At 39.4% G+C, this 72,089-nt stretch overlaps 1 protein-coding gene across 3 annotated transcripts; it reads right to left on the bottom strand.

Moving 5' to 3' along the window:
• Window positions 1-15,849: 15,849 nt before the first annotated feature.
• On the bottom strand, window positions 15,850-50,220 carry LOC124544643. 3 transcript variants are annotated; one of them, XM_047123257.1, is made up of 4 exons: window positions 43,353-43,834; window positions 43,126-43,257; window positions 34,735-34,797; window positions 15,850-20,486 (listed from the first exon to the last, which is right to left on the bottom strand). In XM_047123257.1, exon 4 carries the CDS (start codon window positions 20,349-20,351, stop codon window positions 17,334-17,336), a length of 3,018 nt encoding a protein of 1,005 aa, XP_046979213.1. In that variant the 5' UTR covers window positions 20,352-20,486; window positions 34,735-34,797; window positions 43,126-43,257; window positions 43,353-43,834; the 3' UTR covers window positions 15,850-17,333. The 3 variants fall into 3 exon arrangements, with proteins under 3 accessions (XP_046979213.1, XP_046979212.1, XP_046979214.1); XM_047123256.1 differs by lacking the exon at window positions 34,735-34,797; XM_047123258.1 differs by lacking the exons at window positions 34,735-34,797; window positions 43,126-43,257; window positions 43,353-43,834 and adding an exon at window positions 50,203-50,220.
• Window positions 50,221-72,089: the final 21,869 nt, after the last annotated feature.

Here is a 72,089-nt window from a genome sequence, read left to right as displayed (position 1 = left end):
ACATATACACAATTCACAAGGTGGGGTCTAGGAGACACCAACATGCATCAGTAACACACATCAACAACAAATGTGAAAACACAAGCAACAACAAAAAATTTTGAGCTGGGCAATCTAATGAGGATAGGGAGGTTATAGAGACATCGCACCAGAACTGCCCTTCGAGAACAAATTCAAAGATTTTTGTGTGGTCTGGGAGACCACACCTCATGAATTAAGAAAACATTTGTACTTATTTCAGAGCAAAAATTATCAAACAAATGATATGGTTTAAATAAAAGGACAGATTTTTCTTTGTGTGGGTCACTGCAAGTCTACAAGATTACACATACTCTATTCAATGTGAAGAGAGGGGCACTCTGTTTATAATTCAGCCTACTGGCCTCTTTTTTAAAAAGTGTCCTAACCTGTTGCTTTCTCAGCCATGGTATCATGACAACGTAAGTGTGTTCATTTTCCCCAAGAGTCTCATAAGGCATTTCTTACAAGAAATGACATTCTTGTGATGTGTGTTTTCATTTTCCGTCTGTAGCATAATCGATATGCAAATCAGTTTCATTTGCGGTTTATCATTGGGAACTGCACAGTGTATCTTAAATTTGAGCTTGTTAGTTACTACAGATACCATTAGAGTGTAATGTGCTGGTAAGTATAAATACCCGAAGGTCTCAGAAGAGGCTTTTGCAACATAGTTTGTTAGCAACTTCAGACTAAATCCTTACTCTATGCTTCTGTCCAATAAATATTTTTCTGGAGTAAACTTTTATTGCCCAAGGAGATTACCCCATAGGACAGTATAACTGAAAGTATTCAAAGTATGCTAAGAATTCTATTTCCAGGTCACTACACTGAGAGTGAGTCTGCCTCTGCTGCCGAGTAGTCAGCACAGTCGACAGCCACGTGGAGGACCTGCATTCGATTACCATGACTGCCAAAGAGTTTTCTTTAGTGGGAAGACCGGAACGGGGGTGCACCCAGCTTTGTAATGCCAACTGAGGAACGGCTCCAGGTCAAGAAAAATGACAATGGCTGGGAGAGCAGTGAAGTGACCCCACACCTCTGTACTCAATTCAATGAAGCCATTGATGGAGGATGACACCGTGGCCTGTGTATGGAGGTTACATTAACAGTGAGAGAGTTTCTCAAATGCAAAACAGACAGAATGAAGCTTTGTGGCTAACTTTTCCACATGGGCATAATACCTCAAAGCTTTTGATTCCATACTGATGCCTACTCAGAAATTATTTTTGCCTTAAATATCTAACCAGGTGCACCAGGACTGAGAAATTACTGGCATACATAATGATTTTTTTGACTGAATAGGTATAAGTCCTTTCAGTTTTGGTCTAGGGAAGTGTGATATGGGCATTACTGATACTGAGCTATATTAAGATTTAATGAATAGCATTAGTTGTCAACTCAAATTACTCTCAGGTAATATGCTTATCTTCAACGGAATTTAGTCAATAAATATGTTAGTAATATCTAGTTACATCCTGACAAAATATCACCTTAATACAAAGATATTAATGTACAGAAATGCTGAGCTTTCCATATAAAAAACTTATGATTACACTATCAATTATTCCTAACTGAATCAGTCATGTCAAAGAGAAGCCTGGAAGTAATAATGCGTGGGAATTTGAAGTAAATTCAATCATTCATGTCCTGCAGATCCCCCAACAATAAGAACAATTAAGGGTGTGGACTGAGTTAAGATATATATATATATAAACAAATGGGAACAATTCTAAGAAACTTGAAGGATTATGCTAAATGTGTGTTATTGAGGAACTATGGCTTTGTTCATACTGTAATAATTTCTTTTTTCCAACTGCATAAGGAACTAGGGAACAGAATGGAAATTATGAATTCTGGTTTGACATGATGGATATTTCTGATAATTAGCTGTGCACATCACTTTTATCACAAGCAATAAAATGCAAACTATACTGCGGATGACATGACTGAGTTAATGACTTTACATGAACGAGACCCAAGTGTGAATGCCCCTCTCACTAGTGCAACCTTCCAAGTTCTGCATTAACATGTTCCACAGAATACTTCATCCATGGCTTAATATACAATCTTAAGTGTGACACGATCTTCACGTAAGTGAAAACAGAATTCTTGGTGATGCTCCTAATGTCTTCCTCAACAATGTAAGTGATTACTTGTTCCCCCTGTTATTATTGCATAACCTACTTAACCAAGCTTCTGCTCAAAGAAACCTAAATCACCAGTGATATTGGTGAACTCTACATTTGGTTTAAAAACAAAAACAGTATAGAGATGTACAAATGCCTGCACATAATGAATTGCAGTGTGCTTTTAACTGGAATCTCATGAGGATACAAATCTGCATTTATAAATTACACTCCAAACTGCACCATGGGTCACAGTAATGCACAATCAAGTTCAACTTGAAACAATTATGTATACAGTTATTCTGAGCAATTAACTGTAAGTTGACTTTATATAGGAAGAGCTACTGCTGGTAGGTAGTTTGGATGTTTCAGATGATCCTGGGCATTGGAGAAGTGATGGCATGAGGCAAAGATAACAGTGATGGACAGACGTACTCGTCTCACAGCTACTTGCTTTCATGCTGCCTTGGAACCATGATCAAAAGGCTTCCAACTACAGATATTACACACACACACACACACACACACACACACACACACACACACACACACACACACACTGCTGGAAAAAATCAGTACACCTGGAAAGACTATGTCGATTTTGATCCAATGACAGCATATGCCACCTGGGGGATAATAGATGTACTGATAATGGTTTCAACACTGCCCACCAACAAATAGTGTAGTGGCATAACTACCGGAGCACCATCTGTGTCCACCCTTTAATAAGGAAAGCTCACATCCAGAAGCCTCAGTGTGATGCAAATGTATGAACCAAGCAAGCAACCATGTCATGGAGATGTACTCGCACTTCCTACAGCCGACTACACTTAAGTTTGAAGGGGTCAAATTGTAGCCCTCTGAGCGGTGGGACGGTGCTTTCGGAGAGTTACCACACAAGTTGGACATGATGTGTCAGCTGTGCAATGATGCTGGTATCAGTGGTTATGTAAACATTCTCACCCGTACACGAGGTTCTGGATGTCCATAAAGCACAGACACTCACCAAGATCATTGTATTGAAGGGCTGCAGTGGCTGATCATACAGCTACAACAGCAGATATCAGAGGGCTTGTGAGCCCAGACGTATCAACACAAACAGTTGCGAACTCATTATTAGGAGCCAGACTACGGGCATGCAGACTTCTAGCCCATCTTCCACTCGCACCACAGCAACAACACGCACAGCTCGACTGCTGCCATCCACTGGGTCACTTGGAAAGTGGAATGGTGTGCCATGGTCTTCAGTGATGAAAGCAGATTCTACCTGCATGCAAGTGATAGTCATTTGCACATACGATGTAGGTCTGGTGAGCGCTGTCTCATAGAGTGCCATCATTCAGACACCATGGCCCAATCCCAGGCCTTATTGCCCGAGGTACGATAAGCAACTACTCTTATTTACCTTTTGTGTTTCTGGAGGAGACACTAACCTGTGCTTGGTATGTCCAGAATGTTGTTAGACCCTTCTTTTGCTGTTTCAACAGGAAGGTGATGTGTTGGTCCCACAGGCTACGCCTGCACACACACTGCCCCTGAAACTCAATGTGCTTTGCAAGACGTGCAGCAACTCTCTTGACCAGCACAATCTCCAGACTTGTCTTCAATTGAGCATGTGTCATACACGACAGCACAAGAAGTGACTTTTGCGTCTCATGAACCAACAACTCTTACAGAACTACATGAACAGGTCAAGCAGGCATAACATAACATATCCCACGACAGTATTCGCCATCTGTACGAATAACTGAGTACCAGGGTCAGCACTTACATTGCCACCTGTGAAGGCTACAGAATGTACTGCACATCTGCAAAGGCGCTCTGCATTGGAGAGCCTTGTGTGTCTCATCTTGCGAGGCAAGTAAGGTTGACAGCACATTCAAGTCTCGCCTACACATGTTCTGTGGACCTACAGTGGTAGGGTGGGGGTAGTAGTGTTGTGTGTGCACTGTAGCTGTTTGTTGCGTTATTTCCTAGCTGTTGTGTAAGCTGTGTACAGTAAGAATGTGTACCATTGTGGATAGAGAGTTTTTAGTGGAAGAGGTTTCCCGTGAAGGAGGAAATTATGTAACATGTGAAGTGGCAATTTACACTGCGTTTTCCTGCTTTGAGGTGTCTACATCTTAGCACTGAATTCCAGACAACAGGTTCAGTTCATGATGCAGAAAGAATTGGTTGGCCTACAATTTTAACAAAACAGAAGCTTGATGCTATTTCAGACATGTTGCACAGTTCAACAAAATTAGTGAGGAGATTATCTCAATAGGCTAATAACTCTCACACGACAGCACATAAGACCATAACCAAAGAACTGGTGATGTACCCATATAAAATTACTGCTGTGCAACAATTACATTGTACGCACCATGCAAAACAAATAGCGTATTGTGAATGGTTTCAATGATTTGTTAACTGACATGAACATGTTTTAGATCAAACCTTTTTCATTGATGAGGCTTGGTTTCACCCATCTCACTGCATTAATTCCCAAAATTCATGAATTTGGTCATCACAAAATCCACATGCCTTATGAGAAACACCACTGCACTCAGAGTAAATCGCAGCGTGGATTGCCATGACACGAGCACAAAGTATGGGGCCGATCTTTTTGGATACTATCGTCACTTCCGATTTCTATTGCATTTGATTACACATGAAGAACTGGTAAAAGTGTCTGCAAATAAATGTAAGCGTGTTGAACTATGCCTTCAAGAAAGAGACAAGCATTTCCAGCACATATGGTGTATTTAATGGTAATTAATTTCATTGTTTTAATTGTAATAATGTTGAATCCCATCACCCACCATAACTGCAGCCACTAACAGTGAATTCTGGCCCCTAGCTTCTACAGTGACATGAATGTGCTGCTAACCTTATTCGCCCTGCAATGCGATACATGCGGAGTTCGCTGCTGCAGAAAGATTTTGTGGACACACTGTACTAATGTGAGCATTTCAGCACAGGTTAATGCCACATACGCAGAACTAGCTGCGCTATTAATGTGTAAATGTAATCATTTCACGCAATCAGTATGCACAGTTGGAACAATAAATCTTGAGTGAACTGGAAACCTCTGAATGGGAATATATTTTGTGTAGCTAGCTGGTAGTGAAGAATAATTGATGACACTTTAGTTATGCAGATGACCATGTCGAACTCAGCTGGCACCTAGTTTTGTTTAATAAACTTTAGTTATATGAAGAATTGGGCTTCATACTGCAGTTGGAAATACATTATAGAATTATGAGCTCAGAGTGATTTAAGTTGTTTAGAAAGTATAAAACAATTAGCTATGAGAGCTATTCCAACACTAAGTTTTGAAATTCAGATGTGCACTGGGCTTAACCAGTCACTCAGGTCAAAATTAATCCAAGAGACCTGTCACAATATTATTTCGTACACCGACACACTCGATGATTCCCCCACAACTTCTGCTACATTAAGCACAACTGTCTATCTCCAGGAAAAGAAACTATCCAACTGAGGACAAGGGTGTCAGCCCTTGAAATGTGTTGTGGAAATGAAAGTCGCGCAAAACTGTTTTGTCTTTTACACCATAAACAGTTTTCAAATCACAGTCCACCAAGGACTCCTAGTTCTTAAGTTGTTGGTTCTATGTGTACTTTTGTTGTGTCTACAAACCACTAAAATCCTTGGTAATGTTTATACTGAAGCAATGGGTCTTGAGGCATCTCCTGCTTATTTTCACCAGTTTACAAGTCCTAATTGTAATCCAGTGGTCTGACCTACACTTAACACAACTGCAGCTGATAATTTTGCATGTTCTTCTTGCATTATTGTCAAATAAATTCAAAGTTTCATGATTAGCTGCTCTTTTTTCAGTATTGTATAGCACTAATGACAATGGTGACATCTCCAGAAGCTCAGTCTTCTTATACGCTGTGTTAGAACTTCCCACATGAAAATAATGTTTGCATTCCACAACTTTATTTCCATTCCTGAAAATTATGAGGTAGTTTGCAAACTTGTCCAATCTGTTAAATCAGGTATTTTGTTAAATATCTTTGTTCATTGGATGATAAAATGGTTAAGGGATTCCTCCATTATGATTCCTCGATCCCAGTTTATAAATTAGAGCTAAAAGGGTTGGCAGAAGAAAGGGGTAACCTGCAACAGCCTATTTTGAGATAACACATGTTTGGTTAAATTTGAAAACATGAACACAGATGCGAGATGTAACAGTTTATATAACAGACAGTGCTTTCAAGCTTATGTATAAAACTACTAGTTACCAGCTTGTTGTGCAAATATACAACAGATAACACAAACAGTGGAGTCTTTACTAAATAGATGGTTACCACTATCTTTCAGCAATCCCATCAATTGTTCAGCAACAATTTTTATTGTAACATTTTCCTAACGACATTCAGTTCATGTATTTGTTTATCATCCATCCTACCCCCCCCCCCCCCCCCCCCCACACACACACACACGCACATTCGTTACTTCTGAGATCTCTGAACCTGCCCATTTACTTATCGATATCCAATATAAACAGAAATGTCAAACATTGTCTTACAGAAGCTAAGAGTAATCACACAGCTTTTTTACCTACATCTATTCTATACTCTGCAAGCCACCCTGAGATGCATGACAGAGGGTACGTCCCATTGTACCAGTTATCAGGGTTTCTTCCTGTCCCATTATGCATAGAGCACAGGAAGAATACTTGTTTGAATGTCTCTGTGTGTGCAGTAATTAATCTAATCTTATCCTTGTGATCCTAATGTGAGTGATACTTAGGTGGTTATAGTACATCCCTTGAGTAATCTTTAAAGCAGGTTCTTGAAACTTTGTTAACAGACTTTCTTGGGATGGTTTACATCTATCTTCAAGAGTCTGACAGTTCAGTTTCTTCAGCATCAACTGTAACACTCTCCCACAGATTAAACAAACCTGCAACCATCGTGCTGCCATTCTCTGTATACATTCAACATCCAGTGTTAGTCCTATCCAGTACGGCTCCCAAACACTTTTGCAATATTCTAGAACTGATTGCACAGGTGATTTGTAAGCAATCCCTTTTGTAGACTGATTGCACTTCTCCAGTATTCTACCAATAAACAGAAGCCTACCACCTGCTTTGCCCACAACTGAACTTGTGATCATTCCATTTCATATCTCTAGAAAGTATTTGTATTTGTAGGAGTTGGCCAATCCCAACAGTGAATTGCTGATATTATAGTCATAGGATACTATGTTTTTTCATTTTCTGAAAAGCAAAATTTTACACTTCTGAACATTCTGACAAAATATTTATGAAGTTTCTCTCAGAGAGTAATTTATTGTAGATAACTGCAAAAAGCCTGACATTACTATTAATATTGTCTGCAAGATCATTAATATACAACATTAACAGCAAGAGCCCCAACACACTTCCTTGGAGCACCTAAAAATAGTAACTTCTACATCTGACAATGACCCTCCATCCAATATATCAAGCTGTGTCCTCCCTACCAAAAAGTCCTCAATCCAGTCAAAAATTCACTTGATACCACATACGATCGCATTTTTCACAATAAGCTTAGGTGCGGTACCGAGTCAAACACTTTTCTGGAACCAAAAAACAGTGCACCTACCTGGTTGCCTTAGCCCACAGCTTTCAGTATGTCATGTGAGAAAAGGAAGAGTTGGGTTTCAAATGATCGGTGTTTTTGAAATCCACATTGACTGGCACCGAAATGGTCATTCTGTTCAAGATACCACTTTATGTTTCAGCTCGGAATACGTTCCAAGATTCTACAACAAATCGATGTCAAGGATATTGGACGGTAGTTTTGTGGATCACTTCTACCACCCCTCTTGTAGACAGGTGTGACCTGTGCCTTTTCCAAGAACTGCGTACAGTTTTTTGTTTGAAGGATCTGTGATAGATTATGGTTAGAAGATGGGCTAACCTAACTCAGCTGCAAATTCAGTGTAGAATCTGACAAATATTCTAGCAGGCCTGGAGCTTTGTTCCGTTTTAACGATTTCAGCTGTTTCTCAACACCACAGACACAAACACTAATTTCATTTACCCTTTCAGAGGTACGAGGATGAAATTGGGAAAATTTCTCCAGAGTTTCCCATTGTAAGGGAACAGTTGAAAACAGAGTTACGCATTTCAACTTTTCCTTTGCTACCCTCAATTTCAGTTCCTGCCTCATTCGCTAGGGACATCAGAATTTCTCTGGATTTTGTGACATGTCATTTGACAATATTATGCTACAGTAGTCATTCAAGACATCATACACTGCTCTCTTGACAGCCAAACACATTTCATTCAGCATCTATCTATACCCCTACGCATTGTTTTGCATCTGTTATGCAGATCCTCAGAAGTTTCTTTACAGTGACTGTATACCATGAAGGTTTGCCCCCGTTATGAACTGTTCTACTGGGTACTTATCTATCCAGTGTGCGGCCAATTATTCTTTTAAACTTGAGCCAGAGTTCCTCTACATGATCCTGACCTGTGCTGAAAGGTTTAAGTTCCTTACTGAGATATGACACTACTGATTTTTTGTCTAGTTTACTGGACATATGTATCTTTCTGCTTGTTTCAGTTGTCCTTTGTACATAGGTAATCATTGTTGCCACATCGGTACCATGGACACTTACCAGTTTCTGGGTGACACCCTGAAAGATATCACCTACATCTGTTGCCATTAGATACAATATATTCTCATCATGAGTGCGGTTCTGAATTATCTGTTCTCGGTAGTTTCCAGAGACGACATTTAGTGAAGTTTCACACGATATCTTATCAAGTCTGGTTGGTGATAGAAGACAATTATCATTTTATGCCCACCCCTGATACTGAGTCTTGCTCAAACAATCTCGTCTGCAGCTTAATTTCTATCTCAGTGGATCTGAAATTTTTGTCTACTGAGACAAATACACCACCTCCATTTCACTTGCCTATTCTGTGAATATACATTTAAATTTTCCCAGAAATCTCATTGCTATCAATTTCAGATTTCAACCAATTTTCTGTACCTAGTATTATGTGAACTTCACTGCTTTTCATGAGCGCTTCAAACTATGGCACTTCGTTGTGAATGCTTCGGCAGTTTACCATCAGGATTTTAACACTCTCACCGCATTTCCTTCGGTCTTACACTGATAATTCTGGGTTTCCTACAGCTACGGTTACCTGGATTTTGCCTAATCTAAAAAACCACCTTGTGTGCACCCCACACATAGTCAGATATCTGAGTAGCAGCTCCTGATGTCTAATGCACACCTGCCCTGTTTAGGGGGACCCTACAGTTCTCAATCCTATGGCACAAGTCCAGGAAGTCACAGGCTAGCTTGTCACAAAACCTTTGAAGTCTCTGGTTCAGTCCTTCCATTCCACACAGAACCAAAGGCCACAATCAGTTCTGGGTACAATAATGCAAATTGTGAGCTTCGCTGAAACTCTACAAGCAAGGCTGGTCTTCTCAACCTTTTCTGCCAGTCGCTGGAATGACCCAAGAATGACCTTGGAGCTCAGATGACAGGCATCATTTGATCCAACATGCGCCACTATCTGTAGCTGGTTGTACCCAGCTCCCTCGACGGTTCCTGAAATAGCCTCTTTAACATGTTGAATGACACCCCCAGGCACACACACTGTGTACTTCCAGTGCCATTTCCTGTCCTTTGCTGAATTTCCCTAAGGGGGACTATCATTGCCATACGTTTGAACTGCCGATGAATAATAGATCCTAACCTTTTGTGTTTGTCTCCTCCTGACACCAGACAGAACAGGCTTCCCAAAAATAGGTGAATCAAGTCCCAATGACTGTTTCAGTAAAAGTCAGCACGTCAAAATTGTTGGTTAGGGGAATCGGTACAACACACTGAGTCCTCCCTGGTCCCCATCCACCCTGTACAGGACTCCTAGGATCCACCACTGATGAGTCATTCACAGTCAAGTGGGATGGTAATGGCAGATTCTGTACTTTCTGCAGAGGAGACAGTATCCACAGGACCTCCAGTACAGGTATCACAAGTACACGACTTTTGGGAGCTATTCCAAGACATCGATTTGCAGCAACTGCCACTTGTTTGACAGTAGTCAGGGTGATTTCCAGCTAGCTGCTTACAAATCTCAACCAACTCATCCTGTGTTTGAAAACAGCATTTGCAGTAGTGCTGCATTTTGGTGGGTGCAAGGTACAACAAAGCAGTGAACAAATGGCTTTAAATTAAACCTGCTGATTATCTTTTAATCTTTTGTGCTAAAAAGTTGCTAATTCCCTATAAGAATTGAAGCAGCTACACAAAACAAGATTTCTATCAACGCATCCTAAAAATCTGTGGCAAAAATTACATTTCCTAAAACATTTTGACGTTAATTATCGTTGTTAGTAAACTCGAAAACAGTTATTTTACAATAAATGCATATAATATATAAGGCTACTCCTCTTTATGGGAAACTAGATGTAACACAATATTTTCATTAGAAAACATGCTATGGTAACTAAACCACAAGTGCTAATTTGTTACAAATTGCTTGTACATTATGCAACGGACAATGGTAGCTTCCAAAAATTCTCAAAAACGCACATTTATTTGCATTAATATATGATGAAATTCAGATGTGATGTATACTTTGGCTGAACTGTGAATCACAAACACTTATTTTCTATGAATTGAATTACAAACCCAACACACTCATACCACTAACTTACGAAAATATAGTTTCGTGACTATCTGAAAATTCTGAAACTAACCTATTTCCCACATAATTGTACAACAAAATTAAGAGAACAATTGTTTTGAATGAGGATACGCCTCTTAAAATTTTTAAGAGCATAATTTAGTTTAAGCCCACGATCTACAATTACAGTACCAGTTTATCGTGGCACTTACAAATGTTTGAAATACCACAATATATCACAATACAAATGGGTATTGATACAATGAATGAAAGATTATAAAGAAGAAATGATGCGAACAGTAAAGCGTGTGAATCTAGAACTTTAAACTGACACACAATCTTGTACAAGAAGCCTCACACAGGAAAAAATTTTTGGTCTCAAAAACTTGCTGTAATGTAGCAGTCTCATGAGGGTGTCATTTTAACTACCTCTACTGTCTTTTGGAGCTGCCTGTTAACACTTTCCAATCCTGCTTGAATATAAAAGGGGGACACATTTCTGAAGGTTTTTGACATTATTCAGAATGGTCTTCAGATTTCAGTTTTTAAGGCTGAAGCGTGAACTTCCACTTTGAATGCTCTGTTGGTTGGGTGTGAATATTCCCTGCCAGTCCAACCAACACATTAGGTTGTTAGAACAGTGACACTGTCTTTATACCATTCCCACAACAGAAGTCTCCTTTCACTTTCTAGGGAGTCCTGAAACTAGGGTGTGGAAGAACCCAAATGCTATCAATCAAGTAAATCACTGCAACAGTCATCCATCTTACTGGCACACACAACTCACTTTTCTTTAATGGATGTTTCTGCCACCCCCATCGACGACACAGTTAAACCAATATTAACATCCTTCTTCTCTGCAATTCGTATTTCACTACTGTATCCAATTATGATGTACGAATAATGATACAGCCCAGTGATTACATTAATGAACAACACCATTGGCACTAACCAATCAACAGCTCAAGATACCCATGCTTGCCAAACCAGAATCCAGCCATGACTGACCGAGTCTATTAACATGTTTGTCATTTAGTACCAACCAGGGAGGAACACCAGTGTGTCTGGAAGTACAGTGTTCGGGAAAAGACCTCTTTTGTTAAAAGCAATGGGTTTTAAATTTTACATTTTTCAAAATGCCTGCAGTATCAATTTATTCCGGACAATTTTCTATAATTCTATCTGTAAAATAGACAAAGAAAGATTTCTTATTTTTTTAAAACAGTTATGTAAAAGATAGTAATATATAAAATGTTTAATAATAATTTGAACTCACCTTGAGCACTTGTAATAGTGATAACCAACAATTGAGGCATTTGTCATACCTATGGACACGTTTTCCAATGCTACTTTCATAAAATGTTGCCACAAACAAATTGAAATGAATATTGACAATGTCTTGAAGTTTTTTGTTAGTCGGGAAGTACTGCCCTTTCAATCACTTCTTCAGTTCAGAGACAAGATTGAAATCACTTGACACTAGGTCTGGACTGTATGGTAGGTGATCGAAAATGCCCCATTGAAACTACTCAAGGAGCCATTGGGTTGTACAGAAACTGAGGGCAGGTGTTGTCATGGAACGGAACAATTCCAGAAATCACCATCGCTCGAAGTTTTCTTAATACACTCTGCTGAACTGTCTTATTTATGGTGTACAGGAGGTTAAAGAAAATGCCCAACATATAACAAATTTAAACAAAAAAAGTTCAACTGAAAAACTTTTTGTGCACTAGCACAAATTCATCAATATTTACCCACAAGCAACTACATTAGTATCAGCTTAAAGTCACAGTAACACTACCTGTTGAACACAGCAACAATAATTAACCTTTAGCTTACTCATCAAAGCCAGTGAAGTGAAGGTGTGGCGCATTTCTCCTTCACAATCTGGCCATTCCATGTCTCAATTCCAAAGCTACAAATTTCCTTAACTGCATGGGAAAAAATTATAGCTTGAATTACAAAGCTGGTGTTTTTCAAGAATCCTCACCCTTCTTGTTCTTATTCACCATTTAGATGGACCTACAGGACATAACACAACACTTTTGACACAGGGGATTACTGGAATTGAACACCTTCGTTGAATGTTTTACACAACACAAGACCCATTTACTACCCCACTGATGCATATGGTAATATGGGAAGGATCAACCAAAGAGAGAGATTCATCCTACTATTTGCAGCGAGTCCTTTTCCTTCCAGTTTTCACGCGTTTATATATAACTCTTATTTATGCCATTTCTGCTTCCATTTTTTGCATCTTAGTGCTCTCCAGTTGGCAGAAGTTAAAGTGCACTTGTGAAAAATTTCCCACATCTACAACTGTGATTGATTTTCACATGTGTTTCAAAACAAATTTTCTTGTTACAAAAGAAAACTGAATAAAATCATAATTTTAGTAAAAACATTCAAACCACAACTATTTTTATATTTTCGGATACGAAATGCAGTTATGATCCACTGGTAACAGTAAAAAAGTGGTGAAAATGGTTTGGCCAACAAGAACTGTGGGATTATGTGATATTTTGCTAATACTCTACTCATTAAAGTAAACAAAAAAATAAGAATCTAATAAAGCAATGTTAACAACCTATGTTATCTTAACCAACAGTTGTGTAAAAATGACACAGTATATTTAAAATTAACAGTATTTATTTGATTTGCTGTCCTGAAAAATCCAATTTCTAGAGCTAAATTCTTTCCCACTTCCTCTTATGTATGAATTTCAACATGCAACTACACTACTTTGTAGAGCTCTTTTTGAATTCAACGAAGATTCAATTAAAATAATTTACAATTTTGCGTAGTATTTTTGAGGACATGGTTACAGGGTGGGGAACTGAATATATAAATGTAATCAATTTAACAGAGTACTTAACATACAACACTCAACAGAGTACTTAACATACAACATTCACAGGGAAAGGAAAATGGGTCTCAGCATACTGAAACTATTTCTGATTCCTTCATAACAGCAGTCTCATAATTCTGAAAATATACCCTCATTTGAGGAATTACAGCTTTCCAGTGTCTTCCACTGGAATCTGTTAAATATATCTGGAACTTTTCTATTTAATACAAGCTAAACAATTACATAAAAGAATTCTGACTTTGGATGACACAGAAAACTCATATGCAGGGATCATCATCTTATAAACTGACTCTTTTGCTGATAAATCACATTAAAAATTCACTCAATGAAATAGCTTGTACCACCTTCAAAATTAAATACACTTTATCTCATTCAGAACAAATATGCTGTTGTATCTAACCAGTGATACTTACTCATGTGATTTGTTCCTAGCTACTGAAGCACCATGGCAATTACTTTTATAGGTGTGACAAGAAAGAAATCAGACATGATTGTGCATGTAATATTTCAAAATTAAGTGCTGCCAAAGAAACTTTGGAATGTGAGAATACTCTATTCACGACACAAAAATATTTAACTTATCTCTCTTAATAAAGTCATCTAGCAAATTTCACTATCTTTGGCACGCACAGTCTATGGTTTTCTTTAGCCCAAAGTTGTCATCAGATGCAGATACTGAGGGGAATGGGCCAGTGCATCACTCCTCAGGCATAGTCGGTTTCTGTGATCCAGAGCTGCTACTTCTCAACCAAATAGCTCCCCAATTGGCCTCACAATGGCTGAGTTTATCCCACTTGCCAACAGAGCACAGCAGACCCAGACGGTCACCCAACCAAATGCTAGCTGTACCCAATGGTGCTCAACTTCTGGTATCTGATGGGAACTGGTGTGTCCACCACGGCAAGGCTGTTTGCATTCAGAACACTATCTGGAAAGTTATGAGCCAGAAATCAGTCTAACAGCTGATCTCAGACAAAAATTTTCACCAATCCTTTACATATACTGACAAATGTCTAATATCATGTAAAGCTGTGGTGCCTGACTGAATAGTCTCTGCATAACAACACATTGGCTTTGAAACTTACATGTGGTTTGTGGGGAACATACATTGCTACTTGCACCTTTCTTTTCCTATGTAGTTGATTCCTAAAATTCAGTTTGTTATTCAGCATTGCTTTTTCTTTTCTTTCAAACACTAACTTGAAATACAGAAGCTGTTCAATGCAAATGATAACACATTTTTAAATTAGTCTTTCCATAGCAACAACAAAACATAGGATCCAGTAGATGACAGTTGTCTACAGCACACTGCCCTTAGAGGTTCCAGGAACAGTGATACATCCGTAGACTTGACGAGATAGAAGTAGAAAAAGAACTACAATATATATGTACCAAAATATTAGTGCTTGACTAAGGCAACACCGGTCTAGTGGTTCTCTAGAACTATTTCCCAATGAGTTTCTGTCATTTTTACATTGCTGTTCAGGTGTGCAGTATTGACTTTGCAAATCATTTCTGCTCTCTGTGGATGAGAAATGAGAGTACATGTTTTGTGAACTTTGCAAGGCTTTTCGTAATAAAGCATGCCTCACAAGAAAATTAATATGCTTATGACACACGTGATACATCTTGTGCAATGAGGAATTAGGCTGAATGGTGAACTAACCAGTGGTGAACTAAACCTACTCCTTCCATTTGCAAAGAAGTGTATATGTGCCAGCTTGTAGGTTTGCACTTTTAAAAAAATAATAAAAAAATCAGTCACTTAATTTTTAATTTGAGCCTTCATTTGCTTGAAGTGAACAAACAGATCTGTAGTAAGCACTATCACATCTATAAGCTAATAGTCCCCAGATGAATTACCAATGGCCGTGTCAAATTTTTTCTGTTCTGGAGAAAATCTTGAATGGTGATTAACAAGCCTTGTCAAACCAAATGCACACTATGAACATAAAACAGCAGAACTGTCACACCAACTGACAAACTGAAATGCCTCCACATGAGTAAAGCCACACAACATTTACTTTTATTGAATACTTTTTGTGTATATTGATGGTTACAATAGGAAATAATACTGATGGATACCAATAAGAAATTATAGATCTAGTAATATTTCATGTGTGTCTCCAAAAATAAACTTCAATTTTGTAGCTTACTTCATAGAGTGGACAAGGTTATTACACTAATTCAGTACACCACTTTATTCAAGGGAAAACAATACATTGCATTTGTTTCTGGGATTTCCCCCCCTCTAAACAAGCAAATTCACAGTCAAAACAGATATGCAACAAATATCACAGTGGGTATAAATGAAATCATACTGTTTTAACACAAATAGTACATTGTAATTTGTATCAACAGTCACAGGAGCGCAGTGGAAATATCTCTCTTGAACTTATGGGATTCTCAAGTACTTTGTCTTGAGAATGTAGCGAAAGGAAGTTCTTTACTGTTCACACTGTCAAATTTCAGAATGACTGAATATTGTAATTCTGTTTATGTTTGTTTGCAAATGGGACACATACTGTTTAGCTTATACTTACACCCTATGTACCATGGAAAAGGAAAGATCCATAGACATTTAATTATGATAATTAATTAAATTCTGCAAACTGTGTGCAGTGATTTCCTTGGCAACAATGACAGCACTTCTCAGATTTCATCAAGTTGTAGTTAAGTGCCTTATTAAATATATTTGAAATACATAACTGACTATCATACAAATTCATTACTGAAACACAAAGTGCATAAAGAAATTTTCATTAGATTATTCTCTCTTTGGAGTCGATTTCATCAAACTGCTTTGCACAAGTGACTGTTAGTTCCTCCTGTCCCATTAAAGTCATCAGCTCCACCCGTTATAAAATATTTTCAGCAAACTATATTTTTATTTTTTTTGTACATAAAATGATTTGAGGCAAAAGGGTGACTTATCGATTTATGACGAATTCTTACGATACTGCACATAAATTACCATGGCATTTCTTCTGTTTGCACACTGATACTTTGTATGCAAGCTTAATAAAGCAAATCAGTCATTAGGACTGAGATGATAAATACTGATGAGCATTCTTTTACACAATGTCTAATAATATATATATATAAAGCATCAAATATACAAACTACCATTATTGATAAAATTGTATATATCCCTATTGTATTAAAATATGCAAACAGTAATCTACCTTTTTGTCTGTATTTAATAAAAAATTAAGTAATGCAGAAACAATAAAATACAGGTATAAATAAGTAATACAAAGATTTAACAACATACACTACACATGAACAGTCTCATTCACATTTTTCACATCTCCTTGATTACAAACCAATATCATGATTCATATTTCTTGTGCTCACAGCAAAGTAGAGAAACATATACTTTGGCCAGTGATGTACGCCTCATTATAGCAACATCACATATAGCACAGAGCTTCTCAAAACACAAACGCTGTGCTTGGCAGTCTAGGAACTTCCAACAGTAATACATATTTACTTGGAAAATGAAGGCAGATAACACACATTCCTAAATTTAGTGTTGTTCAATATATTTGTGTATCTTGTTGACTTTAATTTTCTCACTAAAATTAACACTTCTTCTTTATCTTGTCTGTCAGCACAACAATAACTTTTCCTGTTATTTTCTCTTGCAACATAAATCAAATTAAAGAAATATTTTGTGGACGCGTTTGAGAGCAACTTTCCTGCAACAAGTAGGACATTTCTTGAACTGATTAACAGCTTCTTCAATGCATTTTGTACAAAATACATGACCGCATGGAGTAGAGGACACAGACTGTCGACCAGATAAAAGACTTTCAAAGCAGATAGGGCAGCTCCATGCAGGCGAACTGTCTTTGTCTTCTGCAATATCCTTTGTTGCTGATTTATTATCTGTAGCAGTTCCCACAGATTTTATAACACTATGTCTTTCCTGTTGTTTCTTATCACTACCTGATAAGTCCAGAACATCCAGTGCACTATTAGTCTTATTTTGCCAAGTAGTTATCAACGGACTTAAGTTTCTCCTAGACAGATCAATCACATCACCATCTCTTCCTAAATTGCTTTGGCCAGGAGTATAGGTTATGGTAGCAGCAACAATGTGTGTGAAAGTGTCACTGTTGTTAGTATCCAGTCCACTGTTACGCACTCCCAACCTGTCTGCCAGACTACATTGAGAATCACCAGCAGCAAATGCAGTGGCAAGCACACCAACACCACTGTCACCTGCTGAAGGTACAACACTATTACTTTTAGGCATGGCAGGTGGGCTTCTGCCTCCTGATAAATCAATTACACCATGACTTTCAGTTCTGTTTCTACGGTTCATGTCACTGACAGAAACACGTGACTCAGCATCCGATACATTTACACCTTCATCTGAATGATTTGATGCTCTGTTTCTTGATGACAGTACTGCATTTGAAGACTCGTCGTCAGAGTCTGACACAACAATGCACTCCAGAATATCGCTCCCTTTAGCTACGGAATTTCTTGCTTGATGACCTAATGATTCCTCATTTGTTGAACTCCTGGTACTTGATGTACCTTTGCGACTGCTGGACTGAGTGTTTTTATCCAATGAGCCACTATGCGAAGATTTTGTGTTGCGTTTCTTGCTACATGTTTTCACTACATCAAATTCAATGATGCTATCATCATCCGAATCGGATATCACAATAGTGTCCTTAATACATTTATCTTCATTTGTGGTTGCAGTAGATGTTGATGGAAGAGCAGAATCTTTCAATGCAGTTTCAGTGTGTATTCTGTTGTCTCTTGAACTACTCATGTCACATTCTCCATCTTTTAAAAGTCCTGATGAGAATTTCTTTATTAATTCCTTTTTGTGATGCTTATGAATAACATCTGTGTCTGGTTTAATACTATTCTCAGCTTCAGATCCTGAAGTAGCTACAAAATCAGATCTGTTTTCTGAGGACTGTACAATAGTGGCCGGAATCTTAGCAACAAAACATCTTGGTAAACTGGTGAGCAGCCGTTCTTCACGTGTTTTCTTCACTTTTTCAAATGATGCATCTGTTTTCTGTGTTAAGGTTGTTTTCTGGGTTGGGGTTGTGTCAGCTACAACAGTAAACAAAGTTTGATGGAGACTTTGAGTGTTGTTTTCTTCATCGCAGCTCTGTGCTCTGCTAGCATAGTGCCCTGCAACCTGGAAACACCCTGACTCACTAATCAAGTCAGGTATTGACAAGTCTCTGTCTGTTATTTCCTTTCCATTCTCAGTATGTGGCTTCACAGAATACTCCTTAGCAGCAGCTGATTTTGCTAGGGCTGCAGCTAAATTTTCTTTGTATGCAGTTCTGTTGTACAAATCTTGATTAGGCCCTGTATCTGATGACTCATGATGACCATATGTAGAAGTAGAAACACTTTCTGTCACTATCTCATGGTTCTCAAGTGACATGAACAAATTCTGAAGTACACTATCATCATCAAGATCAAGTTCACGGTTACGCAGACTGGCGTCCTCTTCTGCTTCCTCTTTTATGGGGAACTCTTCCTTAACCACTGCTTGCCTTGTTATTGCCACATCACTGCCTGGAATTTTGTTATGCAATAAATTTAAACTGGTTTCTACTTCTGCACTGTGTGTCAAATTCCGAGTTTTACACAAAGGGTTACCTGTATTGTCACATACAGCTTTACCAATTGACTTATTGTCCATATCAAAACTAGTGCTTGCATGTCCCGATATTTCACTTTCATTGTGAAACAAGACGTGTGCATCCATTCCTTCCATGCCATGAGAGACATCAATAGCAGCAGTAACACTACTGTCATCTGTTTCCTCCTTCTGAACAGAATGCAACAACGAATCACAACTTTCTTTCTGTTCAAAACTAGTAGGGCATATCAAAAATTCTGAAAGAGAAAGTGACTCATGAACATTGTGATATTCATCTGCCTCTGTCTCTGCACCCACAAATTCATGGGCAAAAAACACACGTTGCTCAGTGTTTAGCAATGAATTTTCAGTTTCTGTAACACAGTCTTGACCCGCTACAAGCGAAGCAGAACTGTCATTTCTGTTTTGAAATTTCAATACAGCATTCTCTGTTTCCATTTGCAAAAAATCTTGTTCCTGATCTGAGGATTTTCTGTTTGTGCAAGAGCCATTTTCTATTGCAGCACAGCTGTGACCACCAATGGCTTCCACCGAGATATGATCAGAGTTACATGCTTCCAATGTTTCATTTGCAAGTTGCTGAAGTGATGTTTCTTCTACTAAAACATCTGTTCTTTCACTTTTATCAATAGATGGATTTTCTACAACCTCACCTAAGTTAACATCATTTTTAATGAACTGAGACCTAATTGCAACTGCATCTACCATGTCAACAGCTGCCTCTGAACGATAATTAGTAAATTTAGACTGTAGTTTTATTAGTTTTGGAAGCCTTGTATCCAATTCATCATCTAATGTGTGCCTTTTGGTTGCAGTGTGGTCAGGCACTCTCATGTCACAAAATTTCATACTGTTATTGAATGGAAAATTTCTAATGCATGAAAACTGAGGTACTCCGTGTGAAAGCTTTTGTTCCAAATGATTATTCGTGTAATCTTCATCAAGCATCTTTCCTTCTCTGCTGCTGTTTACTAAGCTATCCTGTTTAGGCAGTTCATGTGGAACAGCAATTAAAAATTCTGATGACATTGTTTTCGCTCACTGAATGATACAATCAAATTTTCTATTTTTCCACCAAGTTGTTTATTGGAATCCAAATGTGAACAAGTTGTTGCAGTATTATTCAGTGCCCATTCAATAGCCAACAATTACAACTCCGAACACCTGGAACAAAAGATTAAATTTAAAACTGATTTTTATCTTTGGCATTACACAATACAAAAACGAATACCTACAGCAAATTTCAATATTTCTCCCCATGTTACAACAGCTGCGATACAGTAATTGCTAAGGTGTACTAAAAGATTCAGTTACCATTCCTGCACACCCATCACACGTTCTACCACATCACTTTTACACACACACACACACACACACACACACACACACACACACACACACACACAGAGAGAGAGAGAGAGAGAGAGAGAGAGAGAGAGAGAGAAAAATTATTTAACCTTCTCGGTCCTTATGTAGCATCCAACAGCTACATGCAACTCCCCCCCCCCCCCCCCCCCCTCCCAGCTGAGGGAACAAACTAAAGTCACTGTGCCTGATAGTATATTTTACTTCATGTACTTTTAGTAGAACACTTCTTTCTGTTTCTGAATGTTCCCAGAAGCTGGAAGTATCTGCTTGAAGAACACTGTTTGTAGAGTCAGCATAGGTTTGGGAAATTAAGTTATTTTATGTTTGTCTTCAGTAATTTTGAACTATATGTATTTAGAATATCTTAATACATCTTACACAATTGAATACCACATCGTTTACTTAATCCCAATGCAGTGATACATTATTTTTTAAGTAGCACTGAGTCAACACTTGACAATGTCCTATACTCTCAACATTACTGAGGGATCATTATCAAAGTTTTTTAGTGTTTGTTACAGATTTTTCTCAAGGAGGCACACTTCAGTTATTTTATAACATAAATAGTATTCTCTTTGAACAATATTTTAATTACAATGAGTCTCATTCATATTAGATGAAGATGGAAGAAAGATTAAAAGTATATTTTCATGTACATTCTTTAGTATTGAATGATGCAGTAATCATGAAACCTCTCAGTACCATTGACTCGGATCTGTCTGATCTTGAAGACTGGGAGGAAGGACTGGGCCTGTGACCTAACAGTCAAGCAAGATGTTCCAGCAGCAAATGACAGTTCAGAATCCGATAATTATTCTGTTAGCACTTGTATCAATTCATGGAAACATAAGTACCCTAGATGAGAATTTAACACATTTTGATCAAGAGAATGCAAAAAGAAAAAGAAGAAGAAGAGAGTTTTGAAATGGAGGAGGAATATGACATACATGAAGCAGTCCCGGTGAGGAGGCATCGCAGAGCAACAATGCTGTCACCACCTACAGCAAGGGTATTCTATGCCAAACATCTACCTGACGTAATGAATGAAACCCAGAAACATCACTCCAGATGTAAGATACCAGGGTGTAAGCATTACATGTACACACATTGCACTAAGAGTAAAATTAATTTGTTTTGCAGAAAAAAATATTTTTTGTAGAATTGAAAAAAAATTAGCAGAATTATGAAAAGTTTTCAGGTTGTACTTCCACATTAAACAAAAGTAATATTTTGTGGTACTTACACAAATGTACTTACATATTTCAGCTATCTGACTGTAAACAAAATCCACCAAAGCAAACATTGCAAGTATTTCATTATTAGGATAAAAAACATGTCCTGACATGTAATATTCTGTGGTACTTACACAAATGTACTTGCATATTTCAGCTATCTGACTGTAAACAAAATCCACCAAAGCAAACATTGCAAGTATTTCATTATTAGGATAAAAAACCATGTCCTGACATGTGTGCTACTTTTCGTAAGTAACATCAAGTTTTTAAATTCAGTATTTTAGTCTTACATGGTCTCTGAATACAAATAAGAACTTTTCTGCCATGAAATCTCATACGAATGTGTTCTGGGTATGGTGCTATGTCACATCGTAAATCAGTGACCTTCTATAGCGCCTACTGGTGTATTTTTGTCGTCCAGGGTCACTTATATTTTGTCATGACTGCTCTGCTGTAATGATGATATTGGTCACCTACTGGGAAACTTTATTGTAATGGGTTTCCTGTGGTGGAGGGAGTGGGCATCTACTGTTGTCTATTACATCTTTCAGCGTGTGGTTTGACTGGTAGTCATGGTCGATCAGGCAGTGAAGACCTACATAATTATATCATTAAATCTAAGCTCAGGAATGAGGGAGTTGACCCAAGTTATTTCTATTGTTTGAAATGATGTGGCCTAGCTTCCAGTCTGTCAACTGAAGTTGAAGCTGACAAAATAAAAATCTTTTCTTGATTTATGTTCTTTTATGATAAGTAAATCAAAATTTGAAATCTCTCTCATGTTATTTTATTGCAGTCCAACCACAGGGTGTTATTTTCAATGTTAATTCAATGCTCTGTATTTTAACCAGCTGGCCTCTACATTTTTGTTCACAACTATATAACAATGTTATTAAAAATGAAGATATCCTTCCCCCGAGTATTTATTTAATTATAAATATATTTTCATTCTACCTATGGTAATGTGACATTTTGGCACCATCACAATAAAGAGCTCTAATAATTTCAATATCAGGTGCATTGGCAGTCCCCACTGCTGAAAAAGATCAATTTGCTTATACTGATTAAAATTAAATTAAAGCTGACACTACACACCAGGGAAATGAGTTCCTTCAATCAGAGCTCAAGACATAATGCACAGACTGTGTGGTGTTGTCAACTTGATACAATAAATCAGTTAACTTCTAGTGCTCAAACTGCACTCTCTGCCTAAGTGATATTTGACAAACTGAATCCTGGCACTACCTGCCGCCTGTTTTAATGCCACTAACCATAGCTATTAAATCCACGTTTTCCCACAAGATTTACTGATTCTTTGAATGAGCATTTACTAAGGCGACACTGTAGAGGTGACAGAAGTCAACCGACAAATGATTTTCATTAGACTATAGGAATTATGTCTTCGTCATCTTGGGCATTGGACATGGATACTATTGGAGTTGCTACTGATGCATAAATAATGCTATAGACAATTAAAAGTAACTTTACAAAAATGTTTTAGGTAGCTGACACTGAAGTAGTTACATGATCCCTTAAGTGTTAAGCAAATAAATTTCTATTCTTTCGTTAGTTACGTGTTCAACAGATTACATTCATGGTAAGCAATATGTGTCATTTGCTTTGTGGCTTAATACAAGTACAGATAGCTAAACGCTGACCAGTGAGACATATCTGATTATATTCTACAACAAATATCTATAATCACACACATCTGTGTAATTATTTTCTATGGTATATGCATGTACAATCAATATACATATTGCTCCACATTTGTTAGTAGTGTGAGACTGTTGTGTGGAGATTGTAAATCACAATTTCACTACAGCACATGTGGATAACAAAGAAAAGGAGATATTCCCACGGACATGCAGAGTTTGCATAAAAGGAAGCAGCTGAGGGGAGAGGGAGGCCCAAAATGGAGTACTTTCAATAATTTGATAATTTATAGCATTGATCTTGATTACAGATAAAGCCTGTTACCTGTAGAAGGAAGGAAGCTAATTCAGTTGTAGATAAAGTATGGAGCAGCAGACAATAAGAATTTAAGACACAGGTAATAATACTTGAGTTAAGTAAAAAAGTGAAGGTCTTGCTGCTACATAGCAAACATGTTAGGGGGAAGATTGGGAGTCGCTCACTGTTATGTCATTTGCTGATACTGGAAGTTGGGGATACAACCAATGTGGCACATACCTTAACAGTAATAGGTGTCACAAAGGTGAAAATAGATGCACTATCACACACACTGAAGAAATTGTTCAAATCAGCTAACTAAGATGTATCATCTCGCAGTACCTACTGCAACCTACATCCTTCTGAATCTGCTTAGTGTATTCATCTCTTGGTCTCCCTCTATGATTTTTACCCTCCACGCTGCCCTCCAATACTAAATTGGTGATCCCTTGATGCCTCAGAACATGTCCTACCAACCGATCCCTTCTTCTGGTCAAGTTGTGCCACAAACACCTCTTCTCCCCAATCCTATTCAACACTTCCTCATTAGTTATGCGATCTACCCATCTAATCTTCAGCATTCTTCTGTAGCACCACATTTCGAAAGCTTCTATTCTCTTCTTGTCCGAACTATTTATCGTCCATGTTTCACTTCCATACATGGCTACACTCTGTACAAATACTTTCAGAAATAACTTCCTGACACTTAAATCTATACTCGATGTTAACAAATTTCTCTTCTTCAGAAACGCTTTCCTTGCCATTGCCAGTCTACATTTTATATCCTCTCTACTTCGACCATCATCAGTTATTTTGCTCCCCAAATAGCAAAACTCCTTTACCACTTTAAGTGTCTCATTTCCTAATCTAATACCCTCAACATCACCCGACTTAGTTCGACTACATTCCATTATCCTCGTTTTGCTTTTGTTGATGTTCATCTTATATCCTCCTTTCAAGACACTGTCCATTCCATTCAACTGCCCTTCCAAGTTCTTTGCTGTCTCTGACAGAATTACAATGTCATCGGCGAACCTCAAAGTTTTTATTTCTTCTCCATGGATTTTAATACCTACTCCGAATTTTTCTTTTGTTTCCTTTACTGCTTGCTCAATATACAGATTGAATAACATTGGGGAGAGGCTACAACCCTGTCTTACTCCCTTCCCAACCACTACTTCCCTTTCCTGCCCCTCGACTCTATAACTGCCATCTAGTTTCTGTACAAATTGTAAATAGCCTTTCGCTCCCTGTATTTTACCCCTGCCACCTTTAGAATTTGAAAGAGAGTATTCCAGTCAACATTCTCAAAAGCTTTCTCTAAGTCTACAAATGCTAGAAACGTAGGTTTGCGCCTTTCCTTAATCTTTCTTCTAAGATAAGTCGTAAGGTCAGTACTGCCTCACGTGTTACAGTGTTTCTATGGAATCCAAACTGATCTTCCCCGAGGTCGGCTTCTACTAGTTTTTCCATTCGTCTGTACAGAATTCATGTTAGTATTTTGCAGCTGTGGCTTATTAAACTGACTGTTCGGTAATTTTCACATCTGTCAACACCTGCTTTCTTTGGGATTGGAATTATTATATTCTTCTTGAAGTCTGAGGGTATTTCACCTGTTTCATACATCTTGCTCACCAGATGGTAGAGTTTTGACAGGACCGGCTCTCCCAAGGCCATCAGTAGTTCCAATGGAATGTTGTCTACTCCGGGGGCCTTGTTCCGACTCTGGTCTTTCAGTGCTCTGTCAAACTCTTCACGCAGTATCGTATCTCCCATTTCATCTTTATCTACATCCACTCCCATTTCCATAATCAGTCCCTTGTTCATTGGAAATTCACACAAAATTATGTGAAACAAGAAAAGGAGAATGATCAGCCCCCAAGTCTTAGACCTTGTTGTTGTAGCTGAAAATTTGCATGATAGTAACATATGACAAACGGTTGAAAGTGAGATAAAATCCAGGCAGCTAAAAACTGTAATTGGTCACAGTGAACAGATCACAGTGTGAAAGTAGCAGCAGTTGGAGGGCTACTGAGGACAAGATATCTGTAGTAAGAATCACACACACTGCACTTGCCCCATACCAATATCAATGAAGGATACACCATGAAGTTTCATCAGATTCAGCAAGAGAGATGGGACGGATAAATGAAGACATGTATGGACACTAGCTTAAACAGCTAAATAAATAAAATATGTACGTATCAACTTAAAAATACCTGACAGCGCAGGGGAATAAAGCAGTTGGAGCTCACTTAGCGCACGTCACCAAGATGCACTCTCTCCATATCCACCTGTGCCACCGAACATTGAGGTGTCTTAAATTTTGTTGTATCTACTTTCCCTCAGGAAAGGAAACACTTGACTTTTTTTGCTGCTGTCCCATTGACTGCAAGTACTTTTCTACAAAGATAGACAGGTTATGGCTCGTCTCGTGTAACTCAGTAGGGTACACACTGTGAGAATATGGGCTATCATGTCAGGACTACAGCTGTAATGGGGAAACTTCTATCGATGTAAAAGGAACTCTTGTAAGTCTGCTGTGGCTGATATGTAGGAGGCATGGTACAATTGCATCTTTCTGGGAGGCTTGGAGAGAAACATACCATGCCGTTGTGGTCCCCTTAATTGCCCTCAGAATGTCAACGGTTATGGTAACTTGTCATTCCCTAACCCAGGTTTTCAAAGTCTTATGTCTCAGTTGCAATTGCAGGTATACACATGGTACATCAAATTCAAGTTTATCTCCTGTGGTTGCTTCTTAAGCTAAATTTGTCAGCGAATTTATCTCCCAGTACATCCATGTGGCTAATTGTCCAGATGAATGTTATTGTGGTTCCAAAGCTGTGGAGGTCTTAGATATTAGTGATAAGAAAGATTCTTTGGTAGCACTGATATGTTCCTTGTAAGCAGTCTATGGAGTCATTACAAACTATGAAGTTCTTTCTTGGGAGGGTTTGATGTGTTGGTAAGCATGAGGTATGGGTACCTGCTCTGCAGTGTATACAAAACAGGCATTCAGCAGAAAATGCTTTTTAAGCCCCCTCGTGTACGCTAAAGTGTGACCAACTCTGTCACTGACTTCTCGTCCTTAAACAGATTTTGAACTGGGTAGTCATGAAGCACCCAATGGGTTAATCTTCCTGCCACATACAACACTATTATTGTGTCAGATATAATTTCTGAGCTATTTGTGTGTCAGAAGTCACTATTTTCAAGTCACACCTTTTTCTATTACTCTGGAACATCAACAGTTGCACTTTTCACATTCTCAAGTCTCATGGCTCATGGAAATGGACAATTTATGACCTGTTTGACCAATTTATAGAAAATACATCAGGTGCCACACTGTTGTAAGCAACAAACTGTTGCTAACGACATATAGTAATAATATGATCCCATTCCACCACCACAAAGACCTCTATTCCATCAATGAACCCAATCTTTTTATTTCTTTCCTCGTTCACTACCCTCTCTCGCCCATTCTCCATCTAACGTCCTGACTGCACTAGTAGCCTTAGCCTCTCTCCACCTCATCCCTGCTCACACCCTCAAGCAGCACTTTACCATCACCTATCCCTACCCTGCTATCTGTTCCCTTCCCTGCCACAGCCTCCCCCTTACCTCCACCTAGCAGTTGCCTCTCCCATCATGTGCTGCTGCTCGCAGTCTGGCTACAGCTGCCAGAGACTGTAGTCACATGTGTGTCAGATGCGCGCGTGCGTGTCCCCCCCCCCCCCCCCCCAAAGGCCTTGTTAGCCAACTGCTCACTTCCCAATAGTCTTTTTGTTGTGCCTACCTGCGACTTAGCATCTCCACTATATGGTGAGTAGCAAGTATCCTTTTCACTTATTACATTCCAAAATTCTGGAATTTAGAATGGAAGTAATTTAAGCAATTTTTGAGAAATAATAGAATAATTATGAGGAATTATTTCGACATCTCAACACATACAAGACATGCTATATTCTGTTCAAGAATAAATGCTGACTGGGAGGGAGGGAGGGAGGGAGAGGATAGAAAAAAAAAAAAACAAGAACCTAGTGTGAATTGTGCAATGTGGGCATACCTTAGCAAATGATCTCACCAAGGATCCAAAAAATTTCTGGCCCTATGTAAAATCCCTATGCAGGTCAAAGGCTTCTAGCCAATTACTTGTTCACCATTCTGGTGTGGTGACTAAAGATGACATTCTAAATTTCGCATTTAAGAAATCGTTTCCGCAGGATCTTACAAACATGTTGTTGTTTGACCACTGCACAGAGGCACGCCTGGTGTAGAGAAGCAACTGAAAGAGTTGAAAACAAATAACTTGTCTGGTCTGCATGGAATCCCAGTTTCGTTTTACAAAGAGAACTCTATTGTACTGATCCCTTATTAGCTTGCATTTATTGTGAATCTCTCGCCCAGCACAAAGTCCCAAGAGACTGGAAAAAAGTGCAGGTCATTTCTATATGTAACAAAGGAAAAAAAGGGCCTCACGAAATTACAGAGTAATATCCTTACTATTGGTTTGCTGCATAATTCTTGAACATATTCTCATTTTGAATATAATAAATTTCCTTGTGACTGAAGAGTTCCAGGAGTGCCCCAGGAAAATGTTACAGGACCGCTCTTGTTCTCTACACACATTAGTGATCTGATAGACAGGGTGAGCAACAATCACCGTCTGTTTGCTGCTGATGCTGTTGTGCACAGGAAGGTGTTGAAGTTGAGTGACTGTAGGCAGATAACAGATTACTTAGACAAAATTTCTACTTGTTGTGATGAATGGCAGCTAACTCTAACTATAGAAAAATGCAAGTTAATGCAGATGAGCAGGAAAAAAACAAACCCATAATGTTTGACTAGAGCCTTAGTGGTGTACTGCTTGACATAGTCACGTCGTTTAAATACCTGGGCTTAACATTACACACTGGTATGAAATGGAATAAGCATGTAAGAAGTGTAGTGGGAAAGACAAATCGTCAACACCCTTGAAGGAGACTGCATACAGAACATTAGTATGACTTATTCATGGGTACTGCTTGATTGTTTGGAATCCCCAACAGGTCAGATTAAAGGAAGACACTGAAGCATTTCAGAGGTGGGCTGCTAGATTTGTTACTGGTAGGTTCGAGCATTACGCATTACAGGCTTGCTTTGGGAACTCAAATTGAGTACCCTGAGGGAAGGTAATGTTGTTTTCGAAGAACACTACTGAGAAAATTTAGGGTGCCAGCATTTGAAGTGGACTGCAGAAAGATTCTACTGCTGCCAATGTAAATTTCACATAAGGGCCACTAAGATAAGAGAAATTAGGGCTCGTACATAGGAATCCCCCCATGAACCATGGACCTTGCCGTTGGTGGGCAGGCTTGCGTGCCTCAGCGATACAGGTAGCCGTACCGTAGGTACAACCACAACGGAGGGGTATCTATTGAGAGACCAGACAAACGTATGGTTCCTGAAGAGGGGCAGCAGCCTTTTCAGTAGTAGCAAGGGCAACAGTCCGGATGATTGACTGATCTGGCCTTGTAACAATAACCAAAACGGCCTTGCTGTGCTGGTACTGCGAACGGCTGAAAGCAAGGGGAAACTACGGCCGTAATTTTTCCCGAGGGCATGCAGCTTTACTGTATGATTAAATGAAGATGGCGTCCTCTTGGGTAAAATATTCCGGAGGTAAAGTAGTCCCCCATTCGGATCTCCGGGCGGGGACTACTCAAGAGGATGTCATTATCAGGAGAAAGAAAACTGGAGTTCTACGGATCGGAGCATGGAATATCAGATCCCTTAATCGGGCAGGTAGGTTAGAAAATTTAAAAAGGGAAATGGATAGGTTGAAGTTAGATATAGTGGGAATTAGTGAAGTTCAGTGGCAGGAGGAACAAGACTTCTGGTCAGGTGCCTACAGGGTTATAAACACAAAATCAAATAGGGGTAATGCAGGAGTAGGTTTAATAATGAATAGGGAAATAGGAATGCGGGTAAGTTACTACAAACAGCATAGTGAATGCATTATTGTGGCCAAGATAGACACGAAGCCCACACCTACTACAGTAGTACAAGTTTATATGCCAACTAGCTCTGCAGATGATGATGAAATTGAAAAAAATGTATGATGAAATAAAAGAAATTATTCAGATAGTGAAGGGAGACGAAAATTTAATAGTCATGGGTGACTGAAATTCGAGAGTAGGAAAAGGAAGAGAAGGCAACATAGTAGGTGAATATGGATTGGGGCTAAGAAATGAAAGAGGAAGCCGCCTGGTAGAATTTTGCACAGAGCACAACTTAATCATAGCTAACACTTGGTTTAAGAATCATGAAAGAAGGTTGTATACATGGAAGAATCCTGGAGATACTAAAAGGTATCAGATAGATTATATAATGGTAAGACAGAGATTTAGGAACCAGGTTTTAAATTGTAAGACATTTCCAGGGGCAGATGTGGACTCTGACCACAATCTATTGGTTATGACCTGTAGATTAAAACTGAAGAAACTGCAAAAAGGTGGGAATTTAAGGAGATGGGACCTGGATAAACTGAAAGAACCAGAGGTTGTACAGAGTTTCAGGGAGAGCATAAGGGAACAATTGACAGCAATGGGGGAAAGAAATACAGTAGAAGAAGAATGGGTAGCTTTGAGGGATGAAGTAGTGACGGCAGCAGAGGATCAAGTAGGTAAAAAGACGAGGGCTAGTAGAAATCCTTGGGTAACACAAGAAATATTGAATTTAATTGATGAAAGGAGAAAATATAAAAATGCAATAAATGAAGCAGGCAAAAAGGAATACAAACGTCTCAAAAATGAGATCGACAGGAAGTGCAAAATGGCTAAGCAGGGATGGCTATAGGACAAATGTAAGGATGTAGAGGCTTATCTCACTAGGGGTAAGATAAATACTGCCTACAGGAAAATTAAAGAGACCTTTGGAGACAAGAGAACCACTTGTATGAACATCAAGAGCTCAGACGGAAACCCAGATCTAAGCAAAGAAGGGAAAGCAGAAAGGTGGAAGGAGTATATAGAGGATCTATACAAGGGCGATGTACTTGAGGACAATACTACGGAAATGGAAGAGGATGTAGATGAAATGGGAGATACGATACTGCGTGAAGAGTTTGACAGAGCACTGAAAGACCTGAGTCGAAACAAGGCCCCCGGAGTAGACAACATTCCATTAGAACTACTGACGGCCTTGGGAGAGCCAGTCCTGACAAAACTCTACCATCTGGTGAGCAAGATGTATGAAACACGTGAAATACCCTCAGACTTCAAGAAGAATATAATAATTCCAATCCCAAAGAAAGCAGGTGTTGACAGATGTGACAATTACCGAACAATCAGTTTAATAAGCCACAGCTGCAAAATACTAACACGAATTCTTTACAGATGAATGGAAAAACTAGTAGAAGCCGACCTCGGGGAAGATCAGTTTGGATTTCGTAGAAATACTGGAACACGTGAGGCAATACTGATCTTACGACTTATTTTAGAAGAAAGATTAAGGAAAGGCAAACCTACGTTTCTAGCATTTGTTGACTTAGAGAAAGCTTTTGACAATGTTGACTGGCATACTCTCTTTCAAATTCTAAAGGTGGCAGGGGTAAAATACAGGGAGCGAAAGGCTATTTACAATTTGTACAGAAACCAGATAGCAGTTATAAGAGTCGAGGGACATGAAAGGGAAGCAGTGGTTGGGAAGGGAGTAAGACAGGGTTGTAGCCTCTCCTCGATGCTATTTAATCTGTATATTGAGCAAGCAGTAAAGGAAACAAAAGAAAAGATCGGAGTAGGTATTAAAATCCATGGAGAAGAAATAAAAACTTTGAGGTTCGCCGATGACATTGTAATTCTGTCAGAGACAGCAAAGGACTTGGGAGTGCAGTTGAACGGAATGGACAGTGTCTTGAAAGGAGGATATAAGATGAACATCAACAAAAGCAAAACAAGGATAATGGAATGTAGTCAAATTAAATCGGGTGATGCTGAGGGAATTAGATTAGGAAATGAGATACTTAAAGTAGTAAAGGAGTTTTGCTATTTGGGGAGCAAAATACTGATGATGGTCGAAGTAGAGAGGGTATAAAATGTAGACTGGCAATGGCAAGGAAAGCGTTTCTGAAGAAGAGAAATTTGTTAACATCGAGTATTGATTTAAGTGTCAGGAAGTCTTTTCTGAAAGTATTTGTATGGAGTGTAGCCATGTATGGAAGTGAAACATGGACGATAAATAGTTTGGACAAGAAGAGAATAGAAGCTTTCGAAATGTGGTGCTACAGAAGAATGCTGAAGATTAGATGGGTAGATCGCATAGCTAATGAGGAAGTATTGAATAGGATTGGGGAGAAGAGAAGTTTGTGGCACAACTTGACCAGAAGAAGGGATTGGTTGGTAGGACATGTTCTGAGGCATCAAGGGATCACCAATTTAGTATTGGAGGGCAGCGTGGAGGGTAAAAATCGTAGAGGGAGGCCAAGAGATGAATACACTAAGCAGATTCAGAAGGAAGTAGGTCGCAGTAGGTACTGGGAGATGAAGAACCTTGCACAGGATAGAAAAGCATGGAGAGCTGCATCAAACCAGTCTCAGGACTGAAGACCACAACAACAACAACAACAACAACAACAACACATAGGAATATAGACATCGTACATAGAAACATAGACAGTCTCTTTCCCTCACTTTATTTGAGAGTGTAACAGCAAAGGAAAAGACTAGTAGTGGTACAACGAACCTTCTGCCATGCACCATGCAGCAGATTGCGGATTATGTATGTAGATGTAGCTCTCTCATTGCAGTTCCACCACATGATTTCTATATGTATTCCTTTCAGTGTTCTACTAAATCATTACTATCTATGATTTATATACTCCAGATTTGTTTTTGATTGCAGTATCTATTATCTTTCATTCTCGAAATTGTATACAGACTAGTCAGCAGGGTTTTCTGAATCCTCTCTCTTCGTACTTTCTTCACTTTTGCAGCTCCTCATTCAAGCTCTCAAAAATGGTTCAAATGGCTCTGAGCACTATAGGAATTAACATCTGAGGTCATCAGTCCCCTAGAACTTAGAACTACTTAAACCTAACTAACCTAAGGACATCACACACATCCATGCCCGAGGCAGCATTCGATCGCATAGCTAATGAGGAAGTATTGAATAGGATTGGGGAGAAGAGAAGTTTGTGGCACAACTTGACCAGAAGAAGGGATTGGTTGGTAGGACATGTTCTGAGGCATCAAGGGATCACCAATTTAGTATTGGAGGGCAGCGTGGAGGGTAAAAATCGTAGAGGGAGGCCAAGAGATGAATACACTAAGCAGATTCAGAAGGAAGTAGGTCGCAGTAGGTACTGGGAGATGAAGAACCTTGCACAGGATAGAAAAGCATGGAGAGCTGCATCAAACCAGTCTCAGGACTGAAGACCACAACAACAACAACAACAACAACAACAACACATAGGAATATAGACATCGTACATAGGAACATAGACAGTCTTTTTCCCTCACTATCTGAGGTCATCAGTCCCCTAGAACTTAGAACTACTTAAACCTAACTAACCTAAGGACATCACACACATCCATGCCCGAGGCAGCATTTGAACCTGTGACCGTAGTGGTCGCGTGGTTCCAGACTGTAGCGCCTAGAACCGCTTGGCCACTCCCACCGGCAGTTCAAGCTCTCTTGGATTCTCCGATTACCTGAGTCAGTCATAGTTAGATCTTCCTCACTCTTACAATTTTTGTACTTCCTTCTTTGCCTAATTACCTCAATTACTGATTTATCTATTCATTATTTCTTGGTGGTGGTGGTGGCACTGAGAATTAGTTGTTCATTTTTAGTATGTGTAATTGTGTTTTTCAGGCTGTTCCACTTTTCTTTGACTGAGCTAACTGCCTCTTGATTCAAACTTCACTGCATATAATTTTGAAATATTATCTTAAAGAGTTCTCGTTCTTCAATTTTGTCACATCAAAACTTAACTTGGGTCATTGTTTTTCTTATTTTCATTATCTGCATGTTGGCTTCCAAGCAGATAAGGTTCTGGCCACTGCAACCAGGATATAACTTACTCTGTCTGATTTGGGTTTGGTATCTCTGTTTTGCAATTCAAAAATAGTAATACTATTCATAAATAACTTCTCAGCTAGATGAAGGAATGCAAAGTTGTGTAACCATATCCTTCCTTGGTTTGGAAATGACTGCACGAGGTGCAGCACACAAATACAGCTAATAGCTGGTGTTTCACAGCAAACATTCTCTTTACCAATGTAGCACGCATATTCCATCTCTTCATCATCAGTCTAGAATTTGTTGACTTATTTGTTTAGTTTATCTGGTTCGAATTGGGTGAATCAAGACCTTATTTTGCTTGCTAGTAACTGTTCATCAATGATTAAATTATCCATAGAATGACAAGAACTCAAACAATTTCCAATTAATTTCTTCTGAATTTCAGGCACAAAAATGAACTTATCAATAGACTGGTGTTTGGCTTATTCTGATTCTTCATAAAAACACAGAACTCTGATGCTTGGTATTGTGTTATTCAAAAGGCTCAAAATGTGATTAAAAACAGAATTGTAAATGCAATGGGAGTAAACCGACAAATTGAAGATGCTAGTGAAATTAAGGAATGAGGAAACTGTGCCAACTATGCACGTTTGCTGACTGAACTGAAAGCCAAGATGCAGAATGCAATTCATAAAGAACAGATGCAAATTTTAACCTTGGCACCTGTAAGTTAGACAGTCAAACAGCAGCTCAGTTCGGCGTGTCCGAAAGAATGGTGAAGAATGCTCAGATGCTTAAGGCAGAGAAGGGCATTCTGGCACGTCCCGAAAATAGGCAAAGCAGGAAATTACCAGCAGAAGTTTCTAGTAGAGTGTGAATTTTTTTTGAAGATGATGAGTATAGTAGGGTGTGCCCTGGAAAAAAAGATAGTATTTCAGTTAGACTTTTAGACAGAAAGACATACATGCAGAAAAGATTGTTACTTTGCAATTTACGGAAAATCTATGTTATCTATAAGAATATCAATGGTCCAGAAATAGGGTTCTCAAAGTTTTGTGAACTTAGACCCAAATGGTGTGTAACAGTAGGATCAGCTGGAATGCATGCAGTTTGCCGTCTGTGCAATTCACCAAAATGTTAAGCTTATGCTTAGCGGAGCTGGTATACGTGAAAATTATAAGGAGATTCTCAGCAAGGCAGTTTGAACTCTAAACAGTGCATGCTACATCGCTGTGAAAGGTGTCCTGGGTCTGAAGCTATAGCATCTGAAATTGCCAGCCATTTCCCAGATCATGAGCCACAGGAAGTTATTGTGTTTAAGCAATGGATACATACCAATTGGGCCACACTGGACACGAAGCAAATGGTAGTGGATGAATTTAGTGAAGATGTAAAAAATAAAATATGGAGTCTGTCATGCCATCATTACATTGCCAAGCATCAAAGCTTGCATCTTAAAGGCCTTAAATGTCATCTGAAAGACGAAGAGCTTGTTGTCCTAATGGATTTTGCAGAAAATTATTCTTTTATCATTCAGGATGCTGTGCAAGGCTTCCACTAGGACAATAGTCAAGCAACAATTCATCCATTTGTTATCTACTTTCGTCAAAATGAGAAAGTAGAATCTTTAAGTTTTTGCATTATCAGTGATTGTTTGCGGCATGACACTATTACAGTTCACGTTTTTATCAAGGAGCTCATAAAATATATAAAAGCACAGTTTGCACAGATATCCCACACTCATTATTTCAGTGATGGCTCCAGTGCTCAATACAAAAATTTCAAGAATTTCCTAAATTTGTACTATCATAAGAGTGATTTTGGAATGAGAGCCGAATGGAATTTTTTTGCTACTAGTCACGGGAAATCACCTAGTGATGGGATTGGAGGTACAACAAAACAGTTAGCACCAAGAGCAAGCTTGCAATGGCCACTTAATGGACAATATCTTACTCCCCTAGATCTGTTTAACTTCTGCTCTGAAAACATTAATGGAATTAAATTTGTTTTCGTCAGTAAAGATGAAATTGAAAAAAATATTGTGTCACAAGAAGAGAGGTTTAAACTTGGACAAATTGTAGCAGGCACTAAGAGAAAATCATCACTTTTTACCTATTGATGAAACAACAATTCAGGTCAGCAGAGTTCCAAATGACTGTTCATGTTTTCTATCTAAAATGGGTCACAGTAATGAAGGAGGCATATTAATGTCTGCTCTCCAACCAGGACAATATGTTGCATGCATCTATGAAAATCTGTGGTGGATTGAGAATATCTGCGAGACCTCCACAGAGCAAAGGGACGCAATAATAAACTTTATGCACCCACATGGTCCATCAAATTCATTTTATTGGCCACCAAGAAGTGACAAGAGCTGGGTTCCGGAACACCACATTATTGCAGTTATTCCAGCTCCATCAGTAAATTCGTGTGGCCGGCAACACACCATTCCTCTTGATATTCATCAGAAAATTAATGTAGCATATCAAAAATTGAAATAGGTTAGAGGAAACAATCTAAGGAACCCAAGAGTGCCTTCTAATTTTACTATCAGGCTTGGGAACCTGTGTAAAGAAATCCTTAACAGGCTTGGGATCCTGTGGTAAAGAAACCCACCCGTGGCTGTTGTTGCTAAGCTATCGGGCGTGGCCCCTATGGCAATCGGAATGCTGGTTTTCTCAGGTGAAATGAAACTAGCAGGGGTTAAGCCACCATGGACCATAGCAACTCATCTATACACTTCTTTTCCATCAGTAAGCTGGTGTTGTTCATTAAACAGGCCTCTCATAATTAGACAATTACCCAAATAAATTTTACGATTTACATTGATTCTTAATAATAATTGTGTGTGTGTGTGTGTGTGTGTGTGTGTGTGTGTGTGTGTGTGTGTGTGTGTGAGAGAGAGAGAGAGAGAGAGAGAGAGAGAGAGAGAGAGAGAGGGAGGGGGGGGGGGGGGGGTGACAATTAAGAAATAACATTGTTTCTGTTTTTATTCTTTTGCTATTCGGACTTAAGCTAGGTCCTATTCATCAGGACTTCTTATTTCACTTATCCCAGACATTAATAAACAGGTATAAGGCAAAATAAAAGATTTCAGGTATAATTTGAGTGCCAGAAAAAGTGTTCAAACTTCCAGTGCGCCTCTTTGATGATGCTACTTTTTAGGGCCTTGTATGCTTGCATTGCAAAACCAAATCCACTTTTCTAGATTGAAAAATTTGACTAAAAATACCCATTTTTAGCACTTCTTGAAAAATCGTCAACTTCACCCTAGATTTGTGAAATAATGGAAAGCAATAAGAGAATGAAATTTTATATTCTAAGACCTTGTGTTGGTGAGTTATGGTGTGCAAAGTTTCATGTACATCCCACAATTACTTTTGGAGATATAAAAACTAAAGTTCGCATTTTTTTTTTAAGCAGCTAATTTTTTTCGCCCAACTTTGCTTCAAATTATCTATATGAAAATTGCTCAGAAATCCTTTTCTTAATATTTTACTTTAAAGAGCTCTAAAAGTTGTATAAGATGGCCAAGTTTTGTTTCTTTCATGCAAATACTTAGAGATATCTCAAAGTTGCTGAAAATTCAAGGACGCACCGTAGAAAGCTGTGGTATGGTTTTAAACAAGTGACTGTACATCAGCAAGTATTGAATTTCTGAAACTGAAGCTTTACCAGTGTTCACTGAGAACATGTGTGAATGTTCATACAAAATATCATCAAAATCCATGAGGGTCATGTGGGAGCCTCTAGACCACTTGGCATGGAATGACCCACAAGCACACACAAACAAAAATTTTGACTGCCTTAGGGAATGGAGGGAATGAACGAACTCCACTTTCCTCTCTCAGGGCTGGCAGCATATATCTGGCTCCAGCGCTCCCCAGAAAGTAGAACTGACATAATGGTCGTAAGAATCACTAATCCCTTCTGGTGTTGTGAAGGCCGTACTCGAACCCCCATCATGGACTAGTATTAGTCTCTTCTCTTTTTTTAAGAAAAAGAGATTTAAAAAACATAAGAAAGGGCCATCCACAACACAAAGCAAGAGTACCAAGCATTTGTTAACGGTTGCAGCGCAATTGTTTTATGGGGTTGGCAGTGTCTTAAATGCGGTTGCTCGGGACCAACCTCCAGGGTATCCCAAACAACCACAGATCAAGCAGCCACGATAAACTGCCCATATTATACTGTAAAACTGAGAGTAGAAATGAAAATGGGTTCTAATTGACTATTCCGTTGTTCTTATGAAATTTCTATGAAAGTACAGTGTGGTTCCACATTAACATCGTATTTTTAATACATTATGTGTCAGAAAGTTACATCTTGTAGAATGTTGACCACTCTGCTTTCCATGCAACGTCATCTTACACTTGATATTGAGTGATGATATGATGCATTCCCTGTTTTTTTATGGTTTGTAATAATTATTCCTTATTGGCAACTGAATCACCTTAAGCTACATCACAAATTCCATTCTTATGATGCAGTCAAGCTACTTACTCCCTGATTATGTACTGTAGCCATTTGTCACCTAAATTCGATTGTATACTTGTGTATTGCCTGAATTAATGGTAGTATAAGGTTGTTATACTATACTTATGTGATATGACTTACTAATACTCTATAAGTTACAGAACCCACGATAAAATTCCCCATCACAAATAATAAAGCTCATAAAACTTTTCACAACTTTAAACAGCATGCACCATTTAATTTAAAAAACATAATTGCTATGCCACAGAAGACCCATCATCCCAGTAATGCATACACAAGGGTGTATTAAATGTAATGTACTATTACACAGATCCCATACGAAAACAACGTCACTCATAGTATTACACTTCCATAATATATACAAACTTCACTCTTCAAACTGACAAGTTTGGCTGTGCATGGGCAAAAGTCATTTATTTCCCCAATGAATCCCCCTAATTTTCCATAATGGCTTGATGGTTTAAAGTTTTTAATATGCTTGAAGACATTAATAATTGCATCCTGAACCATACAGTCACCCATTACCATGGTACTCAATACATTAACAGGTAAAATACACAATGACTGAATGATGTCACACTTAACTATACTGGTTGCTAGCACCACTGTTCAAAGATGACAAATTGTATCAAATGCATCACCAAAAAAAATGGTATGCGTCAAACCAAACAAACATAGGCAGTGATGAAGGTCAGAACTATGTTTAAGTTCTAAGTTATCTGGAGTAAATTGTGCGCATATTAAAGAACACTGTTCTGAATGAGGCAGTGCAGTTAAGACAAAGTCCTCATATTCGAGAGGATGGAATCTAGCACTGTCTGCCCAATATGATTTACATTTTCCTAAATCATTGCAGGTAACTGTCATGATGGTTTCTTCATGAAGGACATAGTCCACCCAGTGCACTATCCTCAATAACAGTTATCTTATTTGTTGTGTTTGTGTACATCTATTTTTGAGCTGTTTATTCATGTGGGATTATGATGACAAATCCGAAGTTGATCCCTGGATGAATAAATAAATAATCATTGGAAGATTATGACAAAATAGCATGTAAGGTACTTCACAAACTACACCTTCCACGTACATTTTCTGTCTATCTTGATCCTAGTGTATATAGTTCCCTGTTCTATACTGCGAGTACTTCATTTTCTTCCCAATTTGTATGCAAAGAATCAAACTCCACAAACGAAGCCAGAAATTGCTACACATAAATGTAGCTGGTTGCTTCAGATTAATTGCAATAGTAATACGAATACATCCAGTATGAACAACAATTTAAGCATATTGGTGTATTTTAGATACAACGGAAAATTGACATCCAAATAAACTGAAAGCTATAACCAGAAAATCCATCTTCGAACAGTGGTGTTAGCAACCTACTATAGTTAGTGTGTAATAAAAAACTGGCAGCCAGACAATCTTTCTAGATCTCCTGGCTATTAGAGAAGTACATAACCAAGAGGAAATGACTCATCTTCACATCAAAAGCACTTCTCAGGGCCAAACATCTATGGAACTTGGAACAATTATTAAAATATGCCAACAGAATATTGAGGACATTAGTAAAACCAAATGCCAAATTCTTCAAAAGTTACTGACTAAGCACAACATTGACATGGTTTCCCTACAGGAAACCCAGACAGATTACGAAGATCGATTACGCTCCAGAGGAAAAATAACTGGATACGATATCATTGGCTCAACATACCACCGTGCCTATGGAGTAGCCACATACGTCAAAAATAAATTTGAGAACGCTCAGCTCATATCCCCTTTCACAAATGACAATATCCACTCGTGATAATTAAGTGAATTGGTCACAAGTAACATTTACAAAACACCAGGATCCGCATGGCCAGTGGATGTGCTTCAATCACACTGCCATCTCGCTGTCTTCTTAGGAGACTTTTAAACAGCTACCACACGCAATGGTGATACAGAACAACTGATACAAATGGTGAAGCCTAAGCAAATGGGGCAGAAGAAAACAACACCCACTTCGTTTTTGATGCTAAAGATCGCGGTTCCTTCAGATCTGCAGCTCGGAAACGAGAGTATGACCCAGACCTATGCTTTGTCACAGCTGATGAAAATCACCAGCTGGTCAACACAAGCTGAAATGTTTTGCCAGATTTCCCTCAAAGTCAACACCGTCTAGTCCTAGTAGAAATTGTCACAAGTATTCCACTGATAACCGCAACTCCTTGATCCAGATGGAGCCTACAAAAAGCGAATTGGAAAGCTTACCCTGAAGACCTCGATAAATGCCTAGGATGGATCCTTCCATCTGCTGATAGTTACAAAAGATTTGTGGGAGCAGTCATCAGTACAGCAAAAAAACACATACCTAGAGACAACACAAAGAATACATTCCAGGCTGGGAGGAGAAATGTGAGAAGCTGTATAATGACTACCAAAGCAGCGGTAACAGAGAAATAGCAAATGAACTCATAGAAAGCCTTGATACCGCACAACGACAAATGTGGATGGAAACTACTCAGGCTATGGACTTTTAAAGTATCTGTCAGAAAAGCATGGTCTCTGCTTTGCAAACCACGAGCAGCCAGATGTATCGCTCGAGAAGAAAACACCACAACACCTAACAAAATTGCTTTGCACACTGTTAAAACATTTAAAGGGGTAAACCACCAAGAGACAACAATATGCATTAAACTTGAACTTAGAAAGCTAAAAGCAACAGCCAGTGTTGATACTAAATATTCACGCGACATCACCCCCCGAAGAGATCTTGGCAGCAATAAAGGACACAAAACCAGGTAAAGGCTCTGGCTCAGATGACATCTCCCAGAGTTTCTTATAACGTCTGGCAAACATATGAAAATATTGTTAGCGAAGTTCTTCATATCACTACTGCAGACAGGAAACATACTTAAACGTGCCAAGAAAATTGCCCTCCTAAAGCCAGGTAAACCAGGAAATCTGCAAAACTACCAGCCACAGCACTGCTTAGCATGGTTTACAAACTTCTGGAACGAGTACTACTTAGCAGGATTGGTCAGACAATACTCATGGCCATCCCAGTAGAATAAGTCGGCTTTCGTTCCAACTGAAGGTGGGCAGACCAAGTCCTGGTCCTTACAACACATACTGAAGTGGGATTCCAAAAGAAACTAAAAACATCTGTGGCCTTCATTGACTTGATAGGAGCCTATGATACTGTCTGGAGACAAGGCCTGCTCTATAAACTGATGAAAATAATTCCCTGTCAAAAAGTGACAAAGTTTATTGGTAACAGAGGATTCCAGGTCGTCGTGGGAAAAAGTCAGCAGCCAGAAATTCCTTCAAAATGGCTTACCTCAAGGCTCAGTATTAGCACCACTGTGTTTCATCCTCTACATTGCTAACATGCCAGAAACAGCTATTGGGTATGCTGATGACTCGGCCATTGCAACAATGCGTACCGATTTTGATACAATGGAAGAAACCCTGACATCTGATCTGTCCGCCCTGGCAGCATAGTTCTGTAAATGGAGGCTTAGGCCTAATGCCACAAAGATAGAAGTAACTTGCTTCCATCTCAATAACAGAGAAGCCAACAGAGTTCTGGAAGTATACTTTGACGACTCACGCCTCATCCACAACAAGGAGCAAAGGTACCTAGAGGTCACGTCAAACAGAACTTTGCCATTTAAATCTCACCGTACAAAAACAGCTTCCAACATGAGAACAAGAAACAACCTCATCCATAAAATCTTCCAACACATCAGAGAAGAATGCAGAGAGGACTAGATGTTTGTCTGTGAATATCTGTAATGAAATGTAATTTAGAATAATGTGATCCAATACTGCAATGTACTTAAATGCCGTACAATAAATAAAATCCAGTAATTTGCCACACCAATCGAATCTATTCATATATTATTTTACAATGATGCATGCATTTCTATTATACAAGAGTTCTGTTAACAATGATCGCCACAACTTTCCAGATTATTTATACGATTCTTAGACCAGAATTTGCATCTCAGGATCACTAATCAACAAAACGGTTCTGGACAACTTGCACTGACATGTCAACCATCTGAATGGCACACGAACAACGCTATATGCAATCATTTTGTTTTTGCGTTGCTCAAACGCACAATTACTGTACTGGAGTGCAAAAATGACACTGCAACTGATGATTATTTGATCCATTCGTTATTAATCTACGAAATAAAAGTTTTAATGCTAACAGCATTTTCAGCAAAATATTAATTTAATTGACTACATATAACTACAGCGTGCAATCTATCCACAAGGGACATTTACAAGTCTTACAACGCTCACTCGGTAATCACACATCTGTTATTTCCAAAATAACAGAGGTATTGTGTAATGCGGGCCATTAAGTGTATTCCATATTTGGAAAATAAAATCAAAACAAAAGGTATTTCCTCGAAAATATCCTGAATAGAGTACGACGTTAACGAGAAACTATAGCAAGAACGCAAACTACTGTATCATGCGTGATAGGCATATTTGTCACGTTACACCCACGGTTACGGCACCAAAATACTACGACACCACTCCTGCAAGTCACTTCCGAAAATATGAGATGACCATCTTGTTTAAATTTTCGGTGCGAAAGAAAGTAACAATAGCATTTACATCCAAGAAAGGAAACAACTCCTTATGTCGTTGTTTTCAAGTTTCATATAGTTAATCCCATTACACAACGCAAGCTAATTATTAATAAAATTTCATCATATACAACAAAAACACATAACATAAACACATACTTGTCGATCATTGTGATATTTTCACTTCCTTCACACTCGGTCTTCGTTACTCATGATCAGCAACCATTTGGGTGTCATGTCAAAACAATGCTGCGCATCACAGTAGCAATGCTGATGTGATGACGCCTTTGTCTGCAAGTTCATAATAATGAGGAAATCTGTGTTGCACTCATACAATTACCACGTTCATTATACAATTAGGTTATGTACATAATTTTTATACGCACATTAATCAGCTCATAATTTCTGTAAACCTCCTCCCGCATAATACATATTACACGTTACCTAAAGACCCACCCACGAAAAAACTTTTATCCACCCTATGCAGAGACATCTCACACAGAGATGGCCGTCACGTGCACAAACATGTTTCTCAGAAGGAAGCGAGACGCACGTCAATATATCGCAGACGTGTCATGGACTACATATATAAATTAATAGACTTAATGGAGTCAATGATTGGAATAAACTATAAACCCAACTGTGAATCATAACTATGATAATATTAGAATGAGTTAAAGTGAGTGAGATAACTGCCAAAATACTCGAATAACAAATCTCACACAGTATTCGAAATCAACTGTAATTAACAGACGTCTCAAAAATCACAAAATATTTTTATTGGGCAGTATGGGCCCACAAACATTTTACAAAAGCTTCTTTTAATTAGCACTCTGTCACTAGCGGTACGAGGGTAAAGCGGTACGAGGGTAAGAGAGAGCTGTAGAAATCCAACATTACAAAGTAGCACAGAAACATACCTACATGAAATTTGTAGACTAGGAAACTTGAAACAGTAACCAGTATTTCTTACCCTATGAACACGGATTTCTTTGGAGGTCACCACGCGTTTTTTATTCAACCTCTTCTTCTTCTTCAGAAATTTGTAGTTTATTCGGAAGTACATCGTAGTGCAGGCGTATTAGATCACTGAGGGCTTGCGAGGTACAGTACTCTGAAGTCTGAACGTTGTGTGCGCGACGACATACATAAAACAATTATTGTCACTCAGGTGTTAGCGACAACAATGGCCAAGTACGCAGTGCAACTGTGATCTCTGTACCAATGTGTCCTTTTGTTTCACCTATACCACCATTTTCCCCTCAAATTAAATTAAATTTGCCAATGAAATAGTGGTTAGCACTTCTGTCCACAGAATATACCCAGATTCATAACATAATGCTGCCTACGTAGCCTTATCTAGCCCTAACATTACACAATGGAATTTTTGTAGTGTTAAAAACAATCTGGTAGCGTGATACCTCCAAACAATTCTCAGCACTCCAAACGTACATTCAGGTTAATTAAACAAAACTTTCAAAGTCTTAGCAATAAGCACAATGAGTTGAATATCACTGCAACAATTGATAACCCTGGGTACAGTGTGTGTTTACGTTGGCTATTCTCCATGATCGTTTGCTCTGCCTTCAGCAGGAAAGAGAAACGTTGTTGTGGGGTAGCAATCTCTGCAGCGAGAGTCAGTAACTGTAATGTAATAGATGCAAGTAGTTTCAGCATTGACGAAATAGTAGAATTAGCGGCAATTAATTAGAAGTGGCGCAAAGAAAACTTTAAATATTATAGGCCTATCACACCTCCACCACGTACGTAACGACCTGCTTGTTGACATAGACAGTAAACACTGCAATAAAAATGGCTGGATTTAATATCATACTAACTGAAGAAATAAACACTGGCTTGCTGTCTACTGACGAAATTGGAAAAGCTACATCCATATATGTCTGCAAACCCTTGTTATGTGCGTAGATTGTACCAGTTTTTAGGGTTTATTCCTGTTCTTCACATATGGAGCACGGGAAGAATGACTGTTTGAATGCCTCTATGTGTGCAGTACTTATCTACTCCCCACGATCCCTATGTGAGCGATATGGAGAGGGTTGTAGTATATGCGTAGAGTAATTATTTAAAGGTGATTTTTGCAATTTTGTTAATAGACTTTCGTGGAATGGTTTATGTCTTATCTTCAAGAGTCTGGCAGTTCAGTTCCTTCGTTATCTCTGTGACACTCTCCCACAGATTAAACAAACCTGTGACAATTCATGCTGCTCTCCCGTGTAAACGTTCAATACCCCCAGTTTGTCATATCTGGTATGGGTCCCATACAGTTGTGCACTATTCTACAATCAGCTGCACAAGTGATTTGTATGTAATCCCCTTTGCAGACTGATTGCACTTCCCCAGTAATCTACCAATAAACCAAAGCCTACCACCTGCTTTACCCACGACGGAACCTATGTGATCATTCCATTTCGTATCCCTACAAAGTATCTGTATTTGTATGAGTTAGCCGATTCGAACAGTGATTCATTGATATTACAGTCATGGGATACTACGTTTTTCATTTCGTGAAGTGCAAAATTTTGCGTTTCTGAACATTTGGAGCAAGTTGCCAATCTCTGCACCATGTTGAAATCTTATCAAGATCTGACTGAATATTTATGCAGATCTTTCAGATAGCATTTATTACAGAAAACTGGATCATTTGTGAAAAGCCTGACATTGCTATTAATATTATCTGCAAGATCATTAATATACAACATGAACAGCCAGGGCACCAACATACTTTCCTCGGGCATACTCGATGTTACGTCTACACCTGACGTCAAAGTTACTTCTACATCTGACGATAGCTCTCCATCCAAGATAACATGCTGTGTCCTCCTTACTAAAAAGTTCTCAGTCAAGTCACAAATTTCACTTGATACACCATATAACCATACTTTTGACAATAAGTGTAGGTGTGATACTGAGCCAAATGCTTTTTGGAAATCAAGAAGTATTGCATCTACCTGACTGCCTTGATCAAAAGCTTTTCAGTATGTTATTTGAGGAAAGTGCGAGTTGAGTTTTACATGATCAATGTTTTTGTAATCCAAGCATTGAGGAGGACATCCTGTTCAAATACCCCATTATGTTTGAGCTCAGAATACATTCTAAGATTCGACAACAAATCAATATCAAGGATATTGGACAGTTGTTTTGTAGATCACTTCTACTATCCTTCTTGTAGACCTGTGCTTTTTCCAAAAACTGGGCATGGTTTTTTGTTTGAGAAATCTACGATAGATTATAGTTAGAAGAGAGAATAACTCAGCTGCAAATTCAGCATTGAATCTGACTGATATTCTATTGGGGCCTGGAGCATTGTTCAGTTTTAACAGTTTCAGCTGTTTCTCATCACCAGTGACTGTAATACTTATTTCATTCATCTTTTGGGTGGCATGAAGATTAAATTGGTGCAATTCTCTCGAATTTTGCTTTGTAAAGGAACATTTGAAAATGGAGTTAATCATTTCGGCTTTTGTTTTGCTACCCTCAATTTCAATTCCTGTCTCATCTACTAGGGACTGGACACTATCTTTGGTGCCACTAACAGTCCTTACATATGACCAGAATTTCTTTCTAGTCACTGTAGGCATCAGACATTGCACTCTTGACAGCCAAACACATTTCATTCAATGTCTCTCTATCTACAGCCCTACACTTTGTTTTACACCTAATACCTGCTCAATTTAACTTACTTTCCTGGTAAATGAGTCCACCAGAAACATCAATAGTATCGAGTTATACTGGCTGATTACAATCAAACTTCCAAAACACTGTAGAAATAACACCACTGGTCAGAATGACATCATATTGCAACAGAATATTATCAGAGAAGGGGAAAAACATACGACAGAAGAAAAAAAAATAGCGTGAAAATTGATCAATAGATGGCGCTTTATGTGTTAGAATATGTAAATGAAAACACCTGTCATGCGCACGACCCATTGAAGCTGGTATAAACATGACGGGTACACAGCTATTCCTCCTTTCACATCCGCGACATTCGCCATGACTGTCTTAATGCAGGATCACACTCTGCTTGTAAAGCTGCAGTACAAGAATGATGACTGTGCACACGTCGCTCTGCAGAAGTTTGGGACACTGAAGTGTTTGAAAAAAGGTGTTGGTCTGATAACTGCTATGGGTCTCAAGAAAATGATTCGGAAATTTGAAAAGATGGGTTCTTTTGGTGTGCAACCTGGTAGAGGGAGGAAACGAATTGATTCGACATCAGTGGAAGCAGTGGCCACAGCAATGCAGGAGGAGATGAGTGGTGGTGTGCAAATGTGTAGTACACAGAGAATTGCCCGAACATATCTGTGAGCACAGTGCATGAAATCTTACAAAACATCCTCCTTTGCTATTCATTCAAAATTACCCATGTGCAGGAGTTGCTTCCTATTGGCCTGCCAGCAAGAGATACCTTTGCTTTAGAATTTATTGCTTGCATGGAAGTGGACAATGATAGGCTGTAAAAGATTTCATGGACAGACAAAGCCCACTTCCATCTGACAGGATATGTCAATACATAGAATTTTTGAATATGGGCAACGGAAAATCCACACGCAAATCAACCAGTACCACTTTATCCTGAAAAGGTCACTTTGTGGTGTGGGTTTACAGCATCATTGATCACAGGGCCATAGTTTTCTCGAAGAGACAGTGCTTCCGGTCCTGTTGACTGTACCATCATTGGTAAGCACTATGAGTGTCTTTTGTGCAACCACGTTATTCCAATAGTGTGGATGTGTGAATGGGATCATTTTTATGCAAGATGGTGCACCTCTGCACATTGCAAATCCAGTTAAGCAGCTGCTGAAGCACACCATTTAGGAAATGCTGGAAGTATCGGCCGCCATTCCCCTACAGCCTGACTTTTCCAATCATCTGATCTTAATCAGTGTGACTTCAGGCTGTGGGGCTATCTGAAAGATGTTGTGTTCAGTGTTCCGATTGCCAACTTAGCTACATTGAAGGCAAGCATTGCACAACACATTCTGAACGTGACTCCAGAAACACTTCGATCAGTTGTGGAACATGCTGTTTCCGCTTGTTGCAGAAAACGATGGACAGCATACTGAACATGTTTTGCGCCAGTCAAATTAATAACCCAATTTTATTTTGATTAATGCTTTTTATGTAGATTTTGGCCTCAAGACAATTAAAAACCAATGTGATTGATGCTTTTTATGCTGTTTTTGGGATAATTAAAAACCAATTTTTCCAATCCAATGTGATGGGACCTTGCTGTGGTGGATGGGGTTATGTAACTGACTGTATCACACCCGTATATCCAAGCACAGTGAGGTGTACAGTTTGTTTGATGTCAAATGTACACCTTAGGCATTATTGTGTGATTCATTTATCATTTGTAGTCGACCACTATTAAATTATGATGCTTACAGTGCCATCCATTGCTGCATTTTGTAACTATTTATTTTTCTTCTGCCATACGTTTTCCCCCTTCTCCCATAATATTTCGTTGCGATTTGACATCATTCTGACCAGAGGTGTTATTTCTACAGCAGTTTGAAAGTTTAACTTTAATTATAATCCCCTTGCATATTGAAATATTATAACTAAATGTACCGCTTTACATGCAATGCATTCTGAAGCTTGCCATTTCTGACCACCATGCTGCACAGGTAGAGATAGAAGCTGGAAATCATGCCAGCAGCAAAAAGAAACAATATGTGACAAAAAGAACCATTCATGACGACGTGTTAAAGATCCCAGCAGTGTCCTAAAAAGCTCACAATTGTGTAAAAGAACTGCATAACTTTTAGCAAAATTGCATCATCAGATTTTTATTATTGCTTCAATGTCATAGGCCCAGAAATGACATTTGCAGTAAATGATTGCAAAAAGATTAAAAAACTGCATAAACCATGAAGTGAAAAAAGCAAGAGAAAAACTAACATTTTTCCAATGAACAGTATTAAAGAATAGCAATAATAATGGGCTAAAGGTAGAATTTAAGAACTATTGTGATTTTTGTAAAGATCTGCTGTAAGAAACTAAAAAAGTAAATATGTAGACATAACGTTAAGAAACTCTACTAACACTGGCTGAGCTGTTTGGATGATTATTCTCAAAAGTTCGATCATATGGGGCACCAAGTGAAATTTGTGAATGGATTGATGGCTTTTTGGCAGGGAGGACACAGCATGTTATGTTGGATGGAGAGTCATTGTCAGGTGTAGAAGTAGCTTCAGCTGTACACCAGGGAAGTGTGTTGGGATCCATGTTGTTCAAGTTGTATATTGATAACCTTGCAGACAATATTAATAGTAATATCAGACTTTTGGCAGATGATGCAGTGTATGCAATGAAGTACTTTCGAAAAAAAACTGCATAAGAATTCAGTTACATCTTGGTAAGATTTCAGAGTGGTGCAAAGATTGGCAACGTGCTTTAAATGTTCATAAATATTAAATTTCACAAAACATATTATCCAATGACTACAATATCAATGAGCCCCAGTTGGAATCAGCCAACTCATACAAATATCTGGATGTAAAACTCTGTAGGGATATGAAATGGAATGATCACATAGTCTCAGTTGTGGGTAAAGCAGGCGGTAGACTTTGGTTTATTGATAGAATACTGTGTAAAGGCAATCAATCTACAAAGGAAACTGCTTACAGTCACTCATGCAACCATTCCTAGAATGTTGCAAAATTGTGTGAATCCATACCAAATAGGTCTAACAGGGGATATTGAACGTATACAGAGAAGGGCAGCATGCATGGTCACAGACATGTTTAATCCATGGCAGCGTGTACTGAAGGAACTGAGCTGGCAGACTCTTGAAGATAGATTAGATTAGATTAATACTTGTTCCATAGATCATGAATACGACACCTCGTAATGATGTGGAACGTGTCAGGTTAATAAAAGATGTCTGTACAAGATATTACATCACACAAAATATTGCATGACACTAATGTTTAAGTTTTTTTTTTAACAAAGTGACTTTATGGACATACTATAATCCCCTATATATAACTCACATAGGGATCATGAGAATAAGATAAGAATAATTACTGCATGCACAGAAGCATTCAATCATTCTTCCTGTGCTCCATACATGAATGGAGCAGGAAAAAACACTAATAACTTAAGTACAATGGGATGTACCCTCTGCCATGCACCTCACAGTCATTTGCAGTGTGTAGACGTAATAAATAGCTTTAGGGAGTGTAAAGGCAAATCAAATAGTGATCTTACCATAAACTATAGAGGGAGTATCATCAAATGCCAACATCTGATTGTAGACATTTTTAATGAGTACTTTTCTTCTGGTCGAAAGTCCATCAGTCACCATTTCAACAACTTCAATATAGTTATACAGGCATCCCAGTCAGACAAAACATATACTCATCTCCAACCAGCTGCAAGAAAATAAAAATTTTGAGCAACCATTTACATAAAAGAAATTTAATTTCTTGACCAGTTTCTGGCACATATTACCCATCTTCAGAAGGTTATAAGTATCACATTATTTGCCAATGTCAACTGATTAAGAAATTTAATTTCTATTATGCAGCTAGTTGCTGATTATTTTGTAATATTCAACTTCAGTTGCGGAAGATGGATAAAATACTAAACAAGGAAATAAATTACATAGTAAGGTCACTAAAAAATACAAAAGCAGCAGGATTGTCCATGAACAGCATAAAAAGGTGCATAAACAACATTTCTGTAGCCATAGCCACAGCAGTAAATGACATAACTGCATCAGGTAGTTTTCCAGGCAGTAACCTACAAACCTTGCCACAATGACTCCATTCCAGAAATCCAGCGGGATTTCCAGTCACTCCTCAAATCCTTAGGCCCATCCCAGAAACTCGCCCCAGAGTCTGTCTCTCTGCTCACCCCTACCACTCCCCGCACTCCTACTTTCTACATGCTTCCTCAATTCCATAAACCCAACCACCTAGGACGCCTCATTGTGGCCGGTTACATAGACCAACACCTTCAACCTGTTACCTGGAACCTACTCTCCTATATAAAAGGTACCAACCATTTCTTCCACCAACTCTCCACAGTTCCTGTCCCTTTACCACATGGTGCCCTGCTTGTCACTATTGATACCATCTTCCTTCACACTAATATCCCTAATGTCCATGGCATTACCGCTATGGAACATTACCTTTCCCAATGTCCAATGGATTCCAAACCAACAACCTCCTTCCTAGTCACCATGACCAACTATATCCTCACCCACTATTCCTTCTCCTTTGAAGGCATTACCTACAAACAAATCCCTGGTACAGCTATGGGCAGCCACATGGCACCATCCTGTGCCAACCTATTCATGGGTCATCTAAAGGAATCCTTCCTAAACATCCAGAATCCTAAACCCCACGCATGGTTCAGATTCACTGATGACATCGTTGTAATCTGGATCAAGGGTGAGGACACTATGCTCATTCCTCCAGAACCTCAACAGTTTCTTCACCATTTATTTAATCTGGTCCTACTCAACCCAATATGCTACCTTCCTAGATGTTTACCTCCACCTCAAACATTAGTACCTCTGTCCATATCAAACCTATTAACCACCAGCAATACCTCCACTTTGACAGCTGCCACATATTCCATACCAAGAAGTCCCTTCCATACAGCCTAGCCAACTGTGGCCATTGCATCTGCAATGACGAGAGGTCCCTTTTGAAATATTCCGAGGGTCTCACTGAAGCCTTCACGGACCATAATTATCCTCCCAACATTGTACAAAAACAAATCTCCCATGCCTTATCTTTCCAGTCTCCCACCACCTCCCAAAGTCTCACCGTCCAGCTACAGAGGAGCATTCCCCTCATAACTCAGTACCACCCAGGACTAGAGCAATTGAATTACATTCTCCACTAGGGCTTTGACTACTTCTTGTCATGTCCTGAAATAAGCAGTGCCCTGCCCACTATCCTTCCCACCCCTCCCACAGTGTCATTCTACTGTCCACTGAACCTATACAATATAGTCATCCATCTCTATGCAACCTCTATTATCAGCCTCCTTACCTCATGGCTCATATTCCGGTAGTAGACCTAGATGCAAGACCTATCCCATACATCCTCCCACCACCACCTACCCCAGCCTGGTCACGAACATCACCTATCCCATCAAAGGCAGAGCTACCTGTGAAACCAGTCATGTGGTCTACAAGTTAAGCTGCAATCATTGTGCTGCATTTTATGTGGGCATGACAACCAACAAGGTGCCTCTCTGCATGTATGGCCACCAGCAAACTGTGGCCAAGGAGCAAGTGGACCATCGTATTGCTAAGCACGCTGCCCAGCACATCATCCTTCATTTCAATGACTGATCACAGCCTGTGCCATATGGATCCTTTCCACTAACACCAGCTTTTCTGAATTGCGCAGGTGTTAATTTTCCCTGCAATATATCCTACATTCCCGTAACCCTCCTAGCCTCAACCTTCGTTAGTCATTGCCCTCACCCATCCAACACCTTCCCTGTTCCCATTCCAGCACTACACAGCCCTCATTCCACCATTCCACCCAGTCTCTTTACTTCTCTCATTTTTGCTACCTCCATCCCCATCCCCTCACCCATGCCCTCCACCTAACGTCCCAACTGCATCTAGTTGGCCTACCCTCTCTCCACCTCGTCCCTGCGACCTCCCTAGCAGCATTTCACTGTCCCCTTACCTGCTGTTCCTACCCCTCCCCACCCCAGCCTCTTCCTTACCCCTACCCATTCAGCACTCCCATCATGCACTGTAGCTGCTTCAGTTGCCAGAGACTGCAGTCGTTGTGTGTGTGTGTGTGTGTGTGAGAGAGAGAGAGAGAGAGAGAGAGAGAGAGAGAGAGAGAGAGAGAGAGAGAGAGAGAGAAAAGATCTATTTTTGATGAAGGTCTTGCTGGCTGAAACCTTATTTGCGACGGCCTTTTTGTTGTGCCTATTGGCAATTCAGCATCTCTGCTATATCGTGAGTGGCACCACCACCCCATCTCAATCTTACTTGGATTTCCTAAGGCAAATGAGAAAGTTATATAATGACTAATAACATTCCTGAGGCTACAGAGTTTTTTAATATTTGAAAATCAAAATGGCTTTGTGAAAAACAAGTCAACTTCTGTAGCTGCACCACGATTAATAGACGAAATAATAACTGCCATATAGAATAAGGAGTATGTTACTGGAGTGTTCCTTGATCTAGAAAAAGCTTTTGATTGTGTCAACATCACCACATTATTTGACAAGTTGTGGAACCTGGGTATTAGAGAAATTGGCTGTGAGTTAATAAAATCATATATGAGCAACAGAAAACAGTTTTCAGGTATATATTGCTTAAAATGATCAGTGGGTCTTTCAAATCCAAGATTACTTATATCAAATATGGAGTGACTCAAAGTTCTGTCTTGGGACTCCTTCTATTCTCGATTTACATTAATAATATTCAGTTCTGTTCTAACTCTAAAAAATATTGTATGGAGATGATACATCAATTGTGTGCAAACATGGAGTCTGTAACAGTCTGGAGGTACTGTGTAACAATGTAACCAATCAAATAGTCAAGTATTTCAATGAAAACCATCTAAATGTAGATGCTTCAAAGATTGCAGCAATAGAACTTAACACCAGGAAACAAATAGAATTTGCTATGAAATTATCCATACAAAATTACATTGTAAAAAAGGAAAATTAGACATGCATACAGATTCCTTAGCCTGTAAACTTTCAAAAAACATATTTGCCATAGCCATGATTGGCAAATATTGTAAGGACATGTGTGTATTAAAAACTGTTTATCATTCATTATTGTTGTCAAATTTAAACTATGTGGTAGAATCATGGTCCCGTCAGATCATCTAAGTTAAGCACTGTTGGGCTGGGCTAGCACTTGGATGGGTGACCATCCAGTCTGCTGAGTGCTGTTGGTAAGCAGGGTGCAATCAGCCATTGTGAGGCAAACTGAGGAGCTACGCGACTACGTGACTGACATGTTCCACACCCACAAGAATCATCTCATTTTTTGTGTCTATGGAACTAAAACTGAATCTAATCTAATCTAATTGAAGTAGCGGCTCCAGTCTCATAAACTGATATGGCCAGGAGCTCAGTGTATGGTGCCCACATGCCCCTCGATATCTGCATCCAGTGAGGCCTGTTTGCAGAGGACGACATGGTGGTGGGTCGGTGCCATTGAGATTTCACAGCCAAAAATTCAGATACCATGTGAATAGCCACACATAGCTACACATAGCACTTTATGCTGGGCTGAAGCTACATATGACCTACTAAAAAGACTCACAGCCCTTCCTACTAGCAAATCAGAAGGCCAGATAAGATTAATTGTAATTGAAAATCCATTTTATTTACTAGATGAGTACTTTATCTATATCTACAACCATACTCTGCAACCCACCATGAAGTTCATGACAATAGGGTACATCCCACTGTCCCAATTATTAGGGTTTCTTTCCATTACATTCACATATCGAACATGAAAAGAATGACAGTTTGAATGCCTCTGTGTGTGCTTTAATTATTATCTTGTCCTCACAGTCCGTATATGAGCAATTTGTAGGAGGTTGTAGTATGTTCCTAAAGTCACCATTTGAAGTCAGTCCTCGAAACATTGTTAGCAGACTTTCTCAGGATAGTTTGCATCTATCTTCTTCAAGAGCCTGCCAGTTCCGTTTCTTCAGCATAACTGTAACACTCTCCCACGGGTCAAACAAACCTACTCTTATATGTTCAGTATCCCCTGTTAGTCCAATTGAGCAATATTACAGAATGGATGGCACGGGTGATTTTTAAGCAATCTCCTTTGTACACTGACTGCACTTCTCCTGTATTCTACCAATAAACCAAAGTTTACCACCTGCTTTACCACAACTGAGCCTATGTGGTCATTCCATTTCATATCCTTACAAAGTGTTACTGTGACTCATTTATATTGTAGTCATAGGATACTACATTTTTCTGTTTTGTGAAGTGCACAATTTTACATTTCTGAACATTTAAAACAAGTTGTCAATCTTTGCACCTCCTTGAAATCTTATCAAGAATTGACTGAATATTTATGCAGCTTCTTTCAGGCAGTACTTCGTTATAGATAACTAATACTTATTTTGCTCATCTTTTCAGTGGCACGAGGATTAAATTTAGGCAATTCTCGTGAAATTTCCTTTGTAATGGAACATTTCAAAACAGAATTGAGGCTTTTGCTTTGCTACCCTCAATTTTATTTCCCATCTGTTTTTCTGGGGAGTGGACACTAACTTTGGTGTCACTAACAACATTTACATATGACCAGAGTTTCTTTGGGTTTTAGGAGAGATCATTTGGCTACTCTCTGCTGTTGCAGTTATTGAAGGCTTCACATATTGCCCTCTAGACAGCCAAATGCGTTTTATTCAGCATCTCTCTGTCTGTAGTCCTATGCTTTGTTTTACACCTATTACACAGTAGTTTCTGTTTCTGTAGAAGTTCTTTACAGTGACCATATGCCATGGAGGGTTCCTTCCATTAAGAATTGTTCTACTGAGGTGCCACAACCCCATCATGGCACTAATAGCAGTTTCGAAGTGGATGTCCTCAAAGAGATCAGGTCGAGATCCAATATATTTCCATCATAAGTAGGGTTCCAAACTACTTGTTCTAAGTAGTTTTCAGAGAAAGCATTTAATAATGTTTTAAAGGATGTCATTTCTCATTCATCTCTAACAAAACTGTATTTTCTCAACTGACGATTAGATGATTGTGTGGGGTCCTGCCACCCATCTCCTATAAAGTGCCTAAAGGATGCTGCTTTCTCAGATAGCTATACAACAATTCAAGCGAATCACATTAATAGTTTTTATTACAATATAGTAGATTGACAATACTTAACTTTGGTTTACGATTTTTCGCAAGCGATGGGCGGCATGCATATAATCAATGTCTTCCGCTAATGGTGAGTGAACCCCAATAAATAATGAGAAGATGGGAAGAATATACAGAATGGTTATACGCTGCAGACAGCCAACCAAGTGTAGAAGACCTGGGGATAGAAGAAGAAGATAAAGTTGCAGATGATGACAAAGGAAATGCAATACTAACTAGTGAGATTGAAGAATCTATGGAGGAGATGAAAAATGGAAAGGCAATGGGAATTGATGAGATTCCTGCGGAACTGTTAAACTCATTGTAGAAAGAAGGGAAAAGGGAGTTAATTGAATTGTGTAATCATATATACATGACAGGAAAATGGCCAAAGGACTTTACAGGAAGTATCTTAATACCTATAGAAAAGAAAAAGAAAAGCAAAAAGTGTGAGGAACATAGAACAGTGAGCCTGATATCGCATAGAGCCAAAGTCTTGCTGAGGATGCTCAACAGAAGGCTATATGGAAAGCTGAATTGCTTAATAGCAGATGGACAATTTGGTTTCAAGCAAGGAGTGTGAACTAGGGATGCCATTGCGCTACTGAAAGTTATAGGGGAGAGGCACATGTAGAAGAAAAGGAAGGTGTATGTTGTGTTCATTGATCATGAGAAGGCTTTTGACTGTATCAGATGGGACAAACTGATGGAAATCCTAAGGAAACATGGAGTTGACTGGAGGGATAGATGGCTAATTAGAAATTTATATTTGAACCAGAGAGCAAGAGTAAGAATAAGAGGTGTGATGAGTAAGGAAATTGGCCGGCCGGTGTGGCCGTGCGGTTCTAGGCGCTTCAGTCTGGAACCGCGTGACCGCTACGGTTGCAGGTTCAAATCCTGCCTCGGGCATGAGTGTTTGTGATGTCCTTAGGTTAGTTAGGTTTAAGTAGTTCTAAGTTTTAGGGGACTGATGACCACAGATGTTAAGTCCCATAGTGCTCAGAGCCAGTAAGGAAATTGAACTGGGAAGAGGTGTAAGACAAGGTTGTTGTTTATCACCAACACTGTTCAAAATCTATCTGGAGGAAATTATTAATGAAAGTTTTGATGGAAGGAGAGGAGTTTGTGTAGGGGGTCGGAGAGTGGAGTGTATAAGATTTGCAGATGACATGGTTGTGATGGCAGAGAGTCAAGAGAGATGGAACAAATGATAAATGATCTAAACACAAAATTAGAAGTATATGGAATGGAGATTAGCAAGAAGAAAACAAAAAGCATGGTAATTGGAGGAAAGGAGAGAAAATCCTGTTTGAAAATAGGGGGAGAGGAAACAGAGCAAATGAATAACTTCAATTACTTGGGAATAATGGATGATATGTATTGTGCAACAGAAATTCAGAAAAGAATTGCAATGGCAAAAGAAGGATTCAACAGGAAACAGAAATTACTTTTTGGACCACTAAACAAAAATCTGAGGAAAAGACTTGCCAAGTGTAACACCTAGAGCATTGCATTGCATGGTGCGGAGACCTGGACATTGAGGAAGGAAGATGAAAGAAGATCGGAGGCACTAGAGATGTGGATATGGAGAAGAATGGAAAAAGTGAAATGGGAAGACCGAGTAAGGAATGAAGAAGTATTAAGAAGAGTTGGAGAAGAAAGAAACACGCTGAAAGTCATCAGAAAGAGAAAATGGACCTGGATTGGACATTGTTTGAGGAGGGACTGTTTATTGAAGGAAGGAATAGAAGGAATGGTGGAACGAAAAAGGGGAAGAGGAAAAAGAAGATATCAAATGCTGGAAAATATCAAAGGAGACATATATTCAGAAATGAAAAGACTGGTAATGGACACACAAAAGTGAAGAGGCTTAACCCATGACAAGACCTGTCGTAAGGTGGAATACCATACTACTACTACTCTGCTAATTACAAAGTCCATGCAAGTTATTCACTCTCGCTCGTAAGTCACTGCTATCGTTAAAATCACTGCTCTTCTAGTCCTCTCTGCTACTGCCTCTGCTAGTGTCAGTCTTCTACTGTCCAGGTCTGCTAGTACCAGTCTACCACTGTCCGGCTGAGGCTGGCAGAAGTGGCGCTTAAATTCTGTTCCGTTAGAGGCTACTCCAGTTGTGGCGCACTCCTAGTCAGCAAGCTATTGGCTGACATTGTCTCACAGCAGAAAACTGCTCTTGCATTCTTCACCTTCATGCCAGCGCTTATTGTTACGTCAGAACAGATTGAAGGCTCCATGATACAGGATTGGGGAACTTATGTACAACTGAACTGAGGTTTTCTCTAAAGTTTTCGGTTACACCAGAGATGAGTCTGATGGGTGATGGAAGGATCAAATTACCATTTTATGCCCACTCCTGATACTGAGTCTTGCCCAAACAGTCTTATATGCAGCTTCAGTTTCTATCTCGGTGGATTTCAGTTTCTTGTCTACTGTGAGAAACACGCCACCTCCATTTCCCATTAGACTATCCTTTCGGTAGACACTTAATTTTTCCCCAAAAAATCTCACTGCTATCAATTTCAGGTTTACTACTTTTCAGGAGCATTTTAAACTCTGACACTTTGTTGCAAATACTTTGGCAGTTAACCACTCGAATTTTAACACTCTCACCTATTGGAGGCATTTCTTTCAATCTTACTCTTATACTTCTGGGTTTTGCACAGCTATCACTATCTTGATTGGATGGAGAATCACCTAATCTTAAAAATCCTTATGTGCACCACATACAGTCAATTACATGGAGAGCAGCCTCTGATTTGTAATGTGCACCTGGACCATTTAGGTGGAGCTTACAGTTCTCAGCCCTACGGCACAAGACTAGGACATCATACAGCCTAGCTTGTCACAGAACCTACAAAGTCTCTGGTTCAGTCCTTTCACTTGACTCAAAGCCAAGGGGCCACGACCAGTTCTGGAGACAATGGCACAGCCTGTGAGCTTTATTGAAACTCAGTGTGCAAGGCTGGTCTTCTCAACCTTCTCTGGCAGTCACTGGAATGATCCAAGTATGACCTTGGAAGACAGACAACAGGCATCACTTGTTTCAACTTGTGTCACTATCTGCAGTTGGTTGCATACTGTTCCCTCAAAGGCTGCTGGAATAGCCTCTTCAACATGTTGAATGAGGCACCAAGGCACACACACTGAATGCACCTGGTGCCCTCTGCTGCCATTTCTCTGAAGAGTGTGATCATTTGCATATGTTTGAACTGCCAATAATTAACAGACCTACCCTTTTGCGTTTTCCTCCTCTTGACACCAGACTCATCAGTTTTCCGCAGAACAGGCAGAGTGAGTCCCACTGGTTCAGCTTCAGTTTCAGTGAAAGACAGCACCCCGAACCTGTTGGTCAGGTGGATCAGTATAACACCCTGAGTCCTCCCTGGTCCCCATCCACCCTGTACAGGATGCCTAGACCTACCATTGACAAGCCACTCACAGTCAAGTGGATGAGTAATGACGTGTCACATATTTCTACAGAGAAGACAGGATTCACAGGAGAGACTAGTACTTGAAGTACCTTTGGTACCAGTACCACAGGTACATGATTCTCGGAAGCTCTTCCAACGCTGATTTGCAGCAGCTGCCAATCGTTTGATGGTAGTTACAGAGATTGGGAATTTTTACATTAAAATCTACATCTACACTGCAAACCACCTCATAGCATATGGTGGAGGGTACTTGTGTACCACTGTCACCCCTCTCCCCTCTCTCTTTCTTCCTCTAGTCACAAATGATGCAAACTTTAAATTCTACATCTACAATCTGCAAACCACCTCACAGTGTATGGTCAAGGGTACTCATGTACCACTGTCACACATCTCACCTTTCTCTTTCTTGCTCTAGTCACAAATGATGCAACTAAGTGTTGACCCATGCCAAGGACTAAAGTTCTATGCTTCAAAGTCAACTCACATTACACTAGCGCTCAAAAAGTATGGATACACGTGAAAAAAATCATAAACGTTATTCAAACAGATAAATAATTATTGACTGCTTTTTCACAAAAACACTTTACAAACGACTAAACAAAATGCTATATATAAACTAGGTGAATTTGCTGCTGGTGGTTGCTCGCAAGTCTATAAATGGATAATTACTCCATTGTCAGCAATAAACAACATTGTCTTCATGAAGTACAGTTGGACAAACATTCCAGTTGCAGAAACACAAGCTTGCATAAATCAGATTTTGGAAAAAATATCTACGAAGGATAAAATGTGTTTAGGAACAGGTTTTTGTTACAAAACATGCCACACAATACAAAATATACATAAGATTAAGAACTCAACTTTCAGGGCCACAACAAGCTGTCTGGCTGCACAATTGGCCACTGCCACACTGTGATCAAGCAACACCTGGATCACGCAGTCGCTGAAAATGCTGAGCAAAATAGTGAGCTTGACTTCAGTGGTTGCTTCATAGCTGTTCCCTCCAACATCAACTTTTCTGAACTGTGCAATGTATCCTACATTCCCATAACCCTTTGCCCTGTCCTCACTCTTTCTTAATCCCTACCCTCCTCCTGCTTCCATTCCACCCCATCCATTCCTGCAGCACATCATCCCGAGCAGCATCTAGCAGCCTGCCATCCAGTCCTTGCCACTTCGCTGGACACTCTCACAGCCACTACTACAGCATATTTCCACATTCACTAACCTGCTATCCCTCTCTCTCTCTCTCTCTCTCTCTCTCTCTCTCTCTCTCTCTCTCTCCATCACACAGTTCTCATGTAGTCCTCTTACCCGCCCCATCTGAGATTTTGTCACTCACTGCAGTTGTGCGTCAGTGCCAAGAGACAACAGTCTGTGTGTGTGTGTGTGTGTGTGTGTGTGTGTGTGAGAGAGAGAGAGAGAGAGAGAGAGAGAGAGAGAGAGAGAGAGAGAGTTGTCATGTATGAATGTGCTAAATATGAGTGACAGAGATATTAGTCTCATGGGTGTTCAGAAACTAGTTGGAATTTCTAAAATTAAACAAGGTTTCAGAGATACTCTGTAGAATTTGAAACCAAATTAGCTCCAATTTTACCCTTAATATACTGCAGACCTCCTGAACAGAAAATTATGCACAGTGGTTGGAAGAAATCACAAGTCATGTGCTAATGGACTTGTGCTAATTCAAATTATAAACTAACCAAAAAGTTAAATGTAAGAATTTCTGTGAAGATACTCTTCAGCTGAGCAGAATCAGTTGCCCAACAAAAAGTTCTTCAACTTAATCTTAAACTTAATGGGTTAATGTTCTTAGTATATCTAATACAAATGATAATTTCTACCATTTCATAATAAAATTCAGTGAATATTTTCAGAAGGCCTTTCCCAAAAAAGGAACTGAATTGCTAAAATACAAATAAAGTAAAAAACTGGGTTACAACAGAAATTAGTCTCTCCTGTAACAGGACTCTCTTCGAGAGCTATTTCAAAAAATATAAATAATTTCTGAATCAGGACATAAAAGAAGCTAAATTAAGAAAAAATTACCAATATGTCAGGGAATCACCAAAAAGACAAAGGCATTATGAGAAACTCTGCAGAAACTTAGTGAGAAGAAGGAAACACATAATAATATTGCTTTATCCTGTAATGATAGCCTTATTATCGACTCAAAGTTAGTTGCAGATCTATTCAGTTCATACTTTGCTACAAGTGCAAATGATTTAGCGAACAAAAGTTTGGTAAACTAGATGTGAAGGACACCCAGACACTTGCAAACTTCAATATCAATAACAACAATAAAAAAAAGCATGTTCCTCAGACCTTCTAGTCAAGATGAGGTAGGAAAAATCATAAGCTCATTAAAAAATAGCAATTCAGCAGATGTTGATGAGATCCCTGATCATATAATAAAACCTTCAACAAACATTATTCTCACACCATTGTTAAACATTTGTAATTCTTCACTTTCATAGGGCATTTTCCCAGATATGCCAAAACTGCTAAAGTCATGCCACTTTATAAGAAAGGTGACTCCCACAAAATGTCAAATTATAGACCTGTAACACTGATATTTCAAAGATTATATAACAGCTCTTCCTAGCTTGACTAACAAGTCAGAATAATATACTATCAGCATTCCAGCATAGTTTCAGAGCACAATATTCCACTGACACTGCTACCTTTCATCTTGTCAACAACATCTTAAGTGCAACGGACAATCACTCCAAAATTTCGGGTATTTTCTTAGATTTAACAAAGGCTTCTGATGTTAGAGGTCATTCAATTCTCTTTTTTTAAAAAAAAAAAAAGAAAAGAAAAGAAAAGAGCTTGATCATTATGGTGTGCAAGGAGTGCCAAATGAGTGGCTGAAATCTTACTTAAGTTATCAATCTCAGCTTCCAGAAGCCTAATACAGACACGCTAACATTACACAGAATACCTTTCAGTTCCAACCTCACTGACATATGGTATGCAACAGGGCTGTCTTAGGATCATTTTCTAGTACCGGTATATATTAACTGCTCTCTTGTATTAATGATCTCCCCTCATATGTAAAGAATGCAGAAGCAGTACTATCTGCAGATGATACCAGAAGTTTCACAATGACTCTATAGGGAAATGCTTGTTTGAAACGCACAAAAAATGGTTGCACTTTCAGCCCCACATACTGAAAAGCCAGCAATTCACATGAACAATCATGAAATTCAGAATGTCAAAGTTTCTAGGCCTTTGCCAGTAACAAAATCTAAAATGGAACTGTCACATAATATCCTTACAGTCCCTGCTCTCTAAACTAATGTATGTAATCGAAGTACTATCCAGCAATGCAAATCTCAAAACTGCAACACCTGAGTATTTTTCTTGGATACACTCACTATCTTTTGAGGAAACTCTCCTCCCACTATAATAATATGTAGGAAGCAAAAGAGAATAATCCAAATAATAAAAAAAGCAAACAATAGAAATTCCTGTAAGCTTGTAGTAGTAGTAGCAGTAGTAGTACAGACCATGTAGTCAATCATACATTGTTGCAGGGACTGTGGTCTAGTAGGCACTGGACCATGCAGTCACAGTTGCAGTGTGTGTTGAAAAAGGTTTCCATGTGCCTCAATGCATGTGTGAACGTGTCACAGCATGTTCTATCTCACATGTTCACATGGGCCAGGCTGCATCCAAACAGCCAGGCTGCACCCAAACAGGTCAAAGGCAGCATGAATATGGTGCTCCAGTGTCTCCAAATCCAGAATGGGCTCTGCGTACATGATACTTTTGAGATGGCCCCACAACTAGAAATCACACAGTTTGAGATCCAGTGAATGAGCAGACCAAGCAACTGGACCCCTCATCTGATCCATTGACCAGGGAAGACACAATGGAGATGAGTCCAGATGTTAACGGCAAAGTGGGCTGGAGCACCATCATGTAGCAGCCACATAACCCTTCGAATCATCAATGGCAGTTCTTCCAGCAGGGGAGGCAAAGTCACCCACAAGAAATGCCGCTAGCCATACCATGGAGGTTCTGCACACTATCCAATTTGAAGATACCATTCCACGTAAAGGTGGCATCATCTGTAAATAGAATGAAGAGACAAATCCTGGAATCATGGTTGCCGTGTGAAGAAACCAGTGACAAAACTGCTTCTGATGTGGAGATTCCATCGCTAGTAAGGCCTGCACATGCTGTAAGTGATAAGGGTAAGTAACAATTGTCATGGAGAATGTTCCACACAGTTGTCTGGCTTTCCCTGTACTGGCAGGCCAACTACCTGGTACTAACATGGCAGTCACCTCCCACAATGTTAATCATATTTTCCTCCAAGTCTGGTGTCCAAACATTTCAGATACATCCTTCCTGGTTTTATATTTCCTGAAACGACTTGTCTTAGACAAATGGCAAAACACTGTTGCAGACACTGAATGCTGTGCTTGTTGTCATTGGGGACAGGGCTCCTGATACATCCTTGCTCCCCACCACCCATTGCCATTTGCCTTTCAGTAAGTAAACACCATGTTGGCAAGCTCTCGATTTGAATACGGAACCATTGTGTACAACACTGTATCATATTTGCTACAAGGTGAGTCAGCATGAGAAATGAATCGGATACAACATTACGAATTACTATGGTAAGAGAGGGTGCTAGGACACGGCATATGAGGAACGGTACCACCCTCTAGAAGGAAACCATGCATAATGTAACTGTGGCTGCATGGGGCAGTGCATATTAGACCGCAGTCTCTGTAACAAACTAAAACTGAATAAATGGTCTCTAGCACAGAAACCATGCATTTCCTAACATAAGTTCATTAATCCTTTTTTGTTCTGTATCCTCTCATCGATCAATCCCTAGAGTTTGTACACAGTGGAAAAAATTACCATGTATAAGATTTACTGGACTAATAAATAAAATATCTACTGGGCACATAATGTGCTCTGGTAGGTTTCTGAATACATGTGCACCCATGTATGTGATAAATGTTAACCTTTGGAAGTCTTTGTAGAGGTTGTTTTTGGTCCTTGTGTTATATTCATGCTTTTCACTGTTTTATGTGAAAAGAGAAATATTGGTAAGGACAAAGAATATATATATAAAAACAAGGATGCTGTGACTTACCAAACGGGAAAGCGCTGGTAGATAGACACAATAAAAAACACAAAACACACACACACAAATTTCAAGCTTTCGCAACCCAAGGTTGCTTCATCAGGAAAGAGGGAAGGAGAGGGAAAGACGAAAGGATGTGGGTTTTAAGGGAGAGGGTAAGGAGTCATTCCAATCCCGGGAGCGGAAAGATTTACCTTAGAGGGAAAAAAGACAGGTATACACTCGCGCGCACACACACATATCCATCCGCACACATACAGACACAGGCAGACATATGTAAATGCAAAGAGGTTGGGCAGAGATGTCATTCGAGGCGGAAGTACAGGGGCAAAGATGTTGTTGAATGACAGGTGATGTACAAGGGGCAGCAACTTGAAATTAGCGGAGGTTGAGGCCTGGTGGGTAATGGGAAGAGAGAATATATTGAAGGGCAAGTCCCCATCTCCGGAGTTCTGATAGACTGATGTCAGTGGGAAGTATCCAGATAACCCAGACGGTGTTAACACTGTGCCAAGATGTGCTGGCCGTGCACCAAGGCATGTTTAGCCACAGGGTGATCCTCATTACCAACAAACGCTGTCTGCCTGTGTCCATTCATGCGAATGGACAGTTTGTTACTGGTCATTGCCACATAGAAGGCTTCACAGTGTAGGCATGTCAGTTGGTAAATCACGTGGGTGCTTTCACACGTGACTCTGCCCCTTTGATCGTGTACACCTTCCGAGTTACAGGACTTGAGTAGGTGGTGATGGGAAAGTGCATGGGACAGGTTTTACACTGGGGACAGTTACAAGGGTAGGAGCCAGAGGGTAGGGAAGGTGGTTTGGGGATTTCATACACAACTTAACAGTTTCTGCTTTTTGTGTTTCATTGTTTGAGAAAGTTATTTTTATTGCTTGCAGAGCACTGTGACAAGTACTGAACTGTATGTACTGTGTATTGTCAAAGTTTAATGATAATCCCTTTACCCTGAATGGACTGTTGATTTTTTCTTAATATTTCATTAGCTGCCTTTTCAGTATGGTAACTCGTGCTATTTTTGTAATTCCTATACGAGTATTAAATGCGAAAAGTACAAAATATGCATCCTATGAAACTGCCAGTGCGAGATCATCTATACAGGGTGGAGAAAATTGTGTCATGAAATTTTAACCCTGGATAGCTGATGCCAGTATGAACCTAAATTACTGATGTTGTGTAGGTCGACAGTGCACAGTTTTTAAACTACGGAAACCTGGTGCCACATGATCCGATTGGCCGCAAAATTACCCTGTTGCTGGATGCTCTGGACAGTGCATGACCACGAATGCTTTGCCTGCCAGAAATTGCAATGTATCCCAGGCGGCCCACACACTCGGTGGTAGTGCGCCAGCCTTCCACTCTGGGGGCGTGTGGGTGAATCCACCAGGGTCGCAACACATCCATTCTAGTTTCATGAGATGACAAACTGGGATCAAACCTGTAAACAGCTGTTAGTTCACATACAGAAAGTCTTTTACAAATTGTGTTGGCCCTGAAAAGGGCATTTATTGTAGCTAGGACATTGTTTACTAAAAGCAGTTAGTCGAACTGGTGACCCTCTGACATGACACAAGCTTGGTAATGTCGAACGGCGTTTTGCCAAACTCTTTCAAAGATTCCTGGCATTGCCCTGATGTGACTGGTGGCATGTTGAATGCAATCCATTAATTCCTCTTCATTTTTAGATGGTTCGCATACGGGTGGGTGGGCTAGAACCTTAAAGAATACCCACAGGAAAAATTCTGGTGTTGTGAGGTCTGGTGATCGAGAGGGGGGGGGGGGGGGCGTGTCCTATGAGCACCTCTGCCAAATACCAGGCTGTCGAAGAACTCATTTCAATATCCGCACACAACATGAATGTTACGTGCGGGCACCCCATCATACTGCAACCAAATACATAGCCGTATGTCCAGGGGAACATCTTCCAGCAGACTAGGTAGAGTTTCTTGTAAAAAGTGAAGGTAGTTTGCACTGGTAAGTCAAGGAGGTAGATGGACCAGCCCAATCAGATGGTCATCCACAATGCCTGCCCAAATGTTGATCGAAAATCATTTCTGGTGTCCATGGATGTGACTTGAGAATTTCTCCTTGCCCAGTAATGAACATTTCTGGTGTTGTAAAGGGCACCCTGATGGAGGGCGCACTCATCGGTAAACAACACAATGGAAGGGAAGTCAGGATCTCATGCAACACACTGCAGAAACTGCCGACAAAACCCTAGCCTGTGTACATAGTCTGCCACAGGATTTAAGTCTTAGACAGGGTGAAAACTAAAACGATGCTGGTCGTCATCCCTTAAAACCTCCCAGACTAACCAATGAGTGATCCCCATATCATGTCCAACCGCTCAAGTACTTGTTGTACGTGCTTCCATGAAGTGCTCGAGAACAGTCTTTTCAAATGCAGCATCTGTCATGTTCGCATTCTTCCAGCAACACCATGATGTCATGCTAACAAGCCTGTTTTGCGAAGTCACCGGCAAACTGCTGTAAACATTTGCAGGTGTGGGTAGCGTCTTGCTGGGTAGCATTCCTCATACAACTGTCGAGCTTCATGTGCATTACCGTCGGCTAGTCCATAAACAAAAACCATATCTCATTGTTCTTCAGATGAATAGTGTGCCGCCATGCTTACTGTATGACTAAATCACAGGTGATGTGTGTGTGCTCAGAAGCAAAGCTTACGTGTGACTGTCCCTGACGTGATGTGGAGACAAACAGCAAGTCTTATTTGACACATAAGCATATCATGTTGGAGCAGTGATGGTGCGAGGGATGTTTGTAGGTGTGAACTGACAGCCATAGCGCTGTTCGTCAACCAACGAATGGCAACCACAGCCAATCGGAGTGTTTGGCGCCAGGCTTCCATAGTTTAAAAATGGTGCATTGTCGACCTACACAACATTAGTAATTTTGGTTCGTACTGGCATCAGCTATCCAGGGTTAAAATATTGTGACACAATTTTTCTCCACCCTCTATATATCAGAAACAACAGTGAACCCAAAACTAAACCAACGTGACTGCTTCTAATTCTGAGAGCCTATCATTACATTGTCACTGGCTAATTTTTGATTTTCCACTGTATTTTCTTTACTCCATCACAATTCAGGTATGGAGATGCCTTTGATGGCTTAGCAGATCATTCCTGGCAAGAAAGATGAAGCCACATAGATCACACATAACAGAGGGACTGGTGGGCATGGCTGAGAAAGCTTGCATCTCTGACATTTCTCATTTTCCAGTTTTCAGAGCTCCTGCTCAAAATACAAAACATCAGCTGAAGTAGCTGTGAGTCAGCAAGTATGATCTTCTGCTTGAAGCACAAATTATTTCAGTCAATGTGCTGATTCTTTAGGTTCTTCTTGAATTGATTCTTATACCAAATCATAGGAGCACCATGGGTTCTTCTACCTGTGCTCACTTCACTATACAAAATTTATTGATGGAGGCTGCCATTTCTCATCTTGTAGAGATGTCCAATCCATCTGAGTTGTTGAACAGTGGCGATGGCTTCTATACTTCACATCGCCTTCTCAAGAGCATTTGAGTTTGATGTGAGGTCATACCATTTGATGTTTGTAATGTATCTTAGCTTCTGTTGGTTAAAGTTCTAGTTTCATAAGATTGTGGTGATACAGTGTCCAGGTTTTGCAGCCACATAACAGGGTAGAAACAACAACTGCTCAATAAACCATCAGTTTGGTGCATAGTGTCAAATCTTTATTCAGAAAGATTCGATGCGTGATATGTTCAAAAGCAGCATGGGTAGAATGTTTTCTATTCTCCACATCCTTTTTCAGTGAGCAATTTGTTGATAATATATTTTGCAGATAGAAGAAGTGATCTACTTGTTCCAAGGGTGTTCTGGAAATAGAGATGTTGAAATCCAGAAAAACAGTTCCAGGAGCTAGCTGTGTGAATGCTTTTGTTTTTGGAATGTTGCTGGTCATGCCAAATCATTTATATGCACTACTGAAACAATTTGCAGACAACAGCAGCTCTCCAGGTGTATAAGTTGGTGAAGTATTGTCATCTGCATATTGCAGTTCATTTATCTGGGTGACAGTGAATGGAGTCTGGCTGATTAAATAGTCCCCAATCAAATCTGTATATAATTTCTATATGTGCATTCCTTACAGATGTCTTATAAAGCATGGCTGCAAGGTACAGGGCAAACAATGTTGGTGCAAGGACACATCCTTTTTTGCACCCATTACTATTAGGGATTATCAGGTGTTTCATTATGGAATAGCACTTGTCCAGACATATCATCATGGAGAGCTTTAATCAGTTCAACAAAGTATTCAGGGCAGCCAAACCATTTTCAGACCTTCCACATAGATTCTCTGGGCACAATATTAAATGCCTTTGCTATGATATAGAACACTAACAGTAAAGGCTTGTTTGTTCCCTGCACTTCTCCTGCAGTTGGCATGCACAGAAGACCATATCAGCAGTGCCTCTGGAGGCCAGAATCCACACTGATGTTCAGAAGTATAGTCTCTTCAAGAGTCTGGAGGTGATTAAACAAAATTCTAGAAAAAATTTTACCAGCCAAAAAGAGCAAAGATATGCTGCTGTAATTACCACAGTTGCTTTGGTTGCCTTTTTAAAAGATGGTGACAACTGTGGAGTTCTTCATATCAGCTGGTATCCTATGAGCTTCCCACATTAGAAGAAACAGGGAGAAGAGAGTGGTTTTTGGAGGCAAATCATCACTTTCAATGATCTCCAAAGGGATGTGGTCAGGTCTGGGTGCCTTCTCAGTTTTAAGCTATCTAGATCTCTCTCTCCCCCATCCAAACAGGCCACAGAAGGTGCAGTGGTACTAACCAGCCACAGTATCATCCTCAGCCAACAGGTGTCACAGGAAGCAGATATGGAGGAGCATGTGGTCAGCACACTGCTCTCCCAGCCATTGCCAGTTTTTGTGACTGGAGCCGCTGCTTCTCAGTCAAGTAGCTCCTCAATTGGCCTCACAAGGGCTGAGTGTAATCCACTTGCCAGCAGCACTCAGTGAACCTGAACAGTGACCTATCCAAGTGCTCACCAAACTGACAGATCTTGCCTTTGGTGATCTGACAGGAAACAGTGTTACCATTGCAACAAGGCCAATGGCTCAAGCTATCTAGAGCCTTCCTAAATTCTTGAAATATCAGTGGAACTTCCATTCATGGTTTTGCTGGATGTTGTGGGACATGTTTGAGTAAGTTGTCAGCAGCAGTAGAACTATGGTTTAAGAGTGACCTGAAGTGCTTTTTCCAGTGACTCAAAATGTCCTAACAGTTGGTAAGGATGGTGATATTGTTGGTAGCTTTAAGGGTTCCTGATGATGAGTAAACAGGTCCAGTGTAAAAATTCTGCATGTGTCTTGTATCTGACAGATGTTGTAGTTCCTTGGCTTTTTGGTGCCACCAGTTGTTCTTAATTGTTTGACATTTATGCTTGAAAACATGATTTCTTTCCCATGGTGGATGGATCTTGAGCAAGGGATGGGTAAGCATCCCACTTGACACTTATGAGATTCTTAATCACTTCATTACTGTCATTAAACCAATCATTTCTCTTCTTTTCATCATAAGCAATGGCCTTTTCTGTAGGGTTTTTGATAGTGTTTTTTAAGAGCAGTCCATTCCTGTTCAACATTGGTTGTATTACCTGATGTTTTGCCAAGTCAAGCTAAATGTGTGTCTTGGAAGAGAGTGCAAATCATTTTATCCTGCAGGCTTTTAATGTTATGTGACTGACATGGAACTGATACAAAATTCTTTTGATAAGTCCAGTAAGATAAAAACCTTGAACTAGCTGTGCCTAGCACACTATGACACTTTATTTAACTTTGGTATCTGGGTATAATGATTCACACAGTCAAAAGTCTTAGCCAATTCACAAAAATATGTATGAGGGTAATAGTTTTCTCGATTTATTGATTGTAGTAAATCATCTGTAAAGTTAAATATGGCCTGTTCAGTCATTTTTAAAATCCAAGCTGTTTGTTGCTGAGCAGATTTTCCACTACTAAGAGAGTATAAAGTCCATCGTAGGTTCATTATCTTCTCTTTGACAATTTTTTTTTTAATATTAGCAGTAATGAGATGGGTCAATAATTCTGTACTTGTGTTTTGTCTTCTTTTTTTGTGACATGACTCAACAAGAGCACAGTTAAGTCTCTCTGGGAAAGTACCATTCTCATAAGATTCATTACCTAACACAATACATTACTAAGTTCAGCTGAAAAACGTTTTGTTATGTTACTATAGATTTTTAAGAGTGTTGATAACAATAAAAACTTATTTGGGAGGTGCAGGATAAAGTTGAATTTTATCAAACTTGTTTTTCGAGGATTTTCTGAGGAACTGTACACTAAATGCTAAGGAAGTGTTCAAAACTAAATTATCTGCTACTGGCACCAAAATGTTGTTATAAATTTATGCAATTTTTGGGCTATCTTTTATTAGTTCATTATCTACCATTAAAGAAATCTAATTTTCTTGATTTGTTTTTCATATCATTTTTTGCTATATTTCAAATCTTTTAATCTTTTTGCTGGAGCACCTCATTTTTTCTGGAATGTATTTAGCCGCCACAGTTATCAGTCTGTGAGGCAAGGACAAGATAACTTATTCCATGTGTTTGATCTTTGGTACCTCATTCTCTGTTTACTGTTTTTCGTGCACATTGCCTGAGTAACTTGGTTGTTGTAAAGGCTGCTTTTACATGGAAAATAAATATGGTTTTCAGGATCAGCGTGGATTTCAGTTAGGATTACCTCTCACATTCCTAGGTAACATAAAATCCTACAGTGGTGACCCTGCAAATATTGAACACCTTCTGAGCTGTTACAATGAATAACCTCAACTCTGACTTTACAGTCAATTGAGAGAAACCACATCAGTCTCTCACAACTACACAGCATCCAGATGCAGGTTCTTCACTTGTAATGACTGCTTAGAATTTACCTGCAACATCATCCATATAAAGTCATGGCCATTCTGGATGACGAGGTCAGATTTGTGGTTGACGTAAGTCAAGCGCATTTCTGAGCAGTGTGGCATCCACAAACCTACAGAACATTTGCACTGTATGGTGGCCCATCTCAACAAAATGCAGATAGTTGAGGCAGAGGCCGAATTTCACACTCAACGTTATTTGGAATTAAAAACTAGTCTAATCAAACACTTATCTCATGCTGGAGCTATGGCTTCAGAAAATTATATGTGACAAGCAATTGGGAGACAAATTACTGAAACAGATTTTAACTAGAACTCAAGTCCCTTGTGGGAAGTGACTTATTGCTGGAAAATTACTTACACTTGCTGTGGCTAAAACACCTTCTGCCCAATATTAGGACAGTCTTAGTGGCTCATATGGATTTACAGCTCAATGTTTTGGCTGATAAGGCAGAAGCCATTGCCAATACCTTACAGTATAATGTTTGCCAACTGTAGAGCATGGCAGTAAGGTAGCTGGTCCCAGATGAAATATCCACATACCAGCTGTTGCTTCACTGACTACAGTACAAGACAGACAAATTTTTGGTACTGCAGCAAAGGCAACAGCCACTTAATCAAGCGGAGTGTTCCTGAACATTTCTCATCACATTAATTTTCTGCAGACTGCAAAGGAAGCCAACAAAGGCAATTGGCCACCCAGCTGCTCCAAGTCGTGCATTTCTTACAATGTACAAGAAGCAATAG

The sequence above is a fragment of the Schistocerca americana genome, chromosome 8 (assembly GCF_021461395.2).
Source record: "Schistocerca americana isolate TAMUIC-IGC-003095 chromosome 8, iqSchAmer2.1, whole genome shotgun sequence".
In the NCBI taxonomy this organism is placed as follows: Eukaryota; Metazoa; Arthropoda; class Insecta; order Orthoptera; family Acrididae; genus Schistocerca; species Schistocerca americana.
Note: the sequence above shows the minus strand (reverse complement) of the source record. Positions and strands in the feature narration are given on the sequence as shown.

What these genes read in the sequence shown, in the direction of transcription:
- LOC124544643 (XM_047123258.1), bottom strand. Translation starts at nt 20,351, where the DNA reads ATGTCATCAGAATTTTTAATTGCTGTTCCACATGAACTGCCTAAACAG.